Raw genomic sequence first — 69220 nt, forward strand, 5'->3', positions numbered from 1 at the left:
GAACAAGGGTTCCCAGTGCCCAGCCCACAGGGGCAGGTGGGGCTGACTGCCACCCCTTGTTTGGCTTGTGAAGCTGGTTCACTTGGAAGAATAGTGTTTTGCTCTCATTGGGCCGCTAACCACAAAGCCAGCAGTTCAAATCCAACAGCTGCACTGTAGGAGAGAGATGAGGCCATCTCTGCTGTACAGATTCACAGCCTTGGAGACCTCGAGAGCAGCTCTATGCTGTTCGGTAAGGTTGCCGTGCGTCCGATGGACTCGAGGCAGTTGGTTTCGCTTGGGGTTATTGTTCTTTCCAGAGAGGACACCTTTTCTATTGGTCCTCCCACGGGGGCACCTGTTCCTATTGGTACTCTCAGAAGGGGCACCTTTTTCTTATGCACAAAGGTATCCTTGGCCGTGACCTTGGGTGAGAGACTGCCTGAGATGTTGGGCCCTTGTGAGGGTCAGCCTTGGAGCAGAATGGAGGGCAGTGGGCCTCTTGACCTCAGGGTCTAATAGAGGGGTATTCGCGTCCAGTCTGGTGGCTGACTGACCTTCCCTCCTTTCCACCCCCTGCCCAGGGTGTGTTCATTTTCAGCGCTGTGCAGATGACTCCTCTCACCATGGGCAGCTACGTTTTCCCCAAGTGGGGCCAGGGCGTGGGCTGGCTCATGGCACTGTCTTCCATGGTCCTCATCCCCGGCTACATGGTCTACATGTTCCTCACCTTAAAGGGCTCCCTGAAGCAGGTAAGTCACCCTCCACCCACCAGAGCGTCCTGTCTTCCACTTGCTCTGCCTCTCCCCCCACAGTGCTAGGCATGGCCTCTCTCCTCTTATGGCTCAGAGTCTAGTTGAAGGGGGTCAGGGGAGACATACAAATCAATGACCAGTAACACTCTGTGTTTGAGTTGCTACAATAGGGTCAGCCAGGGAGGTGTGGGAGCCCTACGTCCTTTGGGGTTAGGAGAATTGAAAGAGGCCTTAGAGACGGAACAGTGTTAGAAGCAGAAGGAGAAGGACTATTCTGAGAAGTGGGGACAACATGTGCAAAGCCCCAGAGGTAAGACCTGCCTCTAATAAACTGAGATGGGGTGGGGGTGGAGAGGGGAGGGTGCAGAGGTGGGTGTACTGGGGAGTGTTAAGAGATGAGATTGGGAATATAAGAAACACAGATTTGATCAGAAAGGCTTTGATATCAAGAATAAGAAGATATTTGAGGAAAGTGAGGGAGTCATTATACCTGTACCTACACCTACACTTGCAGCTGCACCTACACCTATATCTGCACCTGCACCTACACCTACAATTACACATGCACCTACACCTATACCTGTACCTACACCTATACCTGCACCTGAACCTATGCCTATACTTACACCTACACCTGCACCTACGCCTATACCTACACCTGCAACTCCACCTATACCTATACCTGCACCTGCACCTACACCTACAACTGCACATGCACCTATACTTATACCTGTACCTACACCTACACCTATACCTGCACCTGAACCTATGCCTATACTTACATCTACACCTGCACCTACGCCTATACCTACACCTGCAACTCCACCTATACCTATACCTGCACCTGCACCTACACCTATACCTATACCAACACCTACAACTGTACCTACACCTCATGGGTGGCCTTGGTAAAGAGAAGCCTGAAAGATGAGGCCAGCCCCACCATGGCCCCCCAGTACATGCCAATCCACACCAGCTCCATGCTAATCGCACTTGAGTCTTGCGTGAAACAAGGCGGTACTGGAGGCACCTGGGTGGAAGCAGACTCCTCTGGAAGTGTAGGCTGAGAAGACTGCACTGAGGAGGGTCTTCACCTTATTTCCCGTCCAACCTCCTCCGGACCAGCAGGGGCAGCGTTCATGTCCGCAGCACAGGAGAGTAAGCTGTGGGCTGTGAGCTGGGCCAGCTGCCTCCTCCACCGCTGGCAGCTCGGGAGGCCCCGTGGGAGCTGCTTTCCTAACTCAGGCAGTGCGCGAATAGAGCGCTGGGCAATAGCCTCCTCTTCAACTCCAGCTGCAAAGCTCCCTCTTTGCATTGCATGCTCTGCTGCTGAGCCCTCCGAAGGCAAGGGGCCTTAGTGTGAGCGGAAGTGCAGGAGCACTGTGGCCAAGAACGTTTCCCAGGGTGAGACTAGCACATATCCGAGTGGGCGGGTGGGCAGGCAAGACGTGTGTACAGGAGGCTTCAGGGGCTCACTCATTCTGCCAGGGGTCTTGAGCAACTGCTTCGTGTCCTGTCCGTGCAAGACACAGCCGTGAACACAGCAGGCAAAAATCTCACCCGCAGGGAATGTACGTGCGGGGAGAAGAGGCAGCAATGGGCAAAATAAAACCGCGCGAGGTGGAGAGAGATAAAACAGGGTAGGCAGAGCTCCAGTGGTACTTGAGCAAAGACATAGAGGTGGAGAATGAGGTGTGTAACTATTGGAAGAAGGAAGCGCCGGGCAGGGCAGCGGGGCCAGCAAGTGCAAAGTGGGGACTTCCAGGGGGAGCTCGCTCTAGTGACAGGGAGACATCGGAGCTCTTACCTTTATTTGGGGGTTTCTCCTTCCCATGGCAGCTCAATCAAACAGCCCCCTCCCCGTAGACCTCAGTCCTTCATCCTAGGTCTGTTTCCCAGGCAATCCCTGCAGCTCCGCTCGTCCCCTGCCAGCCAGCAGAGCGGCAGGCCAGCACCCTGCCTGCACAGCACCGGGCGGCCGAAGCGTGCTTGGCAAGTCAGAGGAGCCTCACGGAGGCCCACGTGGCTGGGCTGGAGTGAGGGGTCTAGGATCTGCCCAGGGCCAGAGACAGATGTCGTAGGGTCTCGCAGGACTTTGATGCTTGCTCTTGGCGAACGTGGAAGCCCACTGCTGGGGCTGAGTGGAAGGCCGCGGTCTGACGCTGGCATTTATGGAACTGTATAAATACCAAAATGTTGATATTTGTGGCTGTTGTCACAGGAAGGGAAGGAAAAGGTGTCGGACAAGAACAGGTGTGAGGGAGGGCCATGGGTCTATGCTGCGGCCCTCACAGTGAGAGGAGAGGGGGCAGGGGGCTGGCAGGGAGTACAGAGGGGGTGCCATGCGGCCAGGGTCTAGGTGTCTTGTGAGGGCACCCCAGACAAGTGGATCTTGAAGAAGCGCTCCGCCGTGTGCTCCCACCCTTGCTGGAACTGCCCTCTTGCATGCCCACAGCGCATCCAGGTCATGATCCAGCCCAGCGAAGACATCGTGCGCCCGGAGAACGGCCCAGAGCAGCCCCAGGCCAGTGGCTCAGTCGGCAAAGAGGCCTACATCTAGAGGGGTGGGGCCTGGCGGACCTGACACTCTTACCCACCCAGCCCACCCCCACCCCATCTGCCTGAGCAGGACCACCACTTGACGTCTGAAGATACTGTCTGTCTCAACCTACCTCAAGTGGCAAATCCAGACACCCTCATCACGCAGAGAGGGGAGGTGGGGGACAGTCAACCCCCGGGGAAGGTCCACAGCGGTGACTTTGGCAGCCTGCTGGCTGATAGCCTTTTGAATCCAGGCTCCGGAAGCACCCAGATGTCTGCGTCTGTAACCGCCACGGTAGGGTCATCTCCATTCCACCGGCGAGTGTGGCGGCAGTCACCCTCCCGGTCTCTCACAGTGCTCCTGACTGTTCTCTTACTGCCGAGACCCATGCCTGCTCTCTCGGACTCTGCGGGGCTGGGGTCCTGGGAACGCTGCTTCGTGCCCACGGAAAGGGCCTTTTTTATGGTGGGGACTTCCAGGGGGAGCTCGCTCGAAGTGACAGGGAGACATCGGAGCTCTTACCTTTATTTGGGGGTTTCTCCTTCCCATGGCAGCTCAATCAAACAGCCCCTCCCTGCAGACCTCAGTCCTCCATCCTAGGTCTGTTCCCGGGCAATCCCTGCAGCCCCGCTCTGTCCCCTGCCAGCCAGCAGAGCGGCAGGCCAGCCTGGGAGGAATTCAGTGGAGCCGGACCAATAGCAATCATCCCAAGGGGCCTTGCATGCACGCACAATGGAGGTTTCTATTGCCAATCCAGGGCCCTGCGGTCCCTCTGAGAGGCGGGCCTCCACTTTATCCGAAGCTGCCCAGCCTTACAGAGCACAAAACAGCAGTGGGGGAAACCTAGTTGAAGGGCCCCTCCAAAAACCAAGGCAGAGCCAATGATTCCTTGGTGTCCTCCCTCTCCCTCACTGCCGCCCCTCCTCAGTGCTGCCTCTGTACCGCCCCAGAAATTCCTCAGCCCAACTCTCCTCACTGCCACGAAAAGCGACCCACTGGCCCATGAACTGAGGAGCTCCTGTTAACCCAGAGACCCCCCTCCAAAGGGCTTCCGAGCTGGAAACGGCTTTGCTGGGGAGTGGCATCTATCCCTCTCCTGCTCCAGGGGGGCGGGGCGGGGCGGGAATCAAGGGAAGAAGGTTTCTTGCGAGCTCAGGGGACTCAGGTGTCTCACTTGCCAGGAAGATGGGTTCCCGTGTAGCCGACCCCATGTTGTGCCCCGTAGCTGCTTAGCTAGTTCTCTCCCACACTGTGTTTCCTGACTAACCCTGAGTAACTATGGTAATGACTGTGACTGTGGGCTTCGTAATCTCTCTCATCCTCATCCAATGGTGACCAGCATCCCAGTTCTTGCAATAAATATTACCCTCAGAATAGTAAGCACATTATTTTAGAGAAGAAAAGCAGTACGAGTACACATATGTAAATGCACACACGCACATTTATTCTCACACGTGCCACCTAGGGTCCCTTTGATCGGTGTGGGACCCCTAAACCTTCTCCCAACATCATCTGTAAAATAATCTCATTGCTAAGTCCCTCCCCCCACTCCCCAAATGCCAGCTGCTGGATCCATGTACAGAACACAGACGTCTGGTGAAACCCTAGTGTTTTAGAATAAAGAGAAGGCCGTCACTGTGTCCCATGGTCCGCCTCCCCCGAACCCTGCACACCCAACCCCGTGTGTGAAATCCTTTAGGTTAAGGGCAGGAAGACTTTTCACCTTCTCTGTGGTCCTCAGTCTGAAACGGAGGGCACGCTGTTCTAAGACAAGCACAGCGTCCTTCATGTTCGCAAGCACTTCCGCGTGGGAGGTTTGGTAAGAAATCCCCTCACTGATTTCAACCCAAACGTACCTTCTATAGCACAATATTAAGTGTCGTACAGTTCCTGTGACAGCTGTGGGTTTGTGCAACTTTGTTTTCAGTATTAACCCTGGGGAGGGCGGGAAAGATATTGTATCCTCATCTATGCTTTTTTTTTTCTTTTTGCAATAAGGATTTATTCTCAGAACTCCAAGTAAATTTATCTCTATAGAAAAAATATATGTAATATATACATATTCAAACTATATTCAGAGCCTGTTTAAAAAAATACAGTATTATTTAGTGAAATTATCTGTTCTATGGACCAAATGTACAATATTTATAAGCGAAGATGCATTTTAAATGTCTATAAATGGTGTCATAACTGGAGCACGGGAGTTATGTCCGTTTCTAAGAATTTAGAAGAAAAATAATAAAGGTTCTATGCTATATGATCTAAGACATGGTCCGTTCTTTGGAGTGTGAAGCGTGGTTTTGCTCATAAGAACAACAACCCATGCAAACGCGCATGCACACACACACACACAGAAAGAGAGAGATTTGGGCTCACAGATTAGCAAGATGGAATCAAACTCCCCAGGAACTGGGGAGGGACTAGACAGAAAAGGACTCTGGCTGGGAGCCAGCTGTGGAGCTGACCTCTGACCCACACAGAGAGACCCGGTGCACCTGCACTGACACCCTGTGTTCCGCGAGTTTCCATTGGCCGGTTTCCGAAGTGGATCATCAAGCCTGTCTTACACTTGGTCTTCGTCTAGATTCCTGATCGGCATCAGAGCCACACACAAGCCTCTGATGGCAAATAGGTAGTGGCTTCACATGAGATGGCGCCCAGGTCGTGTAGTGGTTATGTGTCGAGCTGCGAGCCTCACAGTCGGCAGTTCGAAACCACTGGCAGCTCCGCAGAAGAAAGACCGGGCTTTCTATCCCCAGTAGAAATGCTTATAGCCTCAGAAACCCACAAGGGGGTGCTGTGAGTCCGCACTAACTCCACGGCCGCAAATATGAGTTATGTTAGCCTCGGAATTGAACCCATCTTCATAGAGGAAGTGAGAGCTCTCCTTTGTAACCGTCACCCCCTTCCTGAGCTACCTGAGAGCCCAAACCCACTGCCAGGGAGTCAGCTCTGACTCGGCCACTCAAAGGTTTCCAAGGTTTCTGTAAATCTCTACAGAAGCAGACTGCCTCATCGACCTCTTTCGGGGTGGCTAGTAGGTTCAAACTACTGATGTTGGCGGCCAAGGGCTTAAACGTGATACAACCAGCGCTCACTGAGCTGCATGAAGGAGGTGGAACTTCCCGGTTGCTTACACTATGCTAAAAAAAAAAGTGCACAGCTAGTAAAAAGTCTACCACTGGGATCATCGGAATACATTAAGTTAACGATGCCCATGCATCCCTCAAAATACATTTTTTAAAAATTCCTATTTAAAAAATGTTGAACTCTACAGAGAGTTGTAAGAATATCCTATGGACTCTTGTCACCCATCCCTGTCCGTGGCCACCTTGGCGGTCATGTTGGCTTTAGAGCTGTCAGCCAGAGGTCAATCGGGGCCATCGACCACCAGGAGTGTTGTGGAATCAGGGATTTTTGGAAAATGGGAATAAGATCTCATAAAATGGTGGGAGAATGCTGGAAGATAGGGCCCAGAGGGGAAGTTGGGGGATCAGAGCAAAGGCACCCACCTGCCTTCCTGAAGTACTTGTGCTGGTGGAGGGCAGAGCTCAATGTGGGGTGGGGGCAGTGGCAGTGTTTGCACATCCAGGTACCCGACCAGGACAGCCAAGGGACTAGGAGAAGTCACACGGGGTTCGCAGTGTGTACCTGGTGACCCCCCAGGGCCTGTGCGGAGAGGGGTTCCAGGTGTGGTTTCATGGTCTGTATCACCGTCCTATAATTCTTGAGAATGTTACCCTTTCACCTGGTGAGTGGGTCCTTTAGGAGCAGGTGAGTACGCACATGCGCAGGGGAGATAAAGGCATGGGGATTCCCACGGCGCTTCTGTGAGGCCTCATATGTACACAGCATGTGTGGCACCCAAGAGCAGAGAGCTGTCTGTCCCTGGAGGTGCCTACCAAGGGTACCTTGGGAGAAAGGACTGATGCCTGATTTCCAAAAATCCAGTCATCGGAGCTGTTTCCTGTGAAGCACATGGGGTCACCGTGAATGAGGAGCCATCCATTGGATATCAGATGTAATTTTTTTTTCTTAATGCGCACAGAATCCCATGACCCACCATGCCTGGGAGTCCCGTGAGATTCAGCACCAGTACAAATCGTGAGAGTGTTGTCTACGCCTGAGTAAGGGAAGGGTGCAAAGGGGAGGGCCAACAGCCCCAAGAAGCCACGCTTGACATTCGAACCTGGAGTTTGTTTGAAATCAGAAAGAAGGCAATGTCTGTCTAAAAGGAACTAACAAGCAAGACACCCTACCAGACCCTTTCTCAACCAGCCCCCCACCCCACCCCCGGATCAGCTATCCACTTATTCTGAACCGGACACCATATGGAGGGACAGCTGGGGCAGCCCGGGTGCCTTCTCCTTCAGGCTTGCCCCTCACCCCTAAGCTGAACGCACAGAAGTGACCTACAGCTAGTCTCCGCATTAAGGACATACCGCATCCAGACAGCGCCCACCAGAGCAGACTGCCATGAAGCTGTTGTATTTAAGGATGAATTCAGCGCAGTGATGCGTAATGACTCGCCCAGCACTTTGGCGCAGGAAGAAGAAGGCCCCTTGTCTTTCGGAGTCAGCTCACAGAGCCATCCGTCAACCCGGTACTGAGTGGGTAACTAACTCTGTGATTGGCTTCCATTGCCCTCTTGGTGACCCTTGTAGCCATACCTGCAAAGCACCGATTGGATGCAGGTGCTGGTGATACAGCCCCACCTGAGAGAATGGTCCTGAAGAAAGCAGGGTGGATTTCGGGCGGTGGCCGTTCGCGGGTCACCAGGTTAGGCTACAGATGGTCCAGGACTGGAATGGTTTAGAGGGCGATGGTGCTGACGGAGGTGCTGCAGACAGGTGGGTTCCCTCCTCTCAAAGCAGGCCGCCTTTATGTAACATGAACCTTGGAGGCGAGGGGAGGCTGACACAGGGCCGGGAGCGATGTTCCTGAACTGTGATCAAATGACTGAGGAGGAAGCTTAGTTGCCAGTGCATATTTTTCACGGAGATGAGATCGGCTTGTGGGGGGATGGGGGACCTGGAAAGATCTACATTTCAAAAGAGGGGGCAGGGGAATGCACCAGGACATGAGATGTGAAAGGACAGGGTAGGCTATTGTTTTGGGGGTCAAGCCTTTGCTTGGTCTTGCCTCCCTAAAGCCAAGGGCACTCTGCCCCATCCCTGAGGCATAACTTCCTGTTATCAGGACCCCTTGTGGTGCCAGCAGGGAAGCTGACCACAAGGCCACAGAAAGAGATGAATCTCTGCTCCTGTGAAGATTGGCAAAGCCGCCCAAACCCAACAGAGGGTCCCTACGAGCCAGAACCAACCAGATGATGGCAGCAGGGTTTTGCTTTAGCAAAGGCGTTACAATTGCCTTCCTTGAAGACTGGGTTTTGAACAATTTTCTCTCTGCAGTTGAACCTTACTGTTGGGCCAAGAACAGCCCTTTCACAATTCTCCTGCTGATGGTGGTACACCTGGACATCGTGGTACTGTAGATGACCTTCACCCCATCGTGAAGGTCGCATTTGTATTCTGCCACACCACATCGCTGCTTTTGCGCCTAGATCAGGGAGGCACTGCCCTCCCCTAAGGTCTAGTACTTTCAGTCGACCTTCGCACAAGCAGGTGGGCTCCCCAGGATGAAGTCCTGAGCTTAAGAGAGTGCTGGGAGAGCGATGTCTGATGCCATCGTCGGGAAGGCTGATTGCTGGGGTGGCATGAAGCCCTCAGGTAAGAAAGGAGTGTGGGACAAAGTAGGCCCCCAATCAACAGGGTGGGGAAGGGGTTACCACTGACGACATCACCGATGCCAGACAGCCTGGGTGACAGCGGTAGGTAATCACTACCTGTAGTAATCAACTGCAGGGAGGCATCGGTGAGAATGAGGTCATTGAGAAGTACCTCTATGAGCCCCGTGCCAAAGAACTACCCAGTGTGGAAGGCCTGACAGAGTCAGAGCAGTAAGTGGGCACCACTGAAGGAAGAAGGCTGGAACCTTAAAACTCCAGCGCCAACGAAGGTTTGGTTTTTTTAAGTCGCTTTATTTGGCATACATTTTACACATCATACAACTTAATCACACAACCACATTGAGAAGAATTGTGCAGTCACCACCACACTCAATTTCGCAGCATTTTCTTCGTGTGATCATGTTTGTCGGCACCCCGTTTCCCCCCATCCTCCCCTGCCGTGCCCCTAGGCAATTAATAATGCAGTTACTGTCTTATAGATCCAACTCTCCTGGATTTCAGATACAGAAAATCTTTCCAAAGACAAATAGGAGGCAAGCAAATGAAAAACGCAGCGGGGACTAGACAAAATGTTGAAAAGCTCTAATAGCAATGAAAGCAGGAGATGTTGAAAAGTGAAACAACTTTAAAATAGGTCAAAAGGGAGAAATGATAAGGCATTCCCTTTTATCCTAACTCCAGCTGCCATCGTTGACTTACAGTGCTTGCTGTCTGCTGGCAGGGCTGTTCACACCTCAGCTAGGGCGGGAGGGTTCACCGCAGGCCTCGTCCATATGTGGAGCTTGCACATGGATGTTGAGCTTCACCGTCAGCCATAGCCTTCTGCACCTGGCTGTCCACCATTTAAGCTTGGATATGATGCCCTCCCTCAGATATGGATTTCAGTTATTTGTAATCCCAGAATCACACGGGCTGGTGTGTTTCTTCCTTGTGGACTTAGTGGACACCTCACTTAGATGGCTGCGTACTTTTGAGACGAGCCTTTAAGATCCTGGATGCCATTATTTCTGGTGGCCAGACACCACTGCTTTCTTCACCACACTTTGCTATGGCACCCATATCTTCAGTATGAAGTAAGGCCCTGCCATAAAAACTAATTGTTCTTAGATCGGGGTTCAAATTAAGGGTGAGCCCCCAATCCTTTCTTATCTCTATGGTTTATATGTCTCTGGTCCACTTTAGTGATATCGTCATCATTCTATGATAAAGAATATTATCAATGCACCCCCCCTGGGGCATAGGTAATTCTATTGACAGTGTCCTTAATTTAGCCACTGGTATCAACATTTAAAACGCTGCCCCACTAGGTTTTTGTTGACAGATCTTACTGAAGCCTCTCCTCTCACTGAAGGAGGCATGCTTCATTTAGAGGAGCACTATTCTTGCACAGAAATGTGCCGTCCACGGTCCAGTCCCCCATATGATTGCTGGGGCCTCCACTGCCACAGGCCATTGATGATTTTAACAGGAAAGCTCTGTACAAATATCCCTTGACGGTGCTTCAGGAAGTGGACTCCAGCAATGACCCCTCTCTCCAGCACCAGGCGCCCTCCCCGATTCCAGCCCCGTTAGCTTTCACAGCAGCCCTCTCTTCGCTCTTCTCTCCCCCATCATCCGTCATGAAGACACTCGTCATGGTACCTCAAGAATGCCCCTCCCCGTGTGCAAGACACGATGGAATGAGGGTAAGTGATAACCTTTGTTCACAATAAGTTTTCGTTTCTTCACCTGTTTAAACTAATTTTAAGACTTTTTCTTTCATTTATTATTTTTTTACAGTACAATATACCTCATTAGTTCGATGGCAGTGAGTTATTTATACCTACACACATACACACAACAGGTCTCTCTCTTCTGTGTGGTACCACATGCAGCTACTTTGTACTTATGTTACCCTATTTTATGTGCTACATTATTATGTTTACGATGTGTGTTAGGCAGGGTTATCTAGAGAAACAAAATGAGGACACTTCTGATTATATATGTCTCTATCTATCTATCTGGATAGGTTTATACCACATGAAGGAATATAACAGCTAATTAGTCCGTACAGCACAGAGGGCTCAGTTCAACTCCCATGGAATAGTTAATATATGGAAGTCCTTCAGCTCAAGAGGTCCAAGGTTAAGGAAGCAGACAACTGAGTCTTCCCTCAGGCAATGTAGGCAGAGTCTGCTCACAGGCAGCAAAAATCAGGGTGGGTCACCAACAGTCAGCATCCCAGGAGCTTAGCTAAGCAGGCCCAGATGGATATTGAATTCAAGCAATGCAAGACAACAGGATCCACCAGCCTCAAGCTCAAGCGATGTACACACCAACAGCGTGTCAAAGCAGGTCTCCAAGGAACCTCAAGTTCTAGAGACACAATCCACAGGTGGCTGTCCCACAGGTAGGGTAGCTCACAAGTTGAAGCAGAGAACGAGCTAAAGCAGCTGCACGCTGGGCTGGTCCAGTCACCAGAGAGCAAGAGAGAGAGGGGCAGGCCTTGCTGAGCCATTTATCTCTTTGCCCTCCAATCAAACTGCAACCTGATTAATCCCACATGTTCCTATTGGCCAGGTTGGCACGATAACCCTCCCTATCACATGATGTTGTGTGTGCTTGGCAGTGTTTTCACACCTGTTGCTGTTGTCAGGTGCTGTCAGATCTAACTCACAGTCACTCCTTGTACACTGCAGTAAAACACGGCCCAGTCCGGCACCATCCTCACAGATATTAAGTTTGAACCCACGTACTTTCACAGGAAGGTAACATGTATGTGATAGACTGACACAAGCATTCCACGAGTGTTAAATAAGAACAGTAGGAGGTGGTTTGGGAAAAGCTCATTGGGGTGGGGGGGGGCATGTCTTTTAGTTTCATTCTCCCACAAACAATTTGAAGCTCTCCTGTGCTGACCTACCCACAAGTTCCACTTAAAGACACCAGATGGATCTTATTCAAAACATGGGGCTCTGGGAGTTGGGTTCCCATCAAGGCCATCCTTTCAGGACGCACTTTGGGAACTGTTGCCGTCGGAACACCGACTACGTCTTGAGCGCTCATTGTGGACAAGATGCCGTGTGAAGTGTTTTGCTTTGCTTTGGCTCGTTTCACGTTGAGGCACACAGAGATTTAACTGACATGTTCAGAGTCACAGGGAGAGTGACTGGCAGTCTGGGGCTCATGTTGAGATGGTGTGTTAATTTGGGTTGACTGGAAAAACAAAGTCAGAGACACTCATGTGTATAAGAAAGAGCTTCATATATAAGAGCACTTGAATATTGAGAAAACATTCCAACTCAGTCCAGATCAAGTCCATAAGTCCGATATTAGCCCATATGTCTGATACCAATCTATGAATTCCTCTTCAGACTCATGTAACACATGCAATGACGCTGAAACCAGGAAGATTACAGGCCAGTGGGTGAAAAGCCTTGTGGATCCAGTGGCAGTGGAAGCATCTCAGCGCTGGCCAGGGTCTCCACATGACTCCTCCAGCTCCAGAGCTCTAGTGTAGCTCCATGTGTCTTGACAATTAAGTGATTCTCTCTCTCTCTCTCTCTCTCTCTCTCTCTCTCTCTCGATTAATCAGATGTGAGTGCTAATTGGAGCCCCTGATCAGTGTGCAGTAACCAGGGTGACAGCACTGTGCTGGTATCCTTGCAGGCAAAAGCAAAGAGAGGCAGCATTTTGGACACCCAGTGTGCCCATGGTGGGTAATCGTGTGGTTTCCACGGGGCCTTCTGCAATATGGGAAATGAGCTGACTGGTCTCTTCGGGACTCACACAGGGCTTGGGCCTCAGATGGACATCAAAAGGCCAAAACTGACACCACCACTGGTAATGACAGAGCACAACAAATTAGCCAGATGAATAACTGCTGCCCCTGCCCCCCCCCGCCCCCCTGATATGGATGTCCCCGAACTGCAGCGCCCATGTCAGAGTACACAGAGCAGGAAACAAAGAACAAGCCCCTTTGGGTGCCATATTCTCCAGTCCCTGTTGGTACCAAGATGGGAAACTAATCCTCCCACAATCTCAGTGCAAGGACTTTTTACAGGCTGCTCATAGCATGTCCCAGGGCGGCTCACTCCCTGTCCTGCAGTCCCTAAAGACACCCCTAAAGCCACCCAACCTATGTAATCAACTATGGAATCTCTCCACTCGCGGTCCTCTTTGTCGGTAAAGGGCCCCCAGTGACGCTACAGCTCTCTGCCGCAGCCAGGGTGGCTCTAACCCTTCTGCACCCCACCTAGCCTGGCACGTGACACCTTGCCTTCGTAAGACGTCTTACAGAAAACTTCCGCCTCTCTTCGCCTCTGCTGGGGCCCAGCCAGTCGGAGGCAAGTGCGGACTCCTTTCAGACACGATTGATATTTCTGACCCAAACGTTTATGAACGCAGGATTTCTTTGTTCGCTCTCTCTTTCTGTGCCTTCTCCTGTGGCTGCGCGTCCGTCCCTCTGTCTCTTCCTTCTGTGCTCCGGCAGACAGACCGCTCTCTCTTCCATCAGAGAATGGTAACAAAGTTACATCCCAAATCACCCAACCCACAGTCAGAGTCAGGAATGGCCTGCAGGTCCTCATCCTGCTCCGTCCGCCCTCCTCCGGGGCAGGAGGAAGGCTGAGCGGCACACTGAAATAGACCCTCACAGAATAGAGACGCAGCGACCGTGGACCACACTGCTGCCGACTGCCTTGCTGAAACTCAGAGCCCTCTAGAACACCTCTCATGGTCAGCTCGCCTGAGTTTCCGTACGGAAGGCCCTCAGCACCCCTAACAGCATCCACCCAGCGCAACTCATCCCCACCCGTTACTTTAGTCAGCCTGTTCAATGGTTTTCTTGCTCAGGCACCACGGACGCTTACCTGAAGGAAAATCTTGTTCAGTAATCTCCCGCCCTCCTGCAGATACCCCAACTCCCAGAATTAGCTAAATCACACATCGTATATAATTTGGGGGATCATAGCTTTTAAGAGTTGTGTTTTTGTTTTTTTCTTTCAATGTCAGGAAGAAAGCCATGTTTCTGTTCCTTCTGTTTCAATACCTAATTGTAAGATATTGTCATGGCTAGTTCCTGCCTCTTGTCTGTTAGCTCGTTGTGCCACATTAGCTCCTGTGTTGCTGTGGTGCTGGTAACTATGCGAGGCTGGAAGGTATGAGTGAGCTTTACAAAGTTCATGGAAAGATTACCTTTATTCCATTTTCCCCACAAGCTTTTTGAAGTCCCTTGTATTTCACATAGCAGCAGGATCACCATGGATGGAGAACATTGAGTGGGATGGGAATTCGATAACACTTCACGGTGCTCACGTTGCAAATGTGCAGAAACCAAGCGGCAGTCTTTCAAACAAAACAATGGGTGTGGGTGTGATTTTAGCAACAGGGAAAGTATCCATCCGGGTGACACACTTTTATCTTATCTATTCCACCTGTAGTCTAAACAAATGACCTGAAAAGGGGGGCAATGTGAAGAAGAGTGTGGCATCAGCCTGAAGGGACACTTGTTGTTGTTGTTGCTTGGCATTGAGTCGGCTCCTGTCCACAGCGGCCCCTGCATGGTCCCGCACCATCCTCACAGTGTTCTTATGATGCCTGAGCCCATCGTGGCAGCCGCTGTGTCAAGCCATCTCGTCCAAGAACGTCCTCTTTTTCACCACCCCTCCGCTTTACCAAATATGATGTCCTTCTCCAGGGACTGGTCTCTCCTGACAACATGTCCAAAGAATGTAAGACAACGATGTCTTTTCATCCTTGCCTCCAAGGAGCACCCTGACCCTACTTAGTCCAACACAGATCTGTTTGTCCTTTGAGCAGCCTAGAGTACTTCCAATACTCTTTTCCAGCACCACCATCCAAATGTATCTATTACTCTACAGTCTTCCTTATTCAACATCCAACTTTCACATGCTTATAAGACAATAGAGAACACCATGACTTGGGTCAGGCACACGTTAGTCCTCAAAGTAACAGCCTTGCTCTTCGACTCTGTAAAGAGGTCTTGTGCAGTAGCTGTACCTAATGCTGTGTGTCCTTTGCTCCCTTGACTGCTGCTTCCATGAGCATTGGTTGTGGATACAAGTAAGACAAAATCCTTGACAATATCATCATTTTCTCCATTTATCATGATGTGACCTGTTGGTGCAGTTGTGGGGACTTGGATCTTCTTTACATTGAGTCGTCGTCCATTCTGAAGGCTGCGATCCTTGATCCTCATCAGCAAGTGGATTGTAGGTTTCATTTATCCTTTCAAAGAAGTCATTGGTAGATAAATTTGAAGACTAGTTGTATTGATTAGATTCCCTTGATAGATAGAAGCTGATCCAGACGGCATTGTCCTTCACGATGGAGTTACCGTGATCCTTTCTGACAATGATGCCGTGCCCTTCCTCTTGACTGTGCTAGTCCCAGTTTAGTAAATTAAACAGTTTACTCATTCGGAATGGCCAATATCAGTGTACTTCAGCTCACTAATGCCAAGGCTATTGATCTTCATGTTTTCCACTTCATTTGTGGCCATTTCCGATTTTCTTACATTCATACTTGGTGCATTCCAGGTTCCAGTCAGGAGGAGATTTGCAGCTGCTCCTCTTTCCCTTGAGTCGCGCCCCATCTGCAAACGAAGACCTGCAAGGCTTCACTCCCACAGGCGTCCCTGGACTCGTGTCACCATGGTGGACTCCCCTCCGAGAAGTCCACTCCTCCTCTGTCACATTTCGAGGGCCCCCGGCCTTGAGGGGCTCATCTGCCAGCAGCATCTCCAACAACGTTCTGATTTTGTTTGTTGTTTGACTGCTTGATAGGGCTTCCAGCATTTGACCGCGTCAAGGCTGTGCACGCGTTTTCAGCGGCTTCTTCCTCCAAGGTTGGAAGCCAAGTATTCCTTTGCGTTGTCTGTTCTTGGGCCGGAAGCTCTGCTGAAACGTATTCACTCTGGGTGACTCTGCTCGCATCAGAAATAGCAGTGACAACGCTTCCAACTTCACAGCAACACACAAGCCTCCACAGTACGACAAAGTGACAGATAAGCGGTTTGTAGATTTAATCCATCCTTTCAAAGAAATACCTTCTAGTTTTTCTCTTTTCTGTTTCATGTAGTTCTGCTTTAATCTTTTAAAATGTATCTCCTCTAAGGATTGTGAGGGTTTTTACTCCTCCTCTTAGAATGGAGGGAGTTGTGTTAAGGTGTTTTAGTTCTTTCTTATTTTCTGATGTGTGTTTATTGCTATACGTTTCCCTCTGACCACTGTTCTTTTTTTTTTTTTTAACTTTTATTATGATTTTAAATGTTACAGAGTAAATTGGTTTTTCCATTCAACAATTCATACATTGATTGTAGTCCCCAAGATATACCAGTACTCTTCCCACTTCCGCCCTCCCTGTGTTTTTCCATTATTATTCATCCTTCTCTCCTGTCCCTTCTAGCTTTCAAGAGTTTTATCCATTAGCAAATGCCGCCCTTTTGATTTTGTACGCTCGGTAATTCTGAGGAGTGTGTACCTCTCGGGTGTTATTCTTCCCCTCCAAGCCTGTATAATATATTTTGGCTGAAAGCTGAGTCAGAGGAGGGAGTCCAGTTCCGGGAGTGAACCTGCTAAGGGCCATCGTTGGGATTGAAATATCCATCAGACCAGTAAGCCTAGTCGATGATTTGGGTTTTTGTTCCACTTTGTGCTCCCACTCTACTCGGGTCCCTCGTTTGTGGTCCTTTTCAAGTAATTAGCAGTGGTAGCTGGGCACCATCTACTTCTTCTGGTCTCAGGGTTGTGGATGCTGAGGTTCGCTGTGGTCCATTCATCGTCTGGACTAACTGTCCCCAGACGTCTTCTATTTCCTTCATTCTTATTTTATGTTGCTTTTGCGCTGTCTCCGGGGTGTAGCAAAGAGCATGCAGGTGGGGCAGGCACTACTGGCATCTGGGGGGTGGGGGGCACTCTACTGCTTGGTATAGCTGTGATCTAGAAACCCCAGGCACTGAAAGCTGGAAGAGCAAGGAGGTGCCCCTGAAGTGCTGACCGCTGTTCTTGATAGGGCCCCATAGGTTTGGTGTGTGGTGTTTCATTTTCAGAGCGGTTACACATTAGGTTGCTCACCTCAAGGTTGGCAGTCCAAAACCACTAGCCAATTGAGGCTCTCTACTCCCATAAAGAGCTGCAGTCTCAGAAACCCACAGGGAAGGTCTACCCTGTCCGACAGGGTGGCTAGGCATTGGCATCAACTCGGTGGCAGGGAGGGGTTTTTGTTGTTGTTGGTTTGTTTTCACTCTCATCTTATTTAAGAAAATCTTATGTTTCATTTTTTCATTTCATCTTTTACTCGGTTGTTTTAGTGCAGTTTAGGGAGTGCAATTGTCTTAGTTTCCAGGTATAATAATAAGTCAAAAGGTAACAAGAACCGATGCTAGGGTCGCTGTTGGTACATGGGTGAGTTGATCCCAAACAAGACATGTTCAAACGTGCCTCTGTAGTTGCTGGGATGACTGCAGTCCAGTTCCATTAGTAACACACTTGTCTTGCTCTTCTAGAGCACTGTACATAAAACCATTCCCAGCAAGACAGCGGCTCCCAACGGCATTTTTGGATTAAATTGAAGGCAGAGAAGTCGGCTCGGCAGGTTGTGGAAACTCAAGGGCTCCCAAAGGGTTTCGCTTATCATCTTGATAGCTCTGCTCAAAGCACACGAGATGATGGTGGAAATTGACTATAAAAAGGGTTTTGAAAAGGGTGTTTTGAAAACTGCATCGAGGAGACAGAGTCTAGGAAAACTGCAGTGAGAAAAACTCTCCAACACAGCAGTATTGTTCCTTATTCAAGGACAGCAAAGTTTGTCCTATGCCAATTTCATTGGAAAATCTTCCCCATTCACCCTACAGCTCTGCCCTTGCCCTTTCAGGCTTCTTTTTGTCTCAAAACTCAAAGAACATTGAAAAGGGGCATACTTTGAGGCCTTGAGGGTGACAAAGCTACCATTTTGGAGTGGTGTGAATTGAAGAGCACAGAATTCTTCAGGGAGGGGCTCAAGAGAAGGCAATTTTACCTTCAAAAGTGTATACACCTTGTTTTAACTCGGGTTATCTAGAGAAACAAATTCAGGGAGACTCACACGTGTGTCCGAGAGAGCTTTATATCAAAGAGGAATTGTATCTTAAGAAAACATCCTAGCCCAGTCCAGATGCAGCCCATAAGTCTGATATTAGCCCATGTGTCTGATAGCAGTCTATAAATTCCTCTTCAGACTCATGCAACACATGCAATGGAAGATCACAGGCTAGTGGGTAGAAACCAGTGGTGGTGGAAGCATCTCAATGCTGGTGTGGGTCTCCATGTGGCTCCTCCAGCTCCAGGGCTCTGGCCCCATCAGCATGGCTCCATGTTGATTGTCAACAGGAATATGTCCTGCCTGAAGGGAGGAAGACAGGAATTCCCAGAATCCTCGGGAGAAGACCACGCCCACACAGAGGCCTCATTGGCTATGACCTGATTGACAGGCTAGACTCCACCCCTTCACTCAAGTTGACCGGAGATGATGTAACTACCACACCCCTAGATGGAGGTTATTTTAAGAAACAGTAGCTTTCCATTTTGATATTTGTTTAGCATAGGTTCTTGGATTTTGTAGCAATACTTTTATACTTACTCTTTTATTTGATTGTTTCCCTGTCCTCTCCCCACTGTTGATTTCTAGTTTTAGAGCTTTGTGGTGTGCAAAGATGTTTTGTGATATTCAGTGTTCTCAAATGTGTCGAGACTTGCTCTGGGGCCTAGCATGTGGCCTGTTCTGCAGGACACATATGTGTCTGCAGGTGAGAGGTCAGCGGTCGTTTGTGTTCTTGGTCCCTCTCTATCTTTCGTGAGCCCTTTATTGTCATCTTCTCCTTCATTCAAGTCTCTACTGCGAGTGCTGCTATTTCTCTTTTCAATTCCGTGAAACTTGTCGTTAGGGATTCCGGAGCTTTTTAATTGGGTACACGGATATTTGTTATGGTTAGTTCTTCTCTCCAATGATGCAGGGAATGCATCCTTCCAAACACAGGAGTGGAGTGTGCATAGAGCCCAGTCCACAGGGCGTGCCTGACTGCAGGCAGGCAAGGGTGCTGTGTGTGTTGTGGGGAGGAGGGGGCCACCAGCAGCATGGTGGATGGAAGCAGAAGGTGGGCCCACACTACGGTCACAGTCACCAGGAGGGTGTGGGGGATGGGGAGGAGATAACACCTTGATGGTGACCAGCCCTGGTGTGGGACTGCTGTCGTCCTGGACAAACAGAGCCAATTATCAGGTGCTGTCCAGAACACTGCTTGCAAAAATTCACAGTGGTCACACTGTGTTGGACCGGGCAATAGGTCACCACTCGGTATGTCTCCTGCCTGGCTATTTTTGTTTAGTTTCTTCTTCTAAATCAGCGGTTCTCAACCTGTGGGTCGAGACCCCTCTGGGGTCGAATGACCCTTTCACAGGTTCGTCCATTTCATAACAGTAGCAAAATGACAGTTATGAAGCAGCAATGAAAATAATTTTATGGTTGGGGGTCACCATAACATGAGGAACTGTACTAAAGGGTCGCGGCATTAGGGAGGTTGAGAACCACTGTTCTAGGTGGTATTTAATCCACTTCTATCTTCATTCCTTTGAAGCTCAGTACTCTGGGATTGCAGGGGCAGTGAATTACGTCATGTGGCTCCTCTGCCAAAGTCTCTAACTCCCACCAAACGGCCTTTCCCTGCACGGGTCTGGTAAGCAGGTGGGGGAAGATACCGATAGGGTTCACCTGGGAGTGATTGTGAATCAGATTCCCCAGAGTGCCATCCTGTTACAGAAATTAGCCATCTGAGAAGCAGGAGGTGGGAACTTATTACCAGCAAGAGCTGGAGGGGAGCGTGTCCTCTGGACCCGAGATTCCCGCACAGTGAGCCTCCTGCATCCATATGACACCAGCGCATCAGCAGTAGAACCAGAAGCCAGAGCATGGAACAGACTGCTGCCCTTCCCAACTCGCCACTCACGAAGCAAGTTAAGCGGAGTGCATTTATGCTGGAAGCTGGCTTGGGTGGGGTGCCTCTGGTCACTTAATTCGGGGAGCTGGGTTTGTAGGTCCATGGAGCTTGAGCTGAAGGCCATCAGGATGAGGCTGAGGCAGAGGGGTCTGCCCCTTTGGCATTTATTAGCAGACCTGGACCTTTGTAACCTTTTCTCAGTGGCATGACAACTTGCTCACGTCCTTCATAAACCCTCCCATCACGAATGTTGTCTGCGAGTTTCTGTGCAGCCCTCACGGTGGACCCTGGGAATTGGAAAGGTAAGATGTCATTGCTGTGATTGTTAAGTGCCGTCGAGTCAGTTCTGACCTGTAGCAACCCTTTGCACAGCAGGTCCCACACCATCCTCACAATTGCTCCTACGCTGTTCTAGCCACCGTGTCAAAGCGTCTTGTTGGGGCCTTCCTCTCTCTCGGGGTCCCTCTCCTTACCCAGCAGGAGGTCGTTCCCCAGAGACTGGCCTCTCCTGACAACGTGTCCACAGTACGTGCCACGGAGTCTCGCCATCCTTGCCTCCAGGGAGCGCTCTGGCCATTCCATCTCCAAGACAGATGTTGGTCCAGGATTTCGTCTTGCTTAGAGCCACAGTCAACGCTCACAGAAGCAGCAGCCATGAGATCAAAACAATGTGTTGCGTTGGGTAAACCTGCCGCACACGGCCTCTGTCGAGTATGGAAAAGCAAGGGTATTTCTCTGAGGATGAAGGTGCCCCGGCCCATCGCATGGTATTTTTGAACACCTCCAATGCATGTGAAAGTTGACATTGAACAAAGACGAGGAAAGAAGGGACGCATTTGAACTTGGTGCTGGTGCAGAATGGTCAAATAGTGGACACTTGTGAAGTCAGAGCTCGGGTGATCATCTGTGTCTGCTTCATCTTTTCTAGAGAAGGTCTGGGTAGCCTGTCCGCCTACTCTGCCATCTGCCTGGACGTCCTACCCACCCTTCTTCTTGCCGACTTGATTTGATCCATGAATGGGTCTTCCCACCCAAAAGAAGGGAGCTGCGTGGAGCCCAGTTCTCCCCTGATACACACGGCTCACCAGGACTTGGGTTGATGCCTCACCAACTTCTTTTGCCAAGGACACCACCCCGGAGGTCAAAGGCACAGAGGAACCTGACTGGGTCTTCAAAAGAAGAAACGTTTAAAATAGTTAGTTGGGGGCTGGGAGTGGAGAGGGAGCAGGCTTCCCCCTGGGGACCCTGTCGGCTCAAGAACTGCACCTAACAAGTGCCCCAGCCCTTTCTGACATAGAATGTCTGCTGCGAGCCACATCATGCACCACAGTGTAAAACAGACATCAGGACCGTCTATGAAACAGCTGCCCTGAACACTGGAAAGGGCCAAGGTCATGGAAGACAAAGATGGAAGCCTTGTTCGGATTAAGGAGGCAGGAGGACTCAAGGCCACGAGAGGTCTCAGATTGGGTCTCGGATCAGGATAAACATTTTGTTTTTCTTTGGCTATAAAGGGCATTTGTGGGACAATAGGTGAAATTTGAATAAGATATGTAGATTAGCTAGTAATTTGTATCAATGCTAATTTCCTGAATTTGATCCGTGCACTGTGATTACATAAGAGAATATCGTTGTTTTTAGAAAATGTATGCTAACGTATTTAGGAGCAGAGGTAACATATCTGCAATTCACTCTTGAATGTTTCAGAAAATAATAATATCATATACTTACCCAGTGTGCGTGTGTATGAAAGAGAGAGAGAGGTAGGGGTGGCAAAAGCGGAGAATCGTCTGGCTGTCAGAGTAGAACCGTGCTCCCAAGGGCTTCCAGAAGCTGCAAAGGAGAAGTCGATCTGCAGGTTTATCTTTTGTCCTGAGCCTCCTCTGTGTGGAGTTGAACCCCCAACCTTCCAGCTGTTGTTGAGTGCCATCGAGCCATCTCCCACCCACAGCGACCCTGTGCGCTACAGAACTAAACCCTAAACAGTTGTTTCTGTGCCTCAGCCCTTGATGGAACCACTGTGTCCGTCCATCTCCTGGAGGGCCTTCCTCTCGTTCACCACCCTCCACTTGACCAAGCACGATATCCTTCTCCAGGGACTGGTCTCTCCTGACAACATGTCCACATTATGTAAGACGAAATCTTGCCATTTCTGTTAGTCTGGGTAGACTAGAGAAACAAATTCATAGACACTCATCTGCGTACAAGAAAGTCTTTTATACAAGAGCAATTGAATATTGACAAAACATCCCAGCCCAGTCCAGATCAAGTCCATAAGTCCGATATTAGCCCATATGTCCGATACCAATCTATAAATTCCTCTTCAGACTCACACAACACATGCAATGATGCCGAATGCAGGAAGATCACAGGCCAGTGGGTGGGAGGTCTTGTGGATCCAGTGGCAGTGTGAGCATCTCAGCGCTGGCAGGGGTCTCCAGGTGGCTCCTCCAGCTCCAGGGCTCTAGAGTAGCTCCATGTGTCTTGTCAGCAAGCATGTCTCACAGGGAGTGAGCACGTGTCCCACCTCCAGTGAGCTATTTATCTCCTTAGTGCCTTCAAATGAGGTCATCAAGCTGTGACCTGATTGACAGGCTAAACTTCACCCTTCCACTATTAAGTCTCAAATTGACAACAGATTATGTAACTACCACACCATCCTTGGTTCAAAGAGCACATGGCATTAGGTAAATCTGCTGCGCAAGAAGCACTCTGGTGTTACTTCTTCCAACACAGATGTGTTTGTCCGTCTAGCAGTCCCTGGTACTTTGAATACTCTTCTCCAGCACCACGATTCCAATGTGCTGACCTGTTCCTTCCTTATCCAGTGTACAACTTTCACAGGCAGGTGAGGCAATGGAGCATGCTGTGGCTTGGGCCAGAGGCAGCTGAGTCCTCAAAGTCACGTCCTTGCCCTTCAACACTCGAAAGAGGTCTTGCGCAGCAGATTTACCTAATGCCATGTGTCCTTTGCTCTCTTGCCACCCACCAGTGAAGTCACTAGGAAGGTTGGGGTGCAGACCACACTGGGTGACAATCTCAGAGGGATGACCCCAAAATGACTGTCTGTGCGATCTTGCTTCAGCAGAAATTGATGATTTTTCATAAATATATCTATAGTTATAACTAAAAGCACGTTTTCCAAAAGCCCGGCTCACATGCTTCACAACACCCACAAGGCCAGAAAACTCTGCTCGTTCATTTAGCACCTTCTCATGCGTGCTGGTCGGAGCTGTTGTTGTTAACTCCCACAAGGGTGCTTCCTACAGTTTGCACTCAGCTGGTAGTCACAAGGTTGCCTGTTCAAACCCACCCAGGGGCAGTGCAGAAGAAAGGCCAGGTGATCGGCTTCAAGAAAAGCCCACAGAGCAGTTCTGCTCTGTGACCTGTGGGGTCCCTGTGGGTCGGAATCGGCACAGGAGATTCTATCTCTGGCAGGAAGTCTGCCCCGGCCCTCCGCCCCAGGTTCGCAGTGTGTAATACTTTACTGAGCAGGGCAGCATGCTGGGAAGATGCTGTCACTGCATCCTTTCTCATGCCCAACCCCAGAGTCAGTCACTGCACCGGAGCAATAGGGGCAGGAAGTTCAGCCCCGCCCAAGTCCCTGCCTCCCACATGGCCCTTCCCCACACCCGCCACTGGTGGGACATGAGCCCTGGGGCATGAAAGCATTTCCTACACTTCCTTCCTGAAGCATGGCCTATCTTCCAAGCGGTTTGTGATAAACATCCCATCCAGGGGAGAAAGGCAATCAAAGCAGTTGTGTGTGCAAAGTGTCCAGAAAGTTCCGGAAGGCTCTAGGCGCCCAGGTGTGAGTGATGGTTCTCTCAGCTGGCAGAGCTGGAGGGTGGGGGAGCTGCTGTACCCTGAGCTTTCCTTGTGCTTCAACCGGCTCTTTTACTAAGGAAATGAACACAGATTAACTGAGAATGGGGACAGGCTAGGCACCTGGGGTCCCACCCAGGGCTGGAGGCTGGCAGACAGCTCTGGTGAGGGAGGTCGAGGGAGGGGGAGGGGGTGGGGAGCGTGAGTCCAGGCCCTTGGCCTCCATCCCCTGCCCTCATGCCCTCAGGCGTCGTCGCTCCTGCCAGCAGGAAGCTTGGATCCAGCCCCAGCCTGTGTCTCTCCCCATGACGTCCCAAGAGAGCCATGGCCTACCTCATCTGTAACTTTCAATTCAGCAGATGCCAGGCTCCGCTCAGATGCTGAGCAAATGGTCCAAGGAGGGGAGGAGAAGCCGCCCAGGGACTCCAGAGGGACATCTCCGTTTCCTGGAAATGGGAGTCCCAGAGGCTCGAGACCCCCTTCAGCTGGAGCACCAGGGTTCCTAGGAAGAGTGCATCCTTGGGAGAAGGGGGCTCAGTTGCCCTCCAACCCCTCCCTTTCTCCTCAAGTCCCCACGGCCCTGGGGCCCTCAGTTGCCCTGAGGAAGGCTGCCTGGTCGCTGATGGTCCTGCTGATTAGAAACAGGTCCCACACCGGGCATAATGACCACTACCAACGCAGGCAACTGGGGGAGCACAGGGGACGTAGGTGCCGGCCAAGTTCAGAAACTGGGGTGCAAACTTGCACAAACCTTTCCCTCTCCCTCCTTCCCCCCTCACTCAAGAGCCTACCTTCCAGGGTTCCTCATTCTGGAAGAATGAGGGGGAGAAGGGACCCAGCTCCCACCTCCCTGCCCGAGGCTCTTAGAGGAAGCCTGGCGGGAAGGACAGGTGGCCAGGCCTGTGTCTGCTCTGCCCAGGCTGGGAGCAGAGCTGAGGGCACAGCTGGGCAGGTGGGTGGTGGTCGAGACAGCCACAGGGCAGGCGGGAGGAGCTGTGTGGAGCATGATGAGGGTGCAGAGGGATGGCCAGAGGTGAAGGGTAGGGCCCGGAGGCATCCGGTTGCCCTTGGGAAGGCCAGGTCCTCTCTCTGGGCCCCAGTCTCATCTGTGAAGTGGGGCTCACGAGCCCAGTCTCCTCCCAGGACCATAATGGAGGAAGAGGAGGCGCAGAGGTGGGGCACACACCATGAGGGTCCTGGGCGGATGCTCTAGGGCTTAAGGACAATGGGGTACAAAAGGGCAAGTGACCCTAGTGGTCACCTCTCACAGCCACCCTTGCCACCCAAGGCCCCATGCAGACCCCCTGGTGGCTTACACCCCACCCCACCCCATTGCCTGCTTCGGTCCGGCATATGCACTGCAGCAGACGGGCCCATCCAGGATGCAGCTCTGCTCACACCAGTCATGCTCTTGCCCCACACCCTCCCGGGCTCCCCATCACCCTTCAAATAGACTGCAGACTCTGCTGTGACCAGGAAACTGCAGCCCCACCCCCCACCCCAATCCATGTCATCTGGTACTCGGTCCTTTCTCTGTCCTCTCAAGCCTCAGCCTTCCCCACGCCCCTGCCAGCACGTGCCAGCCACCACCTGCTCTCCCATGGCAGCGTCGGCTGTGCCTGCCATGCCTCGGTGGGAATACCCTCCCCACTTTCCCTCCCTCAGCCCTCACCAGAGCTACTGCTCCCCGTCTTCTGCTGTGGGTTCCTACAGCCTGCATGCTGCATTGCTCCCTTAAGCAGTGGTTCTTGACCTTCCTAATGCTGTGACCCTTTCATACAGTTCCTCATGTGGTGGTGACCCCCAACCATAACATTATTTTCATTGCTACTTCATCACTGTCATTTTGCTACCGTTATGAATCAGGCAACCCCTGTGAAAGGGTTGTTTGACCCCCAAAGGGGTCAAGACCCATAGGTTGAGAACCGCTGCCCTTAAGGAAGTGCCACCCTATACTACCCTGCTTCACAATGGAGTTCGAGAACGGTGACCACGTCTCCCAAACCGCCCTCCTCTGGGCACGTTGACACTGCTGTTCGCTGACAGGCAGTCTGGGGCCGTGTCCTGCAGAACAAAGCACCATCTGGTCCCGTGCCATCTCCGTGGCGGGTCGGTGGGTGGACGTCCCTGCGTGGCCGTGGCCACGGGACGCATGCTCTTGCTATTGTCCAGGAGTGGACAAGGCAAACCCCACTCTTGAGGAGAGAGGCCAGGCTGGACGCCCGGGAAGGAGAACACCAGCTGGCACCGCGTGGGCCGGCGAGACCCAGCGTCAACACCCTTGTCGACTAATAGAAAAGTTCGAGGGTGGAGTCCAGCTAGCCACTCCTCGAGAGAAAAACCTGCTTAAATCCCCAGCCCCAGAACGCCCATGGGGCACGGCTCTGCTCGGACGCGTCAGTCACATCAGGTCAGGGCGGCGAGACGAGGGGTGACTGTCTGGACAGAAGGAATAAGAAAGGAAGGACACGTGGCCTCGTGAATATGAGGGTGAGTGGGCAGATAAATGGATGGATGGACAAGCAGATCGTGGACAACAACGGGAGTGAGCTATGGGTCAGTGGGGGGAGAGGAAGACAGGAAGCAAACTCCCCAAACAGAACAACTTACTTCCATGGAGTTCATCGCACAGCCCCCTGAGAGATAAGACCGGGCAGAACTGGCCCACAGGGTCTCCAAGGCTGTGCCCTATGGGACCCTGAGTAGCAGCTGCTGAGTGAACTTGGGCCTTAACCTCCGTGCCCCCAGCCTCACAATGAGGAGGATCAGTTGGCTAATAGATAAACACACGGATGGGTGGGTGGCCGGTAGATTTAGAAGAACAGAAGCCGGGACAGACCGATGGGAGGGAGCTGGCCCTTTCTCCATCCTTAGGGGAGAAATCCTTGGCTCCGAGGCTTGGAAAGCGGCTGAGCCCGCCCTTCACCCTCCTTGCTAATGGTCCCAACAGCTGGGAACAAGTTTGTGGGGTCGGGGAGGAGTCTGAATAATGGGAATCCAAAGACATGCCCCCCTGGAAGCACCCGCTTGGAATGCAAATAAGCTCATAGACCTAGCTGGGGAGTTCCAACACAGGTGGGAGAATAGTTCCCCCTGAGACAGAGCTCACAGACACCCTTGGGGTTTACCAAGCACCTGGCTCAGTGTCTACACGCTGTGGGGGGGTCTGGCTCAGTGTCTGCCTGCAGTGAAGAGTCCCTCCTGACTCCTAGCAATCCAATAGGGCAGAGTAGAACTGCCCTGTGCGTTTCCACCACGATCACTGTTTAGTAAAAAGAAAACCTCGTTCTCCTGTGAAGCAGCGAGTGAGTGATTTTGAACAGCTGACCTTGTAGTTACCAGCCCAACGCATAACCACTATGCTGCCAGGAAAGTAGAGCCAGACCTATGAAATCTGGAATGAGAGGGGTCAGCTCCCCTACCACCGGGGGTCCCTGCTGGTCTCTCCTCCAGGGCCATGCACAGCAGAAGGCTGGCGTTTGAGGGCTTTCTCCAGGCCAGAAACCTCAGCACACTCCCCGTTTCCCCAACCAGCCTGCGCAGTGGGGTTGGGCTCCATTCAGTCCGGTTGGCACCCACATGTGTCCAAGTGCTCTTAATGCTGACCAGCCCCTACTCCATCACCTCCCCTTCCATATGCTTCAAACTCTGCAGGACATGGTCCCTGGCATCTTGTTACCTCCAGGAGACCCCTGGAGCTTTCTGCTGGCCCACAGGCTTCAGGGAGCATCTCCCCCAGCATGAACATCCCCTGCCACAGGCAGCCATACTGCCATGGTGCTCGGCTGCCATCTGGTGTCCGTGCAGGGTACAGCGTCCAGGGAGGAAGGCGAGCAGGGTGAGGGGGTCTCAGAATTCCTTTGCTCAGAGCTGAGCACCTCCCCTCACAGTCTCCTCCCCAGCAGGGAGCAGGAGATGGGGGACCATTCTGCCTGAGTTCACCTCTGTGACTGAGAGGCCTGTTCCAGGGCATTGATGCACTCAATCCTCACTTTACAAAACAAAAACACATCTCACTCATAGTAGCCCTTAAAAAAAAACAAAAACCAAACCCCCAAATCCCGGGGAGCCAATTTGGACTCACAGTGACCTAGTGGCCCTATGAGACAAAGTAGAACTGCCCCCACTCCCCATGGGTGTCCCAGGCTGTGGGTATTTACATGAGAGCAGGCTTTCCTGGTGGTCCTCACACCACTGAGCCACCAGGCACTGAGGGCGGAGTGGACCGTCCCTGTGGGGCTCCCAAGGCAGTGAATTGGCCCACTGTCTTCCACAGAGAGGGGTTTGAACTGCCAGCCTTCTGGTTAGCAGCTGGATGCTTCATCCCCTGTGCCACCACAGCTCCTCTGATCCTCACCTTAGTCCTACAAAAACGACCCCCACACTCTGCCATACTGTGGAGACTACGTGTGGCTGGGATGCTGGAGGCTGAGCCACCAGCGCTTCCCATGGGGGCAGGACCACCCATGGGGGCAGTCTCAGTGGGGCTTCCAGACTCAGATGGACTAGGAAGAGAAGGCAAGGAAGATGAAAAGATCAGACGGTGGTCTGAGTTAGCCAGGAGGAAGGAGAGAGAGAGAGAGAGGTGGAGAATGACCTGGAGGGTGACGGGGCTCTCTGGGGGGGGCTAATCTGTGGAGCCTCTCTGAGGAGGTGCTCTTCCCAGCATCCCTGCGACGCTTGTGCAGCCATTGTCTCTGCTTCACACACGGGGGCCGGATGCTCAGGGCTGTGTTTGGGGTTGCTAGGTTTCTCGGGTGGGCAATGCCTCGGTTTTTGGCTTTGCAGGAGAGAGAATTCACACCGAAGCCTGGTTTGTGATCCGAGTGGGCTTTCTATAAAGGACGGAAGGTGTTTCAGGTTTTACAATCTCAAGAGTACACACTGCTTCGGGGAAGCATGCCAAAGGGCATGTGAACTGCGCCGGGGCTCACCACTATACCACGGGTGACCTCGTGGGACTGCACACCCGCACGTGGTAGCCTGAGGCCACAGAGACCACGGCACCACCCAGCGGGCACAGGACAGGAGCCGAAGGGCAAAGAAGAAGGGTCAGCGGTCCCTCGGTCAAGGCCTCCGGCTGGGAGACCCGGTCGAAGGTATTGGTTGACCCCACTGGCTGAATTAAGCCCACCTGGGCCTACTTTTGGCTGCCCAGCTGTGCCGTCCACCTGGCTCAGGGTTGAATTAGTCTTTATGGCTGGCTAAGGCTTGCCTCATTCTCTTCCAACCTCCTGTAGGGGGCCTTCAAGCATGTGGAGGGACAACCCCTGTCCCCGTTTCTTCCTACCTAACAGGTTCAACTGCTGCGAAGTGGCCCAGCCTGGATGTGAACCCAGCTCGGTCAGTGTCCACCCCAGGGGCTCCCTCAGGTGCCATGCGGACAGGAGGGAGTGGTGTAGTCCATTGGTCCACACTCAGAGGGGCCCCTGAGGACCGACCACTCCCCTTGGCCTCAGCAAGGAACCAGGTATGTATGGGGGTAGGGTCAGCAGGTGGGGCCACTGCCTGACCCAGGCAGCCTGCAGGGAAACCGGAGTCAAGCCCAGGCCCAGCTGGGACAGGGGGTCTGGGATGGGCCAGGTTGGAGGGGAGATGAGGCAAAGGGCTTCAGACAAATGAAAAGTTTCCAGGATACTGCAGTGCCCTGCCTGCTGGGCAGACAGGCTGGCTTTAGGATCCCAGAGCTGTGCCTCCGTGGACCAACGCCCACCCCCTTAACTCTGCTACCGATGGAGCCAAGGGTTCTCACCCCACCTGTCTTGTGGGGGGGAGGGACTGGGTGAGAAAATTCACTCCTTATTCAATGATCTTTCACGAGCGCTCACTATGTGCTAGGCACTGAGGATGCAGCCAGAAGCTCAGCAGACCACAGACTGCCCATTCTAGCAGGGAGACAGACAGACAGGGAGCAAGAGAGGCGGTGTCTACTATGTTGGGGAACCTGATAAGGAGAAAAGGGGTGCAGCTGAGAGGCCCGTGGAGGCTAAATATTTAGATAAGAGGTGGTTTCTGTTTACATGGCTCCACAATCAACTGCCAGGTAAGCAGCAGCCGTGAGCTCAAACGCTGCATTGTATGCGAGCCCATTTGCTGCTCACCGTGTAAGCCTCAGAAAACAAAGGTCTCTCATTGGAGGAGGGAGGCAGGACATGGTCAGTGTATGTGAAAATGGGGCCTTGAATAAGCACCGCCAGGGGAACGGATGCCTTCCCATGACAGACCATGGAAGCCCGCTCCAATGGCAGTGGATGCATCGCCAGGGCTCTGACCGTCATCAGCGTGGCTCCACGTGGCTTGTCAACAGGAAGGTGAAGCAGAGAGAGAGAGAGAGAGAGGCCCGCCTCTTCTGAAAGCAGAAGCCTCATGATTAGGCCACTCCCACAAGGAGGTGTCTTCAGGCTGTGACCTAATTTTGACAGTTTAAGCTCCACCCCTTCATTCTTTTATTAAGTCGACATGAAATTGTGGAACTGCCACAGAGCGGTAGGGAAAATGGTCCCACATGTCACCAGCCCGCCCTCGAAGAAGTCGAGGCAGGGACCCAGAGACTGCAGACTTCCCCCGCACTGGGGTCTGGGGACACATGTGCTGGCCCCCTGGGCTGGTGCCTGTCTGCTCACACTGCACAGACTCACACGCAGAAAAGCTTCGAGAACGTGTGCAGTGCATGCATGTCCTTTCCGAGAGGGAGCACTCAAGCAGTGTGACAGTTGAGGTGTTTTGTGCCAACATGACTCCGTAGGAACATGTGGGCGGAGTTTAGTCTGTCAATCAGGTTGTAGATTTATTGGAGGGCCACTGAGATAAATGGCTCTCTGGAGGAAGACTCCCTCTCTCTGCTTTGGCCTTCCTGCTGACAAGCCACGTGGAACTATGCTGAGTCCTGCAAGAGCACTGGAGATGCTTCCACCGCCACTGGATCCACAAGACTTTGTACCCATCGGCCTGTGATCTTCCTGCATTTTACATCATTGCATGTGCTGCATAAGTCTGCAGAGGTATTTATGGGTTAATATCAGACTTACGGGTTAACATCAGACTTACGGGCTTGATCTGGCCTGGCCTGGGATGTTTCCTTGTTATCCAGTAACTTCTTGATATGAAGCGCTTTCCTACACATACGTGATTTGTTTCTCTAGTCAACCTGGACTATCACAAACAGCCTCACACTGATGCTCATAAACTCACTCTCCTAGTGTCACAAAAAAGTCACAGTTGGGTGGCTTAAAAGAGAAGTTCATTTTATCATCATGCTGGAGGCTAAAAGTCTAGTAATTTCTGCCAATTCCTCTAGTCAGTCTCTCTCTGGCTGGTATCTGCCAGTCATCCTTGACATTCCATTGCTGTAGACCATCGTGGACATCTGTCTCTGCCCTGTGTGTACCTGTGTCTGTTCCGATCTTTTTATCATACAGAAGTGATTAGGTGTGGGACCCACGCCACGCTGGCATGGCCTCATGAGCAAACCCAGATAATAACCCTATTTCCAAACAGATGCAGGGGCTAGGACTTTAATACATAATTTTAGGGGGACACCATTCAATCCATAGTATACAACTATGCCCAGCACACATATTTTTATGCTTAATCACACTTAAGTTCATACACAAGTGCGCACACACACACACACACACACGACCAGACATAGGACCGACTGCTTTAATATCCCAGTTCATCAATCTCACATGCACCAGTTCTCTTGGCATTTGTTCTTGCGGTGCCTCAGTGCTAAGAGATGGAAGCTGTTTCCCACCCGCTGACTATGGCTGAGGGGGGCCTGGTGGGGTCATGGTTACACTTTGAAGAGGGAACTCTTCCTTGGGATCTGGAGGGCCTTCCAACCCAAGGGGCTCGCCCTTTGGCACGATTATCCAGTCACGCCCTGTCCCTGTTGGCAAGGCTTCCATTGTTGAACTCCGCAGAAGTAGACAGCCAATTGCTTCTTCCCGGTTTGCTCTTAGTCTGAGAGGCCCACAGAAACCTGTTCGCATGGTGGCCCTGGCATCTGAAATGCCAGTCAGAGCTTCCGGTGTCACGGCAACATCGCCAGCCACCACAGTACGGCAGACTGACAGATGGGTGGTCGGCGCCGTCTTATGCTGTCGAAGTTTTATCTCGTTTGGCTAGTAGGTCCTTGTCGATTGCGGTTTCTAATGATGATCTTCCAGTTGGCAGTTTGTCCTTCACTTTTGGGCAGTCTTTTGATGGACATGGTTCTGAATTGTATGAGGTCCCATTGATCTTTCATCTTTTGGGTATGTGTTTCTGTTATGATTTTAGATAATCCACTGTTCAAAGCCGGGCATTACCCTCGCCTTTGCTTCTAAGACTTTCATGGTTTCAGTTTGCAGATTTAGATCCTTCACCTGATTTGAATTGTGTGTGTGTGTGTGTGTGTGTGTGTGTGTGTGCCAGAAGAAGCCAGCTCCTAGCACAATCACTACGGGTTCGGTAGGTGCAATTGTACAGCGATAATAAGTAAATATTATAGTAAAGTTATAGAGAGCATGAGAGATAAAAGAGATATATAGAAATAAATGGAGTCAGACACATATTATGATAGCATGCTCACCTCAGCCCCGCTTGGTGGTCCACGTGGAGGGAGTGAGAGAGAGAGCTTTAATGCTCCCCAAGCTTTTATACTCTCTGGGGACATTGGGGACGTGCAAGCCCCCACATTATAGGTGAAGACATACGTCACAGGAAAGGGTTGTCCTACAGGTATTACAGTGATGGGAGGAGGTGATCTAGGGACATATGCACTACAGAAGGAGGGATTGGGGGTGTACATGCGGCAAGATAGGCGGCAAGATAGGTGGTTCCTAGATTTCTGGTAGCAGCTTAACTAGACTTTGGGTCTCTATAGGAACCATTATCAGTTGGGTGTGAACTCCGCCCACAGGAACCAAACTGATGGCCTTAGGCTCCAGCATCAGGGAGCAGGCCCACCCCTGTGGTGGGATGAGACAGCAGTCTGGCAACTGATTGCCTTCAGGGGGGGAATGCCTGAGCATTTGCCCTCCCCCAACATGTGTGTGTGTGTGTGATGAGGGGCATGGACTCTGTTTCATTTTCCTGCGAGTGGAAATCCAGGCTTCGCAGCACCACTCACCAGAAAGATGCTTTCTCCCCAACTGAATGGACCTACCACCCGTGCCGGCTATCAGTTGGCTAGTGATGGATGTGTGTTTGCTCTTGAACTCTCGGTTCTAAGCCATCACTGTGTGTGCCTCCTGTGCCGCGCTGCTTTGATGCTTGTAGCCGTGTGCTGTCGTGTGCTTCCAAATCAGAACGTATGAGTCTTGCTGCTTGTTTTTTTCATTTTCAACACTGTTTTAGAAATGTGAACGACACGGCGGCAGAGACACGTAAGCATAAGCACGCAGGCTCTGGGGTCAAGTCATCCCGGTCCAATCTGAAGGATCGACCTTACCCACGCTCAAGCGTCTTCTCAGAGCCTCATTTCCTGATCTGCATGGGTACGCCTTCCTTCATTGATTAGGCTGCTGTTGAGCTTCAGTGAGGTAACACACAGGGTTTAAACTGTCCCGGGCTCAATACATATTACTCCTGGGAGGGTCAGGCTTGAAGAGACAGGTGGACACCGCAGGATGGATGCCTTGACAAGGAACAAGCCTCTCCCTCCCAGAGACACGTCTGAAGGAGGCAAGATGGGGCTGGAGACAGGTGACCCCAAACCCAACCCACTGCCATTGAGTCAAGTCTGACTCAGTGACCTTACCTGGGGTTTCCAAGGCTGCACGTTTATCCAGTGGAGTGGCTGGTCATTCGTCACCATGGGCCTTGTAGTGAGGCATCCCATGCTGACCCCACCGTGCCCCCAGAGACCCTCAGAGGTGGAGTAGAGGGAAAGGAGAGAATGCACTTCTTGAAACCTGGAGTTTTACATCCTAGGATTCTGGCCTTAAAGAGCTGTTTGCATTGGGAAAGATCCCTTGGTTGGGATGTAGGGCTGGGAAGGGAAGCACGCCTCGCAGCTGGGAGACGCAACCCTGGGGAGGGTTCCGACAATCATGCACTAACAGGGCAGCTGGGCCAGGGTTTGCAGTCAAAGCAGTCAGTTGCCTGGGTGTCTGTGATGGTTAAATCTAGCACATTCCTGTGGGTCCATTTCTGACAGAGATGTCATCAATTCCTTGATGTGAGAGATAATGCAGTGTAGCAGTCTTTATCTTTTAATAACTGGTACTGAGCAGAACCGAAGGGTTGCATTTAATCATGGGGATCAACCCACAGGGATGCCCACCCCATTCCTCACTCAGGTGGAGAATTTGGCTTCTACCAATGCCTTTGGTATACATGAAATTCAAAGAAAAGTAAAATAAAAATTGGATGAGGGTCTAAGAGGTCAGAGAATGTAATACCTGTGGTTCACTGACTGTGGGCAACACAAACACGCTCTGGCTCATTTAGGTTAAAAGTCAGCCTTTATGCCGTGGGTCACAGTTTTTAAAGGAACATCTTAAAGAACCAGGTCCCAGCGAAGACGGATCCAGGGTCGGTTCAGAGCCCGGCGGAAGGAACACTCTAGGGTCATGGCCTTGCCGGTTTGCCCTCTGAAGGCACAGTCTTGAGTCAGAAGGCAGATTTGATCGGCTTCCCTGGAGGCCCGAGGTCACCACCAGATTTCTTTCTGATGATGGGATGTTAGTCCCCGGTATATACTCTCAGTGCAGCCAGCTGGAGGGAGCCCTGGTGGCATCGGGGTCACGCACTCGGCTCCTGACCCAAAGGTGGTGGTGGGAGCCCACCAGCTGCTCCATGCAGGGGTCGAGGCTGCAGTCTGCATCCTTCAAGCTTACAGCCTCTGACAGCTGGTGGGCAGCGCTGCTCTAATGGCAGCTCTGAGCAAGACCCATAGCTGGACTCGGAGAGAGAGCCCAGGGGAAGAATCCGTGGGCTGCTTTCCTTCTTCCAACACCGTATTGTGTGTGGTGGGAAAAAGAGTTCCTCTCAGCGGCAAGCAAAACCAGACACAGCCCTTGCTTCCAAAAGCGTAAGACTGAGGAAGATAACATTGACATCAATCCAACATTGAACTTCATGGCTATGCAATTACAAACCAAAGAAATGTCCTGAAGGAAGGAAATGATTCCAGGAAACGGAGCAGCAAAGGAGTTGGCCTGCCCTGGGGCGCCTGGGGAAGACTCAGAGGCAGAGATCTGAGGGATGAGAGAGAAGCATGGGTGTTAGTCCGGGTGGACTAGAGAAATAACTTCACTGACCCTCATATGTGTGTAAGAGAGAGCCTTACATCAAGAAGTAATTATTCACCAATGAAACACCCAGCCCAGTCCAGACCAAGCCCATACATCCCACACTGGCCCACTAATTACTCGTCAGACTCCCATGGCCAATCTCAATGACGCCGAATGCAGGATGGTCACAGGCCAGTGCATGGGAGTCCTGTGGATCCAGTGGTGCTGAAGCATCTCCAGGACTCTGACTGCCATCAGCATGGCTCCATGTGGCTCTTCAACAGGAAGGGGAAGCAGAGAGTTCCCAGAATCCTCATGAGAAGGCCACATCCACAGGGAGGGATGAGGCTGTGACCAGATTGACAAGTTAGACTCCACCCCTTCCTTCTTATTTCTCAAGTTGACATGAAATTGTGTAATTGCCACACGGCAAATACAGTAGTGTCCAGCAAAAGGCCTGTGGCCGGAGACATCCTCAGTGGTCCCCTGATGGCAGCCCCACAAAGCTCAGCTGGAAAAGGGAGCTTTTCTCTCTTAGCCATGGCCCAGTTTGACATAGCATGGGCACATAGGTGGCTGTAGCATGTACACAAATAACAGGCAAATGTATGTTAACTGAGCAACACCTCCCTCCCTTGTGCACTAATGGTCCCTATGTGCACATAGGGACCCTGGGCTGATAATTGAAAGAATTAGCAGTTCAGAACCACCAGGTGCTCCTCGGAAGAAACTCAGGGATTTATATTCCCCTAAAGAGTTAGCGTCAGCCAAACCCAATCGAGGGATACATATGGCAGCCAACTAAATAAGAGGGGGAAAGAAAGAGGGAAAAAGAAGACATGGGGGGTGGGGTGGAGCAGGGCACTAACCCACCCAACGGGAGGGTTTATATCTCCACAGGCGAGGGAGAAAGAGACCAGGCTTCAGCCCGATTCGCCAAGACATGAATACAACATACTTGCAAGTACCAGGGGACCAACAGAGAGGCCTGCGGGGTCAGCCCCAATCCCAACTATGTGGACGCCCCACACCCTCAGAGGAATGGACTTGAGAGGACAGCACTCGGGCTGCAGCTTGGGGAGAGGGGCACGTCTGATTGGAGCACACGGGAGGAACGCAAAGGGATGGAGAGGGAGGGGAAGACATCCTGGCCCAACAAACCCAGAGGACGATGATCCTGCTCAGAGCAGATAATGCATGGGGAGGACTGTAGGGCCGGCCCCACAGTGGGGACCTGCATCCCTCACTGAATCATGGTGCTGCAGGGGACAGCACAGGAGACACAGTGTGGGAGTTATGCACAATCTGGCACCATCACGCTGGGGCGAAACACAAGGGCATGCAACAGAGCAGCAAGGAGAGCAAAGTGATGAAATCCCTGGGGAATACCAAAAATAGACTTTGGAGACAGAGTGTGCCACCCCATCAGACTTGACTGGAAAACACTCGTAAAGGCCAACAAACAGACCCTGAACTTTTTATAGACTTTTCCATTTTTGTCATGGCTTTCTTTTTGTTGTTTGTTTTATTATTTTGTTGGTCTTGACTTCCTTTGTTGTTTTATTTGGATTTGCCTGGGTTTTGCTCTTATTAATGTATCTGCATGTCTATCTAGATAAGATAGGCAAGATAAATAGCTCAGAGATGAAAAGAACGGGATCAATGGTTCCAGGGAGGATATTGGAGAAGGGTAGGTGGGAGAAAGGAAGAGGACAAGGGGGAACCAACCCAGGGACAAGGGAACAACAAGTGAACTAAAATCAATAGAGAGAAAGGCATAGGATGCCTAGTGGGGCTTAATCAGGGCAATGTAGCAGTGAGGAATTACTAAATCCGAATGACAGTGGGACAAGAGGAAAGTAAAAGGAAATAGAGGAAAGAACCAGGAAGCAAAGGGCATTTATAGAGGTTTAAATACAGGCATGTACATGTGTAAATATATATAATGAGGGGGGGATATAACTATGTACTCATATATATGTTAAGAATTAAGGTTGCAGATGGACATTGGGCCTCAACTCCAGTACTCCCTCAACACAAGAACACTTTGTTCTAACAATCCGGCATTCTGCGATGCTCACCTTCCTGACACCATCGCTAAAGACAAAATGGGCACATAAGCAAATGTGAAGAGAGCTGATAGTGCCTGGCTATCAAAAGATATAGCATCTGAGGTCTTAAAGGCTTGAAGATAAACAAGTAGCTATCTAGCTGAGAAGCAACAAAGCCCACATGGAAGAATCACACCAGCCTGTGTGATCATGAGGTGTTGATGGGATCAGGTGTCAGGCATCTAAGACCCAGAACAAAATCATACCCAAGGTGAATAGGGGGTGGAGCATGGAGTGGACACCCAATGCCCATCTGTAGACAATTAGACATCTCTTCACAGAGGGGTCATAAGAAAGAGATGAGCCAGTCATGGTGCAGTATAGCACCAATGAAACACACAACTTTCCTCTAGTTCTTTGGTGCATCCTGCCCCCCACTATCATGACCTCAATTCTACCTTACAAATTGGATTAGACCAGAATATGCACACTGATACAGATAAGAGCACTGACACAGGGAATCCAGGATATATAAACCCCTCAGGGCTAACAAGGAGAGTAGATATACCAGGAAGATTAGGGGAGGGTGTGGGGAGAAAGTGGGAATCGATCACAAGGATCTACCTATAACCCCCTCCCAGGGGGACAAACAGAAAAGTGGGTGAGGGGCGACAGAGGAAGATGTAAGATATGAAAATAATAATCTATAACTTATCAAGGGTTCATGAGGGAAGGCAGGCGGGGGAGGGAGCGGAAGAAATGCGGAGCTGAAATCAGGGGCTCTAGTGGGAAGAGAATGCTTTGAAACTGATATTGGCAACATATGTGCCAATGTGCTTGGCACAATGGATGAATGTATGGATTGTGATGAGATGTAAGAGCCCCAGTGAAAGTATTGAAAAAAACAAAAGAACAAGAGTGACAGTCTCAGGTCCTCGTGGGCAGTCCTACCCTGTCCTCTAGGACTGCCCTCAGTGGGCATCGGCTCTTTAGAGCGCACACTATGCATGTGATGTGTGTGTGTTCTTCACATGGGTGTATTACACGCAGCGATATAGGACTGCTGTTCTTGGTTGTGACATCCATGCATGTCAACGGACAAAGGGACATTGTAAGGTGAGTTCGTGAAGTCACCTGCTTTTCCTGAGAATGCAAAGGATTACATTTTCTGCATATCAGCTGATTGATAGACATCAAGTATAAATTTTACTGTAAAATTTTTTCAAGCCAGAGCTTGATAATAAGGATCATTTTATATGATTCACCATAAGGAAAATCATAATTCAAATCAAGCTTTACAATTTTGTTTTAATTGGATTGTTCTCTGTGGAGAATAATTATATGGAATTTGCACAAACTATAAGAGCCAAGATAGATGTTTTCTTATCTGTGTATGTAATTATAATGAAATATGGTGAAAACATATCTACTAAATAGAATTAAATGTTTGTCATAGACATAATCATTTCATTTGCACCTTAGAAATTCTAGCATTATATTGTTTTCTGTAAGATTTAATAGTCATGAAAATATAGATTAAAAATTTAATTGTTCTTTAGAAGCATTTCTTTAGTATATGTGCTGCCAAAGTGAGCACCAGAAGCATTTCTTATGTGCTTATATTCCCTAGTCCACATAAAAATTGATCCACAGAAGCATTTTTAATATCAGCACAATGCTTAAATATCACAGTGGACCTTATGTTTCAATTCATAGGATTCAGAAAAAAATATGCAAAAGTGTTTATTGCAATCATCCAGTTTTAGAATACTTCCATTCCAAAATATGCCTTCTGAAGTTTATTTTTCTTTGTAAAGAGAAACCTGGAGACTAATTATGTGCAAATGACTAGACTATAAAATATTTATTGTTGGATCAACAAACCAATTAACCTCAAAGATCCACTCTGAACAATGAAAGCTATCTAATTCATGTTCCCACACCTGGTCCCATGTAAGCACTGCTCAAGGTTCTGATCCTAGAGAGGCTCTTGACCTGGTTAAATCCAAACTGAACAGGAACAAAATGTGGGAGATTTCTTGGGTCCAGTTTAACATGTAGCCCGTGTTTGCATAATAGTTTCTCAATAAATAAAGTTCCTAGGATATACAAGGAGGCTTCAAAAAGTCTGTAGAAAAATTGAATGAAAAGATAATGAGATTTCTCTATGAATTTTTAATAACCATTTTTATCATGAATTAGGTGGGTGTTTACCTTTCAGATAACCAACTTTGTATTCAACAGTTTCAACTACTAATCAACCCCCCAATAGTTTACCACCCCCCACCCACCCTATCCTTGATCCCTCCTTCTCCATTTGTGGATCACCATATTCCACTTCACCCAAGTCAACACCTGTCAACTGTCTAGGCCAGCGGTTCTCAACCTGGGGGTTGCAACCCTTTGGGGGTCGAACAACCCTTTCACAGGGGTCGCCCAATTCATAACAGTAGCAAAATTACAGTGATGAAGTAGCAACAAAAATAATTTCATGGTCAGGGGGTGGTCACCACAACATGAGGAACTCTACTAAAGGGTTGGGGTATGAGGAAGGTTGTGAACCACTGGTCTAGTCTGTGGTTTTATCTCCCCTCCCCTTCTTTCCCCACTCTGGCTAACTCCAGAATCTGTTCCCTTTGGTATGGAAGCCTTTCTAATAGAGGTCTCATCTTTGTTCTTTTGTGATTGGCTAACTCCACTCAGCATGGTGCTCTCCAGGCCCATCCATGCCATGAGATGTGCCATGATTTTTAGGGATGCAGAGTATTCCATTATGTGTGTGCACCAAAGTTTCTCTATCCATTATCCTACTGATGGGCCTTCAGCTTGCTTCCATCTTCTCACTATTGTGAATAGTGCTTTGTGTACATGTCTGTTGGTGTTATGACTTGTGGGTGTTTATGATATACATCCAGCAGAGGGATTACTGGATTGCATGGACTTTCTATTCCCAGTTGTTTGAGGTGGTGCCACATCCCTCTGCACAGTGGTTGACTATATCTACAGACCCACCAGGAAGCTTGTACTGGGACAAGGGTAAATATATATCTCAATTGAACAGAATAGAAGACCCAGAGTAAATCCATCCAGCTACAGACAACGGATCTTCAACAAAGGGTCAAATGACATTACATCAGAGACATAGTCTCTTCAACGCAATGTGCTGGGAAATTTGGATCTTGACCTGTAGATGATCCCTACCATGTCTCTGTTGTGGTACCGTGGTGGCTTCTGTGATGCTGGAAGCTATGTCCCTGGTATTTCAAATGCCAGCAGGGTCACACAAAGTGAACCGGTTTCAGCAGAGGAAGAAACCAATGACAACCTTATGCATAGCTTGGGAGCATTTTCCAACACTCAAAGCCTGAACAGAAGCAGCACAACATTGTCGGAGTCTGCTGGAGGATGGGCCCCTCAGGTCGGACGGGAGCACAAGAGATGTGACTGAAGAAGAGTTGAGTTCTTGGAGGGGAGTCAGTAAGCCAGGCACTATTCCCATTGATAGCTGGCACCATCTTTTCTCGTCCCCCACACTTTGCTGCAGCACCCGTATCTTCAGTAATCATTTCAGGAAGGCCAGTATGGAGCGGGGCCACGACACCAGAACGAACTGTTCTTGGATTGGGGTAGGGTGAAGTAGGAGCCCGGAATCCATCTGCTTATCCACAGAATGGGCACGACTGAGGTACACTTTGGTGGTCTGCTTATGACAAAATCAACCCCCCATAGGGCCAACTACCCCAGTACCAGCAAGAAACCAACCAGCAAACAAACAAGCTCAAGTCAGGAAAACAAAACAGGCACATAAACAAAAAATAAGTTCAATTGTCTCCCTGGGGTCAGTCCCCTATTTCCTGTGAGCACGAGGATAGGAGGATAGCTTGTTGAGGACTTGGGGGGGGGTTATCACAGGAAAGCACTGGAGGTGAGGGTAAAACTCGAGGAGACGGCCAGAGGCGGCCTTGTTCTCCCACCTGTTTCCCTTTAGTCAAGGGCAGCCCCTTGCTGCTTCCCCATAAGGACTGTGGGTTCCAGAACCCGGATGCAGCCACCAGGGTTTCACTTCAGTGGGAAGTTTGGTGTAAACAACACTTCCCAGCCGACCCGTAGGGGGCGCCCAGCGCCAGGCCGGACGCACGGCGCGCCTCCGACGTCATCACGCGCCCGGGGGCGGGGCCCGGACGCTACCAGAAAGCGCGCTGGGAACTTCCGGCCGGTGAGGCTTTGGGAGCGGGAGGCGGACGGCGGAGTTCTGGGAGGACTCGCTGCGGCGGTGAGCAGGACTCTGAGGGCGAGGCCGGGCGCCGCGGACGCAGTCCCGGGGTGGCGTTTGTGGGGAAGGGCGCTCTGCGGGAGACGCGCGTTCGGGGCGGGGAGAGCCCGGGGTCGGGGGCGGCCTAGGTCCTGGAGTTGCGGGGCGCTCCGTGGCCCTTCGGTCCCGGGCTGTGGCTGGGCCGGGAGTGACCCCGAGCTTCGAAGTGCTTTTCTTTTATTCGAATTCCTCGTTTGAGGCGGTGGGGTGCCGCACGACCGGGAGCGGGCTACTCGGGCCGTGCGTTTCCGGATGTTTGGGTTTGGGGGATGGGCGCAGACTCATCCCCTGGGGGTGGGGGCGCGGCGAGGGGCCCAAGCCTGGCGGTTTTGTGGTGGGAGCGCTTAACGGGTGCTGCGTTTCGTGGTCGTGGTGGACTCTGGCGTTGGGCCGCTGAGTACGGTGCGTGGGTATTGGAGACGGGCTGCAGACGGCCCGGATAGTGGTTGAGTTGGGACGGGGTCGGAGCGCCTCGTTGTATGCTGGCGTGGGGGGGGGGGGGAGGTCAGTCTGTTGCTGTAACGCCCCTTGGGGGTGCGGGAGAACCTGCCAGGTCTCCATGGAGTTCTGAGATTTGAGAGGTGGAAGAGATTTTGAGAACGGTTAGGAGGGCCGGCTGACCCCTTCTTGTGACTTGGGTCCAGTTTTCCTTGCGATTGAATCGAAACAAAAACTGAACAAAGGCACACAACTCAAGCATGTTCTATTCGGGAAACAAACGGGGATACTCTTAACCTCATTTTGTTGCTGTGCAGACAGGTTAGGAGGGCTGGCCAACTCCCCTTTGAAACCAAAAACCGAAACTCGTACCCGCTCCATCCCTGGTGACTGGTGAGTTCTACTTGGGCCTGCTAACCACAGGATCAGCAAGCGAAAACCACCGGCCACTTCCCAAGGGCAGGATGGGTCTTTCTCCTCACAGAAAGACTTCCAGTCTCCGACAAGCACAGGGGAAAATTAAAACAAGGGCAACCGTTTGGAAAATCTGTCCAGTTTCCTCTTGCAGTTTCAGTTTCGATGAGGAAGATCTCAGCTGCCCTCTACGCAAATGATACAGGTTTTGGCCCACAGTTTCCTGCCTGAAGCAGGTGGCCAGTGCCTAGAGAGAGGGTAATTCGGTGCACTGTGAGGACAGTTACCTGTTAGAATGGTGTGGAGACTCTTCCTCTATGGCTGTGAGTTACAGGTGTGTCTCTCAGACCACAAGACCTCTGGGGCGCCGTGGCGGTCAGGAACTCACCAAAGCTGAGGCCGTGGCTTCCGTTAAGATGCCAGTCCTTGAAACCTTGTCAGGTAGTCTTCCTCTGCCCAGAGGGTTGCTGTGAGTGGGAGTTGCTTGTTTACAGCTCCTTTCTATTCTGATAGGTGCCCTTGTCACATAAGACTCCCTGCTGTCCGGAGGATGCTGGCTCCTGGTCACCTTCTGGGACAGGGTAGAAATGCCCGTGTGTGGAGCTCCTTCCAGGAGTGGAAAGCCCTGTTTTTCTACCTCCGAGCAGCTGGTCGTTCGGAACTGCTGGCCTGGTTCGCAGCCCAACTAGTCACTGCCAGGGCTCCTTTTGTCACGAAGGGGTTAAATGTTTTTATTTTCACCCTAAATTCCAACATTCTGAAAGGAGTTGGATTCTCTTAAGTGACACCTGGACTCTATGGACTGTTTAAAACAAGGCCTTCACCCTCGTGCATGGGTAGGTGACCTTGGTGTGTGCAAGCGCAGCTTTGGACCTTCCCCAGAGCTCTCCACTGGGGCCTGATTCCCTTCAAGCCCGCTCTTGTGGCATGGCCAGCTAGTGGGGAGGCATTCCCAGGAGACAGCTCCCTTTGTCCCTAATCTTCCTACCTATTCAGAGAATCAGCTCATGGGCAGTGGGTCTTGGGGGTGGAGATTTTAGTAGTGTTGGGGCAGGGCCCATGCAGTGCTTCAAAGGATCCCTCACAGGATGGACAAGTATCCCAGGGGTGGGGCCAGGGTATAGTGAGAGACTGACTGGGTGCACTCGCTCCAACAGCCAATTACCAACCCCAAGTAGTTCCCTAGCCCTCCTCCCCCAGCCCCCCCCCTCCCCCCCAGCACCTGTGGTCTCTAGTCTAGGTCAAACTAAACCATTTCTGTAGGGGTGACGACAGTGCATGAGGAGATCCCGTGCCTCGCAGAGAAGAACTATGCTCCATAGGCCTTTCTCTGGCTAATTATTTAAGGAGTAGGTTGCCAGACGTTTATAATGAATTCTGTAATTCTTTGTGTGAAAAGCTGCTCCTTCCGTGGGAAAAACACCTCTCAGACTGGCTTGTTGGACTTGCAGTCTGCCTTCAACCATAGTCTTTCTTATGCAGGCAGACTCTTGTGCTTTCTCCAAATTGGCCAGACTGTGTTTTAATGACCCAAAGCACTCAGAAGTACTTTGGGGACCTAAATGTAGCCTCAGTTTATGTGAAGGCACTGCACGGAGTCAGGGTTCCAAGTGCAGACCACAATCCCTCACAAACCAAATGCTCTAATGTCAATTCCATGGAACCCCCTTCTGACTCAGCATTTACTAATCCATAGCCAATCTTGTTTCATCAGTCACGTCTTACCCCTGTGTGTGGAATACACACTGAGAATTGTCACACCCCGCGGGGAACATTCACTCCTGGCTGTCAGTGCTGCAGCCCAAAGCTGGAGTTCACATGTAGGGGCTTCAGTTCAGGGTAAGAACTGTTTTAAAAATGTGAATAGTTTTATTGAGACAGAACCCCCCTGTCATTCACTTTTATAGTTCAGTCGTATTAAAGAAAGAGTTGTATAAATCAGTTCTAAACCATTTTTCCTTCTTGAGTTCATTATTAATTCCCCATTTCCCTCCAGCCTCTCCTCCTATACCCCCAGTAAGCATTATTTCAGTTTCTGCTCTTACAGATTTACCATTCCTGACTTTCATCTGTTAGAAAGCATACAAATGACAGCAGCAAAAGAAGCTGGCAGGAAAAGACCAACAACTGTATCAAAACAGACAGGAAGAGACGCAGAGAAAAAGAAAAAGCAAACAAAAATAATAAACCCAAAGAAGGAAAAAATGTCAATTGAGAAGAAAGCAGGAAATATTACCAACTAGAACAAATTTAAAAAGAGAAATCAAATGATCAGGTGTTAGATTTTAACCTCTTTAGTTCTGCCATAATCCAATTTACACTTCTCCGCATGATAGCAAGGCCTCGCACATGCCTCTACTTTGGTTGGAGGGGACTCGCCAGAGACTTCCAGGGACCCCGCTCCCTGGCTCCCACTGTCATCCGTAACTTCTGCATATTGAGTATCAGTTTAAGCTCTTATAGCGTTCCCTTCTTCAGATGTGGATTTTATTATTTGAATCCTTGCATCACACAAGCAGATGTGTTTCTTCCATGTAGACGGAGTTGACACCTCACTTAGATGACTGCTTGTTTGAAGACCAACCTTTAAGACCCCAGATGCTATTATTATTATTATTATTATTATTTTTGATAGACGGACATCATCTGGTGTCTTCACGACACTTGGCTATGGCATCCATACTTTCAGTCATCTCTTCCTGAGGTGAGCACGAACCAGGGTCTTGTCATAAATTGAGGACCTAATGCCGGGGTTTAAGTGAAGAGGAAATGTTTTGAGAATGATGAGGGCAATGAATGTACAAATGTGCTTTACACAATTGATGTGTGTATGGATTGTGATAAGAGTTGTATGAGCCCCTAATAAAATGATTTAAAAAAAGAGGGAAAACAAAACAAAACAAGAACTAATTGTTCTTACATAGGCACTAGAATGACGTGCGAGCCCCAAACCCATTCACATGTATGACTTATAAACAGCCCTGGTTCACTTTAGAGACCTCGTTACCATTTTATGACAAAATTGTCAATCATCCCCTGGGCATAAAGTCATCAGTTAATAGTATAGCTAATTTATCCAATGGAATAGAATTTAACATACTATCGAGGAAAGTAAGGTATCCGAGTATAAGGTGAAACCCAGTCCATGAACTGTTAATTTGTACAGGTAAAACGCTTAGATGATGGGGCATTACATAGCAGTTGGTGATAGGACAGACTTTCCCCCTTTTTAAATTATTTTTTTAAATCATTTTGTTGGGGACTCGTACAACTGTTACCACAATCCATCCGTCCATCCATTGTGTCAAGCACATTTGTACGTTTGTTGTCATCGTCATTTTCAAAACATTTTCTTTCTACTTGAGCCCTTGGTATCAGCTTCTCGTTTTTCCCCTCCCTCCCACACCATCCTTCCTCATGCACCCTTGATAATTTATAAATTATTATTAATTTTTCATGTCTTACATTGACTGATGTTTCCCTTCACCCACTTTTCTGTTGTCCATCCTCCTGGGATGGGGTTATATGTAGATCATTGTGATCGGTTCCCCCTTTCTTCTGCCACCTTCCCCTTCCCCTCCTGGTATTGCTCTGGTCTAGCTGGATTTGAAAGGTAGAATTCGGGTCACAATAGTGGGGAGGGAGGGAGGGAGGGAGGAAGCATTAAAGAACTAAAGGAGAGTTGTATATATAAGTGCATTCCTGTATTTAGGCCTCTATAAATTCTCTTTGCCTCCTAGTTCTTTCCTCTTGTCCCATTATTATGTTTGGCCTTCCTTTGGGTTTCAGTGATTCCTCTCAGTTACATTGCCCTTGATCAAGCCCTACCAGGCCTCCTACACCCTCCTCTCCATCTGTTTTATTTTTAGATCGCTGTTGTTCCCTTGTCCCTGGGTTGGTTAACACCCACTTCCTTCCCCCGCCCCCCCCTCCCGGGACCAAAGGTCTTATTGTTTTCTCCTCTGGATTATTTATCCCACCTGTCTTATCTAGATAGACACTCAGAGACAATAATAAGCACAAAAACAAGACCGAGCAAAAGAAAACAAAACGCCAAAAAGAAAAGCCTATAAATAGTTTAGGGTCTGTTTGTTGACCTTTAGGAGTGTTTTCCAGTTCAGTCTGATGGGGTGCCACACCCTGGCCCCACGGTCTATTTTTGGTATTCCCTGGGGACTTCGTTGCTCTGTTCCCCTTGCTGTTCTGTTGCTCGGATAGGGCAAACGTTCTAAGGGAAACACGCCTATCAGATGAGTTGCTGTCACGGTACACAAGGAGGGTATTAAAATAGTAAATGCATGTGCGCCTGGAGTCACAGTCATCCGTTTCTTACACCAGGGACTGAGTCCAAGGGCTGCCGGCCAGTTTGAGGTAAAGCCCATTTCCATTAGTGGGGTTTCCACACTGAACCCTGCTGTGGCCTGTGAAAGGATGTGTCCTTGAAAGGACGGAGCCTAAAGTGATAGTAGCTTTTAGCGCAGGCCTGGGTCACCACAGGCTGGTAGAAACCCAGGTCCAAAGTGTCTGATTATTAATGTAATAGTGGGCTATTCTCCCCTTGGGGCCTACATAAGTATTGTTAAGCACTTTCCTGGTGGGAGGTCCCTTCTCCCCTTTACCCACCAAGGGAAGGGGAAATGTTTCCTCTGAGACATAGCATGCTAACCCCCTCCCCCATCTCGACCTGAGATGGTGAAAAAGAAGAAAGATTATCTAGGAAAACCTAGGGAAAAGAAAGAGAAAGCACTAGAGAGAAGGGGCTGGCAGGGCCAGAGTGGGACAGAATGTCCAAAGGCGAACAGTGTGCCCGGCCAGGCACAGTCTGGGTCACTGCCCTTAGCTGGCCTCGAAGACATGTGAGAGACATCATCTCTTGATCAAGAGAAAGTTTTTGTGTGTGTTCAAAGAACAGGCAGGGGCATCCCACCTGGTCTTGGAAGCAGTTCTACTTGTCCATGGTTTGCGTGCAGGGGACTGGCTGCTTACACAGGGCTGTGGTTCTTCTGGTGTCTGCAAGCAGGGGATGCCACACACTAGGGTGCTGTCCAGCGAGCACTCGGTGCAGCACATGCCCGTCTCGAGTCACATGGAGTAGGGCGTGGCAGAGGGGTCCTTTTGCTCCTCAGCCACCACTGTAGGGCTTTGCTGGTCCAGGGTGACAGAAGTGATTTGTGGCAGTCCCTACCAGACACTGCTTGTGAAAGTTAACAGTAGTTGCACTGTGTCAGGCCCACCGACAGTTCAGCTGCTCTGTCTGTGCCCTCCCCACTTCAGTCTGAGCTGCTCGGGTGAGGAGGAGCAGTTAGGTTTTTCAGGGCGCAGACTTGGCTTCTAGACCAGAAATGAATCAAGGTAGAAAATCCAGAGACCCAAGTAGACTGACACCTCTGTTGGCTGAGGACGATGGGAGAGGACAGGATCCCTGGGAAGATGCCCGAGTTTAGCCCACAATAAAGGATCGAGCAGCATCTAATTGCTTCTCCATCCCACAGGTCCTGGGTGCCTGAAAACAAGCTTTCCAAAGTGAGGCCAGAGATCCACCCAGAGATGAAATAACTTCCAGCTGGCTCTGTGGCAGGATTTCCAGGCAGCCACTGCACGGACTGCATTACGTGTTATCAGCAATATCCTTATCCTCAGCAAGAGGAGGCCTGGAAGACCTTCGCTTGCAGGAACAGGGGAGCTACAGACCCCGTGAAGAAGCTCGCAAAAGGTGAGAGTTGTTGATGTTCTGCAGAGGTGAAGAGTGGACCTAAGCTCCAGATTCAGGTGAGAACCCTTCAGAGGCCACAGCTGAGAAAAGTGGCTCCGGTTTTCCTCCCGCAATTACAGCTATTGACCAGCATTCTGGGTCTTCTTTCTCAGCCTCTCCTTCTTTCCTTCCTTAGGCTTCCTTCTCATGCTACTGACGGGCCCGGGAGAAGGAGCAGAAGCTGGTGAGTCTGAATTTGCTCATTGTTCTGAACTCCTGTTTCACTTCTAGAACAGAGGCCTAGCTCTGTCTCACCGTACGAGAAGGTGACCACCACTTAGACCGTCTATGCTGTGTGCCGTATTAGTAATTTTTAAAATCATCTTATTGGGAGCTCTTGCAGATATTACAACATTCATAGTTCAATCACATCAAGCAGTATTGCACAATTGCTACCTCAGTCAGTTTCAAAATATTTTCTTCCATCTTGAACTCCTTGATATCAGCTCCCCCTTATCCCCACCCTATCCCCTCAGGAACCCTTACCATTATGATTTCGCCTATAATATAGTTGGTCATTTGGTTTTGCCATATCTTACACAAGCCAGTGTATCCATTCACACACTACTCTGTTCTCTGATCCCATTGAGTGGGATCATACAGTCATCAACTCCCTAATCCTACCCCTCCCTACACACACACACACACACACACACACACCACCCCTCTTCTGGTACCTCGGGACCATTGCTCCTGTCTCTAAGGGGTCATCTATCTTGACCATCATGTACCAGGCGATCTTAAATATACGCATAAACATGTGCAAATCTAACATGATTAATGAGGTAAAACAAAAACCATAATTGTAAGGGGAGGAAATATTAGAATCTGTGCTATACCACACCCTGGATTTATCATCCATTCCGTGTGGCCCTTCTGAGAGGTACTGTCCCGTTATCTTACAGGTGGGTTTGGGTCTCCACTACATCCACACCCCTTCACGTCACTTTGTTTGCTTTTGAACTGCTGATACCTCTTCCCCTGGACACCTTGTGATCACGCAGGCTAGTGGGCTTTGTTGCGTCCCTGCTAGATGACCGCTTGTTTAACTACAAGCCTATAAGACCCCAGACTCTATATCGTTTAGTAGCCGGGCACATCAGCTTTCTTCACCACATGCTTATGCGCTCATTTTGTCCTCAGCACCGTGGCGGGATGGTGAGTGTCATACAGCGCTGCAGTATTAGAACAAACTGCTCACGTACTGAGGTAAGATTGAAGGAGAGGCCCAAGGCCCATCTGCTTCCTTATTGTATCTGCTCTATTTATGTAATATAAACAAATGCACATATATTGATGTATTTCCATAAGATACACATATGGCTTCTTCCTGCTGTCCTCTTGTTCCTCTGGCCTCGCTGTCATCTTTACCCATCGCTCAGAAGTCAGTTTTGCATTTTATTTTTGTTGTTGGGAAGCAGAGCCAGGATGAGGAATCCAGGGAATCTAAGAAGAAATACTTTTTGAAAAACAGATTATTTATATTTTTTAATGTACTGCTAACTAAATTACTCTACCAAATAACCCACATCACTGTCATTGAGTTGATTGCTATTCATAGGGCTCTTATAGGACAGGGTAGAACTTCCCCTAGAGGTTTCTGAGACTGTATGTCTTCTTTTTCTTTTTGCATTTTTATTGGGGCATAATACACATGTCATATAATTAAATGTCAAGAAGAATTGTACAGTCACCACCACAGTACATTTCTCTTCCCCCATGATTACATCACCTTTAAATTCAGTTGTGTGATCACCTTCAGTTCTAGTGCTTCTACCCTCCAGGAATCTCCTACCCCTCCCAATCCTCCCCTGCCCAGCCCTCCCCTACATCCCCTAGGAACACTTGCATCAGCTATTGTCTCTATGCATCCGCTCCTCTGTGCTTCGCAAACTGATAAACCCAACAGAAACAGTAACAAAAACAAAATTAAGTGGTAAGGATAAAACTACAGTAATATGAAGATAAAATACCAACAATGAGTGAGCAAGAAAGAAAAGACCTCCACCAATATTTTAAAAGCCAGGGAAGGAATTTTTGACATGGAACAAGCAAGAGATCCTTGCACCTAGAACAAATTCAGGTTGGGTCTAGAGGGAGGTGAGCTGACCAACTATCAAGGTTGCTCCAGCATATTCGGGGTTACAGTGATCTGTGTTTGATAAAAAGGCTTTTCCAGACCCTTGCCTGTGGCTCGAGGGGATCTGCCAGAAATTTGAAGGGACCAGATACTCTGCAGATGGGGGTGGGCTCCCACTGCCCTGCAAAGCCTTCCCCGAATCGGGTGTTCGCAAGTGTGGCTGGTACTCCCCCCACCTCCACCCCGTGCATTGGGTTTGTTGCTGCCCTCCTTGATCGGGACCAGCGGTATGCTGCTTCCATGTGAGCTCAGTCGGCTCCTCGCACAGATGGCTGCTTGTTTGCGTGCAAGCCTTTCATACCCCGGACGGACGCTATTGCAGCTCTGTTGTCTTCACCCCACTTGCCGCAGCACCCTTCTCTTCAGTGATCATTTCATGAAGGCAGTGCAGAGCAGAGCCGTGGATCAGGGTGAACTGTTCTCAGACCTAGGCTGGGGTGAAGTAGGCCAGAATCCATCTGCTTATCCACGGAATGTGCAAGAATGAGGTGTGCTTTGGGGGTTGGCTTACGACAAAATCGAACCCCCATAGGACCTCCTACATCAGCACCAGCAAGGGACCAATGGGCAGACAAACAAAGAGAATTAAAAAAAAAAGCTACAAGCAGGAAAGCAAAAACTCATATACACAAAAAAGGACAACCCCGTCCATCCCCCCGGCACACAGGCCATTGCACTGACGACATCGATTTTCTCAATGACCCACATTTACTTGAGGTAATTTTTTTTTCCAATCCAGTTTTGTAATTTTACGTATCTGTTACATAGACATAAAAACAGAAACTTTCTTTCTACTTGAGCCCTTGGTATCAGCTCCTTGCTTCCTTTCCGTCCCTCCCCCATGAACCCTTGATAAGTTGTAAATTATTATTTTCATATCTTACATCAGCAACAAATGCACAAGTGTGCTTGATACGATGGATGTATGGATTGTGATAAGAGCTGTACGAGCCCCCAGTAAAATATTTTTTAAGTAAAAAAAAATGATGGCATCATCTGTACAAGTTCGCTTGATATGATTGATTTATGGATTGTTACAATATTTGTGAAAACTCCCAATTAAATGATTGATTAAAAGAATTTTTTTAATGTCTCCAGACTTTGTTCCATCCTTTATTTCTCATAAGTAGATGAATCCTAACACTAGTGGGTTTTTTTAAAAGATCATTTTATTGGGCGCTCTCACAACTCTTGTTCAATTGTATCAGACATATTTGTACATATATTGCCATCATTCTTTACTTTCTATTGAGCTTTTGGGATCAGCTCCTTTTTTTCCCTCCCCACCCCCTACCTTCGTGGCTCCTTGGTAGATTGTAGATTACTATTATTTTTATATCTCACATTGACCTCTGTCTCCCTTCCCCTCTGGTTTCTGTTCTTCCTCCTGGAGGGTGTGTGGTGTGTGCCCTTCACTGCCATCGGCATCTCTTTCCCCTCCTCCCTTCCCCATACCTGTTTGGTTTCACTGTTCCCATTCCTGTTCTGGGTCTGTGTGTCGTGAGCTTTGTCTCTTGCCTGTACCCCTGTACATGTTCCAGTGTAGTCCAGAGTGGGAAGCAGCACTGGGGTCATGATAGTGGGGGTGAGGAAGCCTCAAGGAACCAGAGGTATATTGTAAGCCATCGGTGCTCTCCTGTACCCCGGTTGACTCACCCTTTCCCTGCAACCCCTTTGTGGGGCCATGTTCCATTGTCTAAAGATGGGCTTTGGGTCTCCACTTTGACTCCCCTCATTCTCACCACATGTTTTTGTTTGTTGTTTGTGATGAATCTTCTGATGCCCGTTGCCCGGTTCTCATGGTTGCACCGGTTGGCATGCTGTTTCCATGTGGGCTTGTTGCTTCACTGTTGGATGGCCACTTGTTTAGCTTCAAGCCTTTAAGACCCCAGACACTTTATCTGTTAAATAGCCGGGCACCATCCGCTGTCTTCACCACATCTTATGCACCCATTTTTCAGGGGTGGGTGTGCCATTTTGTTACAACACAGTGTTCTTGTATTGAGGGAGGGTATGAGCTGAGGCCCAAGGCCCATCTGCAGCCTCAGTGTAAATATATTGTAAATACATGTACATAGGCCAATATCTCTGTTTTTATGGTTTAATATATTTACATACGTACACACCTCTGTTAATATCTCTATAGCTTTGCTTCCTAGAGCTTTCCTCTTTTTTTTTTTTTTGCCTCCTGCTGCCCCACCATCACGTTCCCCATCTTAGCATTTCCTCCCAGCTAGATTGCTGGTGCTGTAATGCCCACAGCATCTCTACAGCCTCCTAGATGTTGGTTTTAATTCCCTAGTTGTTCCCGTCTACAGTGTTGTTTGCTCAGCACACCCTTCCCCGCCCCCCGCCCCCTTACTTTCTCCTCCCAAGACCCTCCAAGGCAGTTGGCCCCATTGCTTTCTCCCCAGGCTTGCTTCCCATGTCTGTCTTATGTAAGTAGGCAAACCAGCAATGCCCTAGTCCAAAGAAAACAAAAGGTTGAAAAAAAGAAAAGGAGAGAAAAAAACAAACCATGGATAGTTCTAGGTCTGTTCGCTGGCCTTATGAATCTCTCAGCCCTGGTCCTGGAGGGGTTCCGGGGGCTGCCCCTCCTAGCCTGAACTCTGTTTTGGGGGCTCTTTAGGGGCTTTGTGGATTGTCTGTGCTCTGACTGCTGCTCTGTTATGCTTCCTTGGTTTGTCCTGCTGCGGGGGATTCAGGCCACATTGTCTCCCCGCTGTGTGTCCCCATTACTGTCCCCTGTCTCCGTATGCTCCCGTTAGGGGACAACATGTCTTGAGTTGTTGGCGGCCCTGCAGTCCTCTCTGTGCCTGAGCAGCTCCGTGCAGGGACATCACCCTCCGGCTTGGTGTGCCAGTGGGGGGTCTAGGCCAACGGCCCTTTCTCTTTTTCCTTCTTGGTATGCTTCCGTGTGGGTGTGGTAGGTCGGCTCCTTTCCCCCTCCTGAAGGTTTAGTGTTGTTCTCTGTCGCACAGACTTCTAGAGCAGGGGTCAGATTGGTTCTGGTTGGGGCCGGCCCTGTAGCCCAATCTTTTCATGCCTCCACGTGGTTACGTTGCCCTCCTGGTTTGGTTCACCCCGATGGGTGGGTATGCACACTCCCAATTCTGGGCGCCATCTTGACTCCTCTACCCAAGATGTAACTCTTTAATAGGATCGAGAGCCTCATCTTTCTCTCCCATAGTGGCTAGTGGTTTCGAACTACTGACCTTATGTTAGTAACCCACTACGCCTTCAAAATAAATGCTATGCATCTGTGGACATAATACACTATGTCCCATATACTGGGTTTCTTTTTGCTTTTTAGTTACTGATCTTTTCAAACTGTAGAAATAGTTTCATAACCATAGAACTTTTTTAGCTACCATCCTGTAGCATCAGCAGGCATCTGTAATGGGCAGTCTTAGCCCCAGGGTATGATACTGTGTCACTCAGAATTCCACACTTCTGCTTTCCTGTTCCCCCCTGGCCCCCGCTGTAATAGCTAACACTCACTGTCATCGAGTTGTTCCCTCCCCCAGCCATCCTATGGAACAGGGAAGAAGCGGGGGTTCCAGTTCTGTCAGTCGTCGCAAGAGTAGAGAGCCTCATTTTCTCCTTTCTCTGACCCTATCCACATAGAACGCGAATTTGGTCAGATCTAATCAGTTCGAAGGTACTGACTTTCAGATTGCCACATGGACAAATTCTCGGTTCAAATTTGGGAGTCCACACAACACCCTCCCTTGCCTGCTGGCTACAAATTTAGAGGGTCCATTTACCTTTCAGGATTTCAGCCTCAAACTTGGTGTTCGTGCCTGGGCTCTGGGAAAGACACATGGAGGCTACCTCTGACACCCCCACCCCCTTATGGAGAAGGAATTTCCAACTCTGAGCCCAGCTCAAGGACAATTTCCACCAGGCACCAGCCACCCATGCTCCTGCCTTCCATTGCCCTTGCCCTGTTCTGAGCCCAGCCATTCCTCCCAAGGCACCTCCTTGTCTGCAGGGTGTGATCCGCAGCAGCGCCTCTGCTCAGCATCCCTCTCTCCTCCTCACAGACCCAGGTGTGCAGTACAACCAGAGGCCTCGTGAAAGGAACTGTGTGCTCTAGAAAGAATTAGAGGAGCTCCCTCGGATGCAGACTCTTCGGGGTGAACTCTCCCAGTGAAAACCTCCAGTGATGTGCTGATGGGTCACTGTCCCCTTGCTGTTCCTAGAAGATGGGTGTCATCCGGTTGCCTGATCCGGAAGAAGTTCTTTTGCGCTCGGGACAGCTGAGGGCAGCCCACTGCTCCCATAGGAGTTCCTGCCTGTGCCGTGGTTCTAGATCACTGTGCTCCCCACAGGTTTCGTCTCAAATCTGGGGTACAGGCATGTCCATCAGGTGTGGAGACCTGGCTTTGGAAGAACTAGACGAAGTTCCTCATGCAGATCCTGCAGGGCCCTGTGACTCTGGTTGTGAGAGTCGGGGGTACACTGACCTCCTCCTCCTCCTCCTCCTAGGAGCCACTCACAATCGAGGATGTCACGGTGCTCTTCTCGGAGGCCGAGTGGAAGACTCTGAGCGCGGAGCAGAAGACCCTGTACAGGGACGTGATGCTGGAGATCTACAGGAGTCTGCTCTCCGTGGGTGAGGACCCACTCTTCTCCCTTTTTCAACTCAGCACAGATTTACTGGCCACCTACTGTGTGCCAAAGAACGAGCCCTGGTGCTGCTCACCGAACCCGGTTCAGAACATCATCTTTATGGTGCATGCTATGCCAGTTGTCCTCTTACCATGGGGACAACTTTAAACCCTTTAATTAGGCCAGCCAATCCAGTGAGTTATTTGGATGTCTAGGAAGTCTCCACAATTGTGCTCATGTGCTTTGTTACATACATGAATACATATGCAACACACACGAACATGTTTGCGCTTGTGCCATCCTATGCATGTATGCATACATATCTACTTATGATTGTTTCATTTCAAGTTTAAGCTGTTAAGCAGCATGGTTTTGATCTTCTCTGTTTGGTCATAAACCATAAAGTGCTGCCGCCTGCAGGGATTAACTAACAAACTCTGTTAGGGCAGGGTCCCCAGGCTCCCAAGCAAATGGAGTGTTTGCAGAGGAGATTGGTGGTACTGGGGGATTGTACCTGTGGAGCAAGGAGCCCTGGTGGTGCTGTAGTTACAGAATTGTGCGACAGCCCCACAGAGGGTTGTTTCTCCAGAGAGGAAGCAGTGGAAGGAAAGCACAAAGGGACAAGGAATTCCCGAAAGAGACTTAACACTAGAGACAGTGAGAGACCTTGGGATGGGCCACGTGTAAGTTGGTGGGGACGTTCGGCAGGGCCAAGCGGGGTTTTCCTCCGGGGGCAACAGGACACCTGCATCGTGGGGAGGAGCTGAGAGCTGCTGCCCTGAAGCAGGGAGACTGCCGATGCGTCTCCTGGACCTCGGCTGTAGTCCGTCCGTGAATCAACCCCACACCTCTCAGGATGGTCTGTGAGATATCTGCAGACACAGCAGTGAATTATCACCCTTGGAGGAGAAGGAGGGTGTGCCTTGGGGAGGCTGGCTACTCTCCGAATTCTGAAAGAGTCGGAGGCTGGAGGAAAGACGGGGCGCCATGTCACGTTCACCAGCATGGGCTGATCCTCACTGTCGCTCACTCAGGTGGGCAGGTGCATGTGCTGCACGTCTGCTTGTATATTCTATCAGTCCCTCTGTATAGTAAGAGCAGTCATCCCAGGAACTGTCATGTCCGAGTCCTAGCTAATGGTAGGGGCAGATGTGTCGCTGTGCGTCCCTGCGACCGAGAGGGTTCTGGAGAAGGAGAAGGCCAGCTGCAGGGGGAGCTGTGGACGGAGCACGCGCACTGTCTGCTCCTTCCTTGAGAAATGCTAATCTGCCGACAGGGTGCAGAGGTTGCCAGCGTGGACTCTGGATGACAGTAACTAAGCCCACTGTCGTCGAGTTGATCCCAGCTCAGCAGCCCTGTGAACAGAACATGGTCCATCTGACCAGGAGGGCCTCCCAGACTGTGAATTCCGACAGAGCAGCCTGCGGCACCATTTCACTGCAGATCCTGGTGGGTGGGCCGTTGTCTATTTGGATTGCAGCCCAGGGCTTTAATCACTGCCCCACTAGAGTCCTTCTGGATCACGTAAGAAGGGGAACTGGTGAAAATGGCACCCGAGTGGCTGGTTGGTAGGAGACACAGTGAGTTGGCTCTATTGTGAATGACAAACGTGCGAGCAGGATTGTTGTTAGTTGCCACCGAGAGTATCCAAGTCTCGGTGAACACGTGGTCGCCACAGTGGGTTAGCACCACACCTGAGGGCCTTGAAGCCTGTGGCCCTCTAGATACAGACTGTTAAGAAACCACTCGGCCTCTCTTCCGAACCATCACCCTTTCCGTTAGCAGTCGAGTGTGTAACTGTGTGCGCGTGTGTGTGTGAATGTTTACCGGGCACTCCAGCAGTGAGATGCTGTCTGTCGTAAGAGAAGGCAGCACTGTCTAAGTGCTCCACACATCGCTGCTCTAATAGGAAATTCTCCCCCTCCTGTAGACCCAGACTCGGAAATCTTCTCCTGTTCCTCCTGCCTCCTGGATTTCCCCTGTCAGCAGTTCCTCCGGCAGCACGTGCTTCAGCTCTTCCCCGACTTGTGTGCGGAGAATCACTTCCATCCAGGGGATGCCAGCCCAGGGCAGCCTGAGCATCCGGATTCTGACCAGAACTGCAGGAGTGAAAACTCGGAAGGGCAGGAGAGAGAAGTCTCCAGACCCTTGTGTGGGAGCCCAGGGGAGAGAGCGACCTCAAGGGCCTTCTCCAGCCCAGCCTGGGGAGGGTCAGCGAGCCCCGGAGAAGGCAACCCAGGGGTGGGAATGGAGGCCCACTCAGACTTCACAGACCAGGCGGCCCTTTCCTGGGAGAAACCACCTTTGTACAGTGAGTGTTGCCAAGGCCTTACCCAGAAATCCTATTTCCTTTGTCAACAGAGGACACACTCCAGTGAGAAACCTGATGTGTGTAACAAGTATGAGCCAGGCTACAGCCTCAAGTCAGCTCTCGTCACACACGAGAGGACACATTCAGGGGAGAAGCCACATGTGTGCAATGAGTGTGGGCGAGCCTTTAGACTAAAATTAACGCTCATTATACACCAGAGAACACATACAGGGGAGAAGCCGCATGTGTGCAAGGAGTGTGGGCAAGCCTTTAGCTGGAGGTCAGATCTCAGCAAACACCAAAGCTTACACTCAGTGGAGAAGCCTTATGTGTGCAGTGAGTGTGGGCGAGCCTTTAGGCTAAAATTAACGCTCATTATACACCAGAGAACACATTCGGGGGAGAAGCCACATGTGTGCAAGGAGTGTGGGCGAGCCTTTAGCCAACTGTCACATCTCAGAAAACACCAGCGGATACACTCAGGGGAGAAACCACATGTGTGTGAGGAGTGTGGGCGAGCCTTTAGCGACAAGTCAACTCTGAGCACGCACCAGAGGACCCACACGGGGGAGAAACCTTATGCTTGTAAGGACTGCGGGCGAGGCTTCAGTGACAAGTCCAATCTCATCGCACACCAGAGGATACACTCAGGGGAGAAGCCCCATGTGTGTAAGGATTGTGGGCGAGCCTTTACCTGGAAGTCAGGTCTCAACCAACACCAGAGGATGCACTCAGGGGAGAAGCCCCATGTCTGCCTGGAGTGCGGGCGAGGCTTCAGCCGGAAGTCACACCTCCTCAGACACCACAGGACACACACTGGCGAGAAACCGTACGTAAGCAGTGTGGGAGAAGCTTTCGAGGCAGGTCAGTGCTTATGACACACTAGAGGGCACACTCGGGAAAAACCTTACATGTGCAAAGAATGTGGGCCACGGTTTTCCTGCAATGCAAATCTCATCACACACCAGAGGGCACACTCAGGGGAGAAGCCATGTGTGTGTGAGGATTGTGGGCCAGCTTTTAGCTGGAAGTCAACTCTCATCACACACCAAAGCACACACTCAGGGGAGAAGGCACCTGTGTGCAAGGAGTTTGGGCGAGCCTTTAACCCGAAGTCAGCTCTTGGCAAACACCAAAGGACACATTCAGGTGAGAAACCTTGGAAGTGCTGAGAATGTGGGCAAGGCAATGCCCATTGCACATCAGTTGATACACTTGAGGAAGCCACATGAGTCTCACACCAGAGGACACACCTCAGGAGATAGGCAGCATGGGCGAGAGTGTGGGTGAGGCTGTGGCCAAAAGTGGCATTTCACCAAACACCCCAAGGATCCACTCAGGTGGGAAACCACATGAACCAGGACTGGGCGAGGCTTTAGCTCCATTTCAACTGCCCTTAAACATCCAAGGGTACACTGGGGAGACTAGGACGCCCAGGTGTACAGAGTGTGGGTGAGGCTTGTTGGAACATAGGAAACACCACTTTGGTATTGGAGTGGGAGCAAGGCTTCAGTCACCAGTGGAACTTTATTCCCACCAGAGGACACACGCAGGAGAAGTCGCTGTGCAAAGCGTGTGGGGAAGCTGTAGTTCTAAGCACAGACTCATCGAACATACGGTGCTCGTTCCAGAGAAGCCCTGGGCTTGCAATGGGATGTGTGCAGGCTTTAGCTGCTGCTCGCTTCTACACCACAGGAAACAGCCGAAGCTTTGGGTGCCAGGGGAATAGACTGGAATTTAGGACAAAGGCACACTTCAGTGGACCTCAGAGAACAGGTTTTTGAGGATTGGGAGAATGAGTTTTCAACATGAGTCATATCTCCTTGCACCAGAAGCCCTCAGGCAAGGCAAGCAGAGTCTGCCCACGGGCAGCAAGCAGCAGGGTGGGTCAGCAACAGTCAGTGGCTCGAGAGCTTAGCAAAGCAGACCCTGATGGGATATCTGATGCAAGCAATGCTAGGTGACAGGGTCCCCCAGCCTCAAGCTCAGTGATGTATGCACCAGCCGCATGGAGAAGCAGGTCTCAACGGAGCCTCAAGCTCTTAGGGAGGGCAGGATCCTCAAGTTGCTTGGCCTGCCCCCGTTGGTGTAGCCCACAGCTTGAGGCCGACAACTAGCAGCAGCATGGGCTTGCAGAGCCATTTCTCTCTGCCCTCCAGTCAGACTGACCTGGTTAATCCCACATGTTCCTGTTGTCCAGGTCCGCACAATAAACCTATCAAAAATGCCTAGTTTCGTTCTTGAATTCTTATACAGTGATAGCTCAGTTGTCCAGCTCAATTTGTTCCAAAGGAGTGTTTTGAACACTGAAAAGTTTGAGAACTAAATATATTTTTCCCCATAAGAAATAATGGAAAACAAGTAATTGGTTCTGAGGCCCCCAAACTACACTTACAAATCCACTAAGAACTTGTAGCCTTCTCAAATGATCGCTGTCTGATACATGGTCGCCATCAAGTTACTTCTGATGTATCCCAATGCACAGTGACTTTTCAGCTTCTTTATCTGGGTTTTTGTTTCCTGGTTAATGATTTCACATATTTGGCTACATTAGTGGCTTTAATCACCCCTCCCCGCCCCCCACCCGCCCAAAAGTTGATACTGTTGACTTAGCAATGTTGTATTGAGTCCCCAAATCAGGCAGGTGCTCTGGATTCCAGTTCTCAGTGATTTCTGTAACTATCGCAGCTCTGTTTCCCTCTTGGCTTTACTGCTGGCCTCCAACTTTGGAGCGGCGGTAAGGACGTTTTACACAAACAGCACATAAAGGCACTAACACAAGCCTGATGTGGGCAGATGCAACTCGTGACCCACAGGTTTTGTCAAGTCAAATTTAGAATTCGACCATAAAAGAGTTGTTTTCCAAACTTTACTGTCCCAGTAGTGGAACGTTCAGGCTTGGAGCTCTTGACACCCAAGTATCACGGTCAGCATCTTCATGTTCTAGCAGTCTCTGGGGCATGCTTCTGTGTTACTATGTCTCAAAGGTTTATTCATTTACCCAAAGCTGTGTGCTTTCATTGCCACATCCAAAGCCAAGCCCACTGCCACCAAGTTGATTCCCACACATAATGGCCTGATGGGAAAACCCAGAACTGCTCCATCATGTTTCCAAGGTGGTCCTCTAAGGAAGCAGGCTGCCACCTCTTTCTCCCAGGGTGGCCCTATAGGACAGCCCCATGCGTTTCCAAGGTGGTCCTCTTTAAGGAAGCCACTGCCACATCTTCACGGTGAAGCAGCCGGCCTTTTGGTCATCAGCTGAGTTGAGTCACTGTACACAGGTTCCTCGCGGTGTGTTATAGGCCGTAACTATGCACAAAGCGGAATTAAAAGTCCACTTGCCCACTGTGATAGAGTTGTACGAGCCTCCAATACAATGATTTTTTATAAAATCCATTCACCTGTTATTGGAATATTGATTACTCACACTTTTTTTGGTCCCTATTTCTCTGACAAATAATGCTGCTCTAAGAAAGATACTTGTTTCCTAGCACAGTACCCGATTTTAAAACAAACCCACTGCCATGGAGTCGATTGCAACTCACAGTGACTGCATCTGAGGCTTTCTCAGACTAAATATTTATGAGGTTATAGTGCCTCATTTTTTTCCTCACGGAGCAGCTAGTGAGTTCAAACTGCCCACCTTGTGGTTCGAACCTGAACACTTACTTGACAGGGCCAGCAGGATTCCAATCACAGGGCAGATACACAGGGTGGGATTCAGAATCAGATAAGCAACTGGTTTACTGCCCTAGTGGATCATTTTAAGTATGAAAAAGGTATACTGAAGGGTAGTTTATTATTTCATACAGTTAATACTTAACAGCAATAAAAGATATAAAAATAGGTTATGTTCTGAGTTTTAAAATATTAAATAATACCTGACAAGCCAATAAAATATCTCCATATTGCTTCTTGATTAGCAACTTCATTTGCAACGTTCTTGGCTGTTGTCTGAATATCAGGTTGTGGGGTTTTTAACCATCTTCGTACTGTAGGAGTAGGATCTCATTCCGTGAGAGATAGGCCACTTAGACAATAGTCTTTGTGTTTGATGTATTAGAAATAGGCGACTTCTCAACATATTGAGTTCATCTTTGTAAAACCCCTTTCCGCTTCTGCTGAACCTGGAGCAGTTCTGACAATATTTATAGCTCTTTGAACACTTTCAGGAATTGCATAATTCACTCATGCTCTGGGAGTTGGAGAGTAACACAAAGCTGAAACGACAGCGTGTCACCTCTGGTGGTTTGGTTGTATGGCACTTTTTATGTTACATGTTTACTGAAGTGACGGGAATAAAAATGTATATCATCAAAAGTATAATGAGTTTTATGAACTGAATAAATACATATTACCAACATAGTTTCATCTAATTTTTTATACCTGTAGACAGAATGAACATGACTATGGGTGCCATACAAAATGCTGTTGAGCAGGTGAACTTTTGGAAAGAGCAAGAAATGTAAATTTGTGATTTCTCTATTGGGCATCTGGACAGTCACCCACCTCAGAACGCTGCTTACAAGTGCCATTGCAGTTACACTTTGCCAAACTCAACAAAGAATTAGGTACGGTTCTGTGGAATTGGTGCATTCAGGCTGAATCCCACCACCGTGTGTGTGTGTGTGTGTGTGTGTGTGTCCGTGTGTCCTCAATTTCACCAACTAGGACCACTTTTTTAAAAACATTTTATTAGGGGCTTATACAACTGTTATCGCAATCCATACACACATCAATTGTGTAAAGCGCATTTGTACATCATTCTCAAAGCATTTTCTCTCCACTTAAACCCCCGACATTAGGTCCTCATTTTTCCCCTCCCTCCCCCCGCTCCCCCCTCCCGCATGAGCCCTTGATAGTTTATAAATTGGTATTTTGTCATATCTTGCCCTGTCCGACGTCTCCCTTCACCCACTTTTCGGTTGTCTGTAGGACCACTTTTCAAAGAAGTGTTTCCAGTTACACTTTCAGCAGCATTGCATAAGTATTCCTGTTGCTGCAAGTTCTCACCAACATTTGGTATTTCAGATGTATTATTTTTTACCCAATCTGGAGACTATAATGGTGTCTCATTGGTTTTAATAGGTACTTCCCTATGTATTAATTGTGTGACTCATCTTTGCATGTGTTTGTTATTTGTGTATCCTCTATGAAACCACTTATATCTTGCCCTCTTTTTACTGTGTTGGTGTTCTCTCTTGATAGTGGATCTGTCTTTTCCTTCTCGACATCAGTCTTAGTTCGTTCTGAACCCAGATCCTGTGCTGTCTGCACCCAGTTGGTGACTTATCTTCACTTTCTTTGCATTTAGAACACATGTTCTGAATGTTAACACATTACAAGGTGCATTTTCTTCTGCTTTGTGCATGCTTTGTCTAGGTCATATTTCTCTACACTAAACTTTAAACATTAAAAGATCTTTAATTCACCTGTGATTGATTCTGCCTGGGGGATGATTTGGGCATCCTCTCACTGGTCTGCAATGCCATTTCTATCACACGTTCCATCTGTGTGGGGGCCTGTTTGGGGGCTTTTCCCATGACTACTGCTTATCTCTGTGCCAATACCTCGTCTGATTGGCTAGACCTTTTAAATAGATCTGGATTTCCAGTCTATCCACTTTGATTTTCATCTTGGAATAGCTTTTCCATATGAAATTTCCTATCGTGTTGTTTTGAGGATTGTGTTGCAGTTTCTATATCAGTGGTGGAAGAACTAAAATCTTTATAATGTAGTTTTCCTATTGACACAGGGCATATATCTTCACTTATGTTAAGTCTTTAAAAAGTGCTTTCAGAGAATTTTCTAAATAGAAGTCTTAGACGCCTGTTGATAGATTTATTTCTACGTACCTTAGAATTGTGTTGGCTTTACAACTATGATCTCTCGAGCTGCATTTGCTTTTGTAAATAGTTGTTGAAAGTAATTGTAGTTACATAATCTGTTGTCAATTTGAGAGAATGAAGAGTGAAGGAGTGGAGTTTAGCCTGTCAATCAGGCCCAGATGGATGACCTCATTTGGAGATGCTAAGGAGATAAATGGCTCGTTTGAGGCGGGACACAGGCTCACTCCCTGGGAGACATTGTAGCTGACAAGACACATGGAGCGACGCTAGTACCCTGAGCTGGAGCAGCCATGTGGAGACCCCTGCCAGCACTGAGATGCTTACAACGCCACTGGATCCACAAGACTTCCCACCCACTGGCCTGTGATCCTCCTGCACTTGGCGTTATTGCATGTGTTTCACTAGTCTGAAGAGGACTTTATAGATTGGTATCGGACATGTGGGCTGATATCGGACTTATAGACTTGATCTGGACTGGACTGGGATGTTTTCTTAATATACACTTGATCTTTTATATAAAGCTCTTTCTACTAATACACATGAGTCTCCCTGGATTTGTTTCTCTGGTCTACTCGGACTAACCCAGTAATACTAAAGTTGATTGTTTTGTGTGTTCCTCTTACACTCTAGCTTGAAAAAGGTGGCAGAATGGTTGAATGCTCAGCTGCTAATGAGGAGTTGGTTATTGGAGCCACCCAGCAGCTCCGAGGGAGGAAGACGGAGCTTCTGCAAAGATCACAGCTGAGGGAACCCTCTGGGCAGGTGGACTCTGTCACAGGGAGGCTCCATGACTTGGACTTGGCTCAGCCACACACACACACACAGTAGCATACCTTATGGCCTATTAGCTCCGTGATTTGTGGATTTGGAGATTTCATTGTCAAAACAAGCCCGGTGTGGCTTTTTCCTCTCCCAACGTCAACCACTTTCATTCCTCCGTGTATGTCTTTCCCTGTGATGGGAGCTCAGGGAGGGTGTGAAAGGGGCCTGGGAAAAGTGGGCAGAGGCATCTTGTGAACGCTCACGAGGCGAATGTCAAAGGTGTTTGCTATACGGCATTTTGTAGTTCTCCCTTTGCAGGTTAACGAAGTCCACATCATCCCCGAGGTGACGAAGACTTTTTGTTGTGCATGTTGAATGTGACCAAACACTTTTCCTGAATTTGTTGGGTTGACTGTGTGAATCTTCCTCCTAAAATGCCAGTAAGTGCACTCGCATGTTTTTCTTCTGTTAAACCAGTGTTGGATAAACTTGCCTTGGCCATGATGTACTGATAGATAATTGAGCTTACCAATACTTTGTTTAGAATTCTAGTTTTGGTGTGCATGAATGTAATTGGCCTGGAATCTTCTCTTTTGGTATTCTTTTATCTTGCTTTGATATCAAGACGATGTTAAGTTTAGAAAATGACTTGAAAGTCGCTCCTCTTTTTATATTCTCCAGAAAAGCTTGTGCAAGATTAGAATTGTTTGTTCATTGGAGATGTTCCTTCCTGCCTGTACCTTTATCTTACCTGTAACCACCAAAGGTAGGTGTAGAGAGAGAGACATGGGGACTGACATTTGCAGGGCTGAATAGTAAATCAGGATAGGAATCATTCATGTCAACCACTCAGTCTTCCTACGGCATTCACAACATGCAGCTGACAGGGAGGGGTGAACAATGGCGAATGGAAAGGCTCCTCTCTGCTGCCTGATGCTTCCTTGGTGAGTGCGTGTACACTGAGGAAAGACACAAACGAAGAGCTTTGGACCTCCATTGAAAGGAAGAGACTCCTTATTGGCAGCAGGCAAACTGGAGCTGATGGCCACCTTTCTCCAGGCACACATCTCGCTCCCCTCTCGCCATCCGCTGGCGTGGACTGACACACGTGGACTGACACGCTGTGCTTCTGTGGCTCCCTGACTGGGGTTGCCATAGACACCGGCCCCATTCGCTTATCCCCCTTCTCTCACACGGTCCCCCACAAAGGAGTGCTGATGAAGTTCAAACAGAATTTGCATGCAAAATGCATACATCGAAGGGGAAACAAAATTAGAATCTGAGCCTCTTCCCTTCTTAAACCCCTCCTTCCAGTTTCTTTTCTTAGGTCATGGGGAGAGTCACTGGGTTAACGGCCTATACATCTCAGTACTCTCTCCTGGAGCCCATTCAATAGTGGGTGGAGTACAAGGAGGCTGGAAAAGTAAAATACATCCAAGGCCATTAGTTGATAACCACCCTATAGGCCAGAGTAGAGCCGCCTGCTGGTTTCTGTGCTGGAGCTAACAGACAGCTTCCTCTCCTGGAGAGCTCCTGGTGGGTTTGAACTGCTGACCTTGTGCATAATCCACCGCACCATCACGTTTCCTCAGAAAAGTCAAGACTGTGAAAATTGAAAAGCTGTCTCATACAGATGTGTTCCTTACATGGCTGCACCACTTTCTTTGTTACCCCGGACAGCATCGTCCGCCATCTCGCCTTGCATGAATGTTGCATCTCACAGACTAGAACCACTATTACTAATGGATCCCTGGTGGCACAGTGGTTAAGAACTCATCTAACTGAAAGGTCAGGGGTTTGAACCCACCGGCTGCCCTGGGGGAGAAAGATGTGGCAGTGTGCTGCTGAAAGATAATAGCGTTGGGAGCCTATGAGGTAGTTCTGCTCTGACCTACAGTGTTCCTCGGGCCGCAACTGACTGGATGGCTGTGGGTTCTATGGGTGATTATTAAATATTCCCATGTGTTCTCAATACTGTCCCGTGAGACAGATGGATAGTGCTTCCAGTTTGCAAATGGACAATCAGGCTCAGTCATCAGGTAGTTCCCCCTGGTGTTAAGATGCTGTCTGCGCGCTGCACTTGGTGCAGCACACGATGTTAGGTGCCAGGGAGCCAGTTGCACACACACAGGGACCTGTGTGCAGCAGAAGCAAAGGCTGACTCGGCTATTGCCATCCTCTTCCCCATCACCGCGCTCTGCCCATTGCCGCAGCCACCATGAGTCCATTTCATCGGTATGAACATTGTCAAAAACTTGCTTAGAATTACTTCAATGACACCCACGTTTTTCTTAAAAGGAAAAAAAACGACCTGTGAGAAGCAAAAAATCTCAACATTTTAACCCCTTAAGGCCGCAAGATCAAAATGCATCATGGAACCTGCCTGCCCAAGGGTGAGTCTACTTTCATCGTGCATTATCAGTGGAAACTTTCATAGGATGTTGGGCCTGTCAAGACACTGTCCTGAAAACAGTGGCTCTGGCAGGGAGGGAGGCGAGGTCAGTGGTGAGAGGCAGCCTTGGGCTGCTTCAGTTGCCAAAGCCACAAATGAGGCTTTCAGAAAGGAGTCCTCTGCGCTGAGAGAGCAAAGATTGGCATATACCTATAAATACTGGTGACTCATGAATAGCACCCTCTGTCTGGGAAATGGCCCCTAATGAGCTGCTCATTACCCAACACTTGACTGAGCCCCACTGCGCAGAAGCCCGCAGGACTCAGGCACATCTGCAGGTTAACAATGAGTTATAAACAGCTCCACAGCCTTTTCCTGGGCCTTTCTCCAATAGGAATTCTTTAATTTGGAATGGATTTGCATATCAAAACGAATGCTCAATAAAGTGATTCTCTCGCCCAAGACAGTAAATCAACGAGAAAAATATTGCTCATTAATTACCCTGCATAAACCAAAGCCTGTAACTGGCCTCGAAGTCCCATTTGCCACTGTGTCGGGCTGTTTTCTTATCTACCACCATGGCTGTCTCTGCCTTCTTCTGCCGGTGGGGCCTCCAGGTCACTCGGTTTGATATTAAAATCAGAGCAAGGATTTCACAGCAAGAAAACCAAATCAAATCCGTCGCTGTTGAGCAGGTTCCAACTCCTGGCGACCTTACAGGACAGAGTAGACCTGCCCTAGAGGCCTGCCACAACGTTGGCATCCTTACGGAAGCAAGTCTCCAGCCATCTCATTGTTCCCTGGAGTGGCTGGTGGATTTGACCCCATGACTTTCTGATTCGAAGATCAGCACTGAACCCCAGGTGACTTGTTTTACTGTTCAGCCGGCACCGGGTAAGTGATGTACCTGCTTCATCTCACTCAGTCCCCATATGTGATCCCTCCATCCTGAGAGCACTGTTGGAATCTCTGTCCTGGAGGTGGTGTCCCTGGGGGGTGTAAACAATCAGTGTGCTCACTGTGAATTTGATTCCCCAGAGGACCCTTCTGTCAAAAGCCACGAGGGTCTACTTCTGAGAAGCCAGCCCTTGGGAACCCCACGGAGATGCAGCTGCTCTGTGTCCGCATAGACTCCACGGCAGCTGAAGTCCCATAGGTGAGTCAACTGAGGCTCGGGAGGGCCGAGGGACTCGTCCAGAGCCAGGCAGGGACAAACATGGTACTGAAAGTCAAGCCTGTCTGATGACAAAGCCTTGTCTGCTAGTTAGATTCCCTCCTTGGGCAGCTGTGACCCACCAGCCCTCACATCTTCCTTCCTTTGAAGCCTCTCATCATCTCATTGTGACCCCCCCTGGTTTCCAGGCCAAAGGAAGGTGTAACCTTGAGAGGGGATGGGGACACAGTGTCCACCTATTCCTTTAGCTTCTCATTAATCCCTGATGTCTGATTGGCTTTGCTGTTTCTCTGTGCCGACACGTCTTCTCTCCTCCAATTTCTGCTAGATTGTTCACCCAGCCAAATCACACGTGGCCACGCTTCAGAGAGAGGCGGAGCAGCAGCCTCTGGCAGTCGCTCAGGAGAGGGTGCCTGTCTGTCGAGTGGCGAGTGGCAGGAAGACCACTCCTCAGGGCTTCCTCCCGCAGAGGTGCTGGTGCTTTGAAGCAGCCGTCTCGCAGTCAGCAGCAGTATGCTTAACCGCCGTGGCAGCCGGCCTCCCGAGCGGAGGTATCTACTACCTAATGTTCTGACTTACACAAAATTCACCAGTGAGGCATTTTAACGCAAGATGATTTAATCTGACCCTGATGACCGCACGTCCGTCGTGTTCATCCTCACACTTCAGCGTATCATTTCCCGAGGTCCCCAGACAGGTTCGCTTCCGCGGGGCAGCAGGGAAATACGATAGGCGTGGACGTGGAGATGGTTGTTTTTCTGAGATAGCGGAGTCAGGATGCAGGTTTCAGTCCTCCGTGCTCAGCAGCAGGTCACAAGACATGGTAGTGCATTCCTGCTGGAGGTGTGGGAAGTGTGTTAGGGTGTTTCCTTTTATCATGAACATGGTCGCTCACTGCTATCGAGTCGAGGCTGACGCTGACCCGAGGGGACAGGGCAGGGTCGTCACGTTGCGGCTCTGAGACTGTACTTGTTAATGGGAGGAGCACACCCGGCTTGCTCCCCCATGATAAACCACAGCTGGGCTTTACAAGAACTTAAAGAACCAAAGCGAAACGGGAGGCAGGCTCCGACTCCATCCAACTTTATTTAGCTTTAAACCACGTCATCTTTTCCCAGAACTGCCTCGTAGAGGGAGAGACATCCATCCCTTTCGCAGATCTTTATCAAGCACCGCAGGTAGTGAGGGTTCAGGGAGACTTGCTGCGTTCCCTCAAAGCACTTAATCTGTTGGGGAGGACAGCCAATTAAGACATATGCTACGAAGTGTAATCAGAACGTTGGCATTTGGGAAGCAGAAGCGCAGACGTTTTGACTATGATAAACCCTGCAATCTGTGGACACACGTGTTTCTTTGCTTACTTTGGTCGTCTTTAATGTCTCATTAGCATCTTGCCATTTTTAGCACACAGACCCCAGACATGTTTTCAAGTGTCTACCTGCTTCATTTCATTTAGAGTAACTAAATGATAGTACATTTTAAATGTTACTTAAATGCTCATTGTTAGTGTGGAAATACAGTAGTTTTTTTTTTTTTTTCCTGGAGTTGATCTTGTGAAAAACAAACAACAAAAACAAACCCTTGACGGTGCAAACCCATCCCAGGAGCCGGGAAGCAGAAGACACCTTGTTAACATCCAGCTCAAACTCCTGATCCATAGATACGGAAACCGAGTGCAAAGATCCTGATCCTCAGATACGGAAACCGAGTGCATAGATCCTGATCCTCAGATACGGAAACCGAGTGCAAAGATCCTGATCCACAGATATGGAAACCGAGTGCAAAGATCCTGATCCACAGATATGGAAACTGAGTGCAAAGATCCTGATCCACAGATATGGAAACTGAGTGCAAAGATCCTGATCCTCAGAAACGGAAACCGAGTGCAAAGATCCTGATCCACAGATATGGAAACCGAGTGCAAAGATCCTGATCCTCAGATACGGAAACTGAGTGCAAAGATCCTG

General features: G+C 49.7%; 2 protein-coding genes across 2 annotated transcripts in view; both read left to right on the forward strand.

Annotated features, from left to right (window-relative positions):
* Window positions 1–5541, forward strand: part of SLC6A1 (solute carrier family 6 member 1) — a 23090-nt gene extending 17549 nt beyond the window's left edge. The window contains exons 14-15 of the mRNA XM_004702236.2: window positions 564–731; window positions 3190–5541. Of these exons, the coding sequence (XP_004702293.1) occupies window positions 564–731; window positions 3190–3294 (273 nt within the window). The 3' untranslated portion in view covers window positions 3295–5541. The remainder of the gene's footprint in view (window positions 1–563; window positions 732–3189) is intronic.
* Window positions 5542–41310: 35769 nt separating this feature from the next.
* Window positions 41311–60657, forward strand: LOC101650219 (zinc finger protein 343-like). Its single transcript, XM_045289871.1, has 6 exons — window positions 41311–41368; window positions 47752–48028; window positions 48148–48277; window positions 49155–49220; window positions 54643–54769; window positions 56696–60657. Exons 4-6 carry the CDS (start codon window positions 49167–49169, stop codon window positions 57952–57954), a joined length of 1440 nt encoding a protein of 479 aa, XP_045145806.1. The 5' UTR covers window positions 41311–41368; window positions 47752–48028; window positions 48148–48277; window positions 49155–49166; the 3' UTR covers window positions 57955–60657.
* Window positions 60658–69220: the final 8563 nt, after the last annotated feature.

This window comes from Echinops telfairi, unplaced genomic scaffold, assembly GCF_000313985.2.
Source record: "Echinops telfairi isolate 266 unplaced genomic scaffold, ASM31398v2 ScPeMD7_31;HRSCAF=116, whole genome shotgun sequence".
NCBI lineage: Eukaryota > Metazoa > Chordata > Mammalia > Afrosoricida > Tenrecidae > Echinops > Echinops telfairi.

Coding starts and splice junctions, on each gene's coding strand:
- LOC101650219 (XM_045289871.1), top strand. CDS start 49,167: ATGGTGAGTGTCATACAGCGCTGCAGTATTAGAACAAACTGCTCACGT. Junction 49,221..54,642: donor CAAACTGCTCACGTACTGAG/GTAAGATTGAAG, acceptor TCCTCCTCCTAG/GAGCCACTCACAATCGAGGA. Junction 54,770..56,695: donor CAGGAGTCTGCTCTCCGTGG/GTGAGGACCCAC, acceptor CCCCTCCTGTAG/ACCCAGACTCGGAAATCTTC.